This window comes from Anomaloglossus baeobatrachus, chromosome 2 (genome assembly GCF_048569485.1).
Source record: "Anomaloglossus baeobatrachus isolate aAnoBae1 chromosome 2, aAnoBae1.hap1, whole genome shotgun sequence".
Classification (NCBI taxonomy): domain Eukaryota; kingdom Metazoa; phylum Chordata; class Amphibia; order Anura; family Aromobatidae; genus Anomaloglossus; species Anomaloglossus baeobatrachus.
In genome coordinates this window covers 551,812,000-551,884,088 of record NC_134354.1, presented here as the reverse complement: position 1 = coordinate 551,884,088, position 72,089 = coordinate 551,812,000, and positions in this window count along the sequence as shown.

Genomic DNA, 72,089 nt, shown 5'->3' with positions numbered 1-72,089 from the left:
GGAGGTCAACAGAGGCGGTGGAGGAGGATGCAACTGACAACGAAGTTACCTTGTGCCTTCCTGGACAGAGGAGGAGTACTGGTAGCATGTCTACAACTGCATCCTCAGCCAGCACTCTGCCTCTGAGCACTAGATGGGGTGGCTCAGCAGGTCGCATGTCCTCTAAGCCTTGCCTAGCCTGGTCCTTTTTTGACCTTGCAAAGGATCGCCCAAATCATGTGATCTGTAAAATTTGTCGGGAATCTGTAAGTAGAAACAAAAACCTTAGCAGTTTGACTTCTTCCATGAATCGTCACATGAATAAATATCAGTCCCAGTGGGAAACTCACCGTGCTGCAATGCGGCCTAGCGTAGAGGTACTTTGGCGTAGTGTTGGGGCTCTATTGCATTGATCAATTCAGTAGCTAAATTTCTCTTGATTCATATGTTCATGGCAGTAATGCAGATTCCATTTTTCACATTTTCACTCTTCATATAGCTATTGGATTTTTCAAGTCAGTATTCACACAGCAGTTTCTGCTATTCCATGTATTCCCCTTACATAGTCACTGGTGTGCATACCTTATCTCCCCATAGTGATGTTTTTTTAGGTTTTTTGCACCCAGTTCAGACTTAGAATGGTGTTCCAAACGTTATTCGTTATTGTTAGTAGTTTTTCGTTTGTGAACCCTCCCCACCACACCTATTGCTAATCCATATAATACGCATAAATAGCTTGGGTCTCAGCTTCCCATACACGGTAAGTTTTTTAACTGCATGAGAGGACACACACAAGCTAGGGACCCCAACGTAGAGAAATACTTTGGCGTAGTGTTGGGGCTCTATTGCATTGATCAATTCAGTAGCTAAATTTCTCTTGATTCATATGTTCATGGCAGTAATGCAGATTCCATTTTTCACATTTTCACTCTTCATATAGCTATTGGATTTTTCAAGTCAGTATTCACACAGCAGTTTCTGCTATTCCATGTATTCCCCTTACATAGTCACTGGTGTGCATACCTTATCTCCCCATAGTGATGTTTTTTTAGGTTTTTTGCACCCAGTTCAGACTTAGAATGGTGTTCCAAACGTTATTCGTTATTGTTAGTAGTTTTTCGTTTGTGAACCCTCCCCACCACACCTATTGCCAATCCATATAATACGCATAAATAGCTTGGGTCTCAGCTTCCCATACACGGTAAGTTTTTTAACTGCATGAGAGGACACACACAAGCTAGGGACCCCAACGTAGAGAAATACTTTGGCGTAGTGTTGGGGCTCTATTGCATTGATCAATTCAGTAGCTAAATTTCTCTTGATTCATATGTTCATGGCAGTAATGCAGATTCCATTTTTCACATTTTCACTCTTCATATAGCTATTGGATTTTTCAAGTCAGTATTCACACAGCAGTTTCTGCTATTCCATGTATTCCCCTTACATAGTCACTGGTGTGCATACCTTATCTCCCCATAGTGATGTTTTTTTAGTTTTTTTGCACCCAGTTCAGACTTAGAATGGTGTTCCAAACGTTATTCGTTATTGTTAGTAGTTTTTCGTTTGTGAACCCTCCCCACCACACCTATTGCCAATCCATATAATACGCATAAATAGCTTGGGTCTCAGCTTCCCATACACGGTAAGTTTTTTAACTGCATGAGAGGACACACACAAGCTAGGGACCCCAACGTAGAGAAATACTTTGGCGTAGTGTTGGGGCTCTATTGCATTGATCAATTCAGTAGCTAAATTTCTCTTGATTCATATGTTCATGGCAGTAATGCAGATTCCATTTTTCACATTTTCACTCTTCATATAGCTATTGGATTTTTCAAGTCAGTCTTCACACAGCAGTTTCTGCTTTTCCATGTATTCCCCTTACATAGTCACTGGTGTGCATACCTTATCTCCCCATAGTGATGTTTTTTTAGGTTTTTTGCACCCAGTTCAGACTTAGAATGGTGTTCCAAACGTTATTCGTTATTGTTAGCGTAGAAGACCATCCACCGACTGCCCCTTCCAGTGCACCCGCGCTCTTCATCTTCTAGGACTGTGGGGACAGCTGTCATACCTGTTTTTCAACGCACAACTTCCCCCGCTGTAACTGCAACTGGCAGTTTGCTTGGTAGGTTGTCAGTTGGTTTGGAAGGGGAAACAAGTGCGGGTGTACTATCAGACATCGACAGCACCAACTTTGGACAAAGGCAACATCATGTCTCTGACTGTACTTTCCTCACAAACCTGCATTTTCCAGGGACACACTACTCAAGACCGTCTCCACACAGCAGCCAGATCTCTGTCCCTCAGATGTGGACAAATAAAAGGCCATTTCCTGCGACCCATGACAAAGCTAAGAGGTTGACTTTATCCCTCTGTAAGCGATTGGCTACCGAAATGCTGCCTTTCTGCCTGGTGGACACACAGGATTTTTGAGACCTTATGTCCGTCGCTGTGCCCCAGTACCAGATGCCCAGTCGCCACTACTTCTCTAAGAAAGGTGTGCCTGCGCTACACCAGTATGTCGCACACAACATCACCGCTTCCTTGATAAACTCTGTGTGTAAATGGGTGCATTTCACCACCGATACTTGGACCAGTAAACAGGGACGTTACATGTCGCTGACTGGGCACTGGGTAACTATGGTGATAGATGATGAAGGGTCTGCTGCACAAGTCTTGCCATCCCCATGACTTGGGCGTCAATCCTCTGTCTGTCCATGTTCCTCCACTGCTTCTGCCTCCTCAACCTCGTCTGGGTCCTACACCTCCGCCCCAAGCCTGCCTGGTCAGGCCACCAGTGTTGTAACTGCGCACAAGGAATCCTGCAAACCTTATTACTATGCTGGCAGCAGAGCGCAATGGCATCAGGCGGTCTTTATCTTGAAATGTCTTGGAAATAAGACTCACACAGCGGCTGAGTTTGGTAAATGGTTGTCTCCACTCAACCTGCAGCCAGGTAAGGTCGTGTGCGACAATGCTGAAAACCTGGGTGCGGCTCTTTGCCTGGGCAAGGTTACACACATGCCTTGTATGGCTCACGTGTTGAACCTTGTTGTCCAGCAATTTTTAACACACTATCCCGGCCTAGATGGCCTTCTGCACAGGGCACGAAAACTGTCTGCTCTCGTCCGCCGTTCAACCACCGCAGCTGAGCGACTTGCATCACTCCAGAAGTCTTTCGGCCTGCCGGTTCATCGCCTGAAATGCAATGTGCCGACACGCTGGAATTCGACTCTCCACATGTTACAGCGACTGTGGCAGCACCGACGAGTACTGGTGCAATACGTCATGACGTATAGTCTGGGCCAACGAGATGCAGAGGTGGGGAAGATCACCCTCATGGAGTGGTCTCAGATCAAGGACCTATGCACCATTCTGCACAGTTTCGACATGGCGACGAATATGTTTAGCGCTGACAATGCCATTATCAGCATGACAATTCCAGTCATTTACATGCTGGAGCACATGCTAAACACTATTCGGAGTCAGGGGGTGGGACAACAGGAAGAGGAGGAAGTACAGGAGGATTCATATGCGCAAGGGTCAACAACATCACCAAGGTCCAGACGTTCATCATCACTAAGGCGGCAGGCATGGGACCATGTAGGACAGGGATCAACAAGGGCGCATGGTAGCAGGCAAAAGGTTGAGGAAGGTGCAGGGGAACATGAAGAAATGGAGGCCGAACTGTCCATGGACATGGAAGACTCAGCGGATGAGGGAGACCTTGGTCAAATTTCAGTTGAAAGAAGTTGGGGGGAGATGTCAGAGGAAGAAAGAACGGTTAGCACCTCTATGCCACAAACACACCATGGACTTGGTCCGCATGGCTGCGCAAGACACATGAGCACCTTCTTGCTCCACTACCTACAACATGACACTCATATTGTCAAAATTAGAAATGATGATGACTACTGGCTTGCCACACTAATGGATTCCCGGTACAAGTCCAAATTTTGTGACATAATTCCAGCCATAGAAAGGGACGCACGTATGCAGGAGTATCAGTAGAAGCTGTTACTCGATCTTAGTTCGGCTTTTCCACCAAACCACCGTGGTGCATGGAGTGAATCTCCCAGTTGTAACTTGACAAACATGGGACTGTCTCGTCATCAACAGTCTAACCGTACCAGCAGCACCGTATCTGGTGCTGGTAACAGCAATTTTATTGAATCGATTCATAATTTTTTTAGACCATCCTTTGCAAAGCCACCAGAGACAAGAAGTATGACACATAGTCAATGGCTGGAGAGGATGATACAGGAGTATCTCCAAATGAACATTGATGCCATGACTTTGCAAATGGAGCCTTGCTCATTTTGGGCTTCAAATCTTGAAAAATGGCCAGAGCTCTCCACTTACGCCTTGGAGATCTTGTCGTGTCCAGCTGCCAGCGTTGTCTCAGAACGTGTCTTCAGTGCTGCTGGGTGTGTGCTGACAGATAAGCGCACACGTCTGTCCACTGACAATGTGGACAGACTAACGCTCATCAAAATGAACAAGTCATGGATCCGCAAGAACTTTACTACCCCTGTGTCATCCAGTGGAATAAAGAATAAAGGCTTGTAGATTTGGAATGTGCTTGATGCAAATCTTCCTGTGAAGTTTACAACTGGGGCACAAGTGCTGCCACTGAAGGGGTGTCTGTGTGGCCCAATTTTTGGAAAAAAGGGAGACTCCGCTTGGAGTAACCCTTGCTTGCAGTGTTTCTAAAAATGATCCAAGACGAACAGATCTGGGATCAGCAAAGACTTTGCTACCTACCCCGGAGTCATCCTGGGGACGATTAAGGATGGCGTATTTTTGAATGTGCTTGATGCAAATATACCTGTAAAGTGTACAACTGGGGCAGAAGTGCTGCCACTGAAGGGGTGTCTGTGTGGCACAATTTTTGGAAAAAAGGGAGACTCTGCTTGGAGTAACCCTTGCTGTGTTTTTAAAAAGGAGCCAAGATAAACAAGTCATGGTTCAGCAAAGACTTTGCTACCTACCTCGGTGTCATCCTTGGGACAGTTAAGGATGGCGTATTTTGAATGTGCTTGATGCAAATCTACCTGTGAAGTGTACAACTGGGGCACAACTGCTGCCACTGAAGGGGTGTCTGTGTGGCCCAATTTCGGGAAAAAGGGAGACTCCGCTTGGAGTAACCCTTGCTTGCAGTGTTTCTAAAAATGATCGAAGATGAACAGATCTGGGATCAGCAAAGACTTTTCTACCTACCCCGGTGTCATCCTGGGGACAGTTAAGGATGGCGTATTTTTGAATGTGCTTGATGCAAATCTACCGGTGAAGTGTACAACTGGGGCTCAAGTGCTGCCACTGAAGGGGTGTCTGTGTGGCCCAATTTTTGGAAAAAAAGGGAGACTCCGCTTGGAGTAACCCTTGCAGTGTTTCTAAAAATGATCCAAGATGAACAGATCTGGGATCAGCAAAGACTTTGCTACCTACCCCGGTGTCATCCTGGGGACAGTTAAGGATGGCGTATTTTTGAATGTGCTTGATGCAAATCTACCTGTGAAGTGTACAACTGGGGCACAAGTGCTGCCACTGAAGGGGTGTCTGTGAGGCCCAATTTTTGGAAAAAAGGGAGACTCCGCTTGGAGTCACCTTGCGGTATTTTACATGATTTTAGAAGGGCATGCCATGCCTATATCTGGGTCTTGTCCTCTTTTTCCTCGTAACGCTGTTTTGTTTTTGCATGAGAATTTGTTCTTGTCACTTTCTCATGTGTTTGTGTTGTGTTGTGAGTTGTTTGTCACCTTTTGGACACCTTTGAGGGTGTTTTCTAGGTGGTTTTATGTGTTTGTGATTGCCTCTTATTGTTTCCTATGGGGTTCGAGTGGTTTGTCGAACCGGTTCGCTGAACCGAACTCGAACGCGACCTATGTTCGACGAACCAAGCTCGCGCCGAACCGCGACCGGTTCGCTCATCTCTAGTCTTTAGACAAACTTTTGACAAATAAATGATCCATTCTTTTTTTTACTCCAAATGAGTCTATGGCTCCTATGTAGGGATGAGTAAACCCAAACTGTAAAGTTAGGTGTTTGTACCGAACACGGGGTGACCAGGTCTGAGACCCAAACACAGACTTTTACCTTCACATCCAGTTCCTATTCGGCTTAGTCATTCAAATAAAGCTTGTTGAAAGGCTGCAGAGTAGCCAGTTAGCAAGCTTTTTCCGGTGTGAGCACTTCTGGCCGCATCACAGCCATGTCAAGTATTTTCATGGCAGTTATTAGCTGGTGCACCACTGTAAAAAACAAAAAGAGTTGGGATTTTTCCCGGCTCATTCCAATTGCCTTGGTGTGTTGGCAATTGGGGTATTATATGGGGTTGATGTCAGCTGTGGTTTGTAAAAAATCATAGCTGCCATTAAAGGGTGCTTTACATGCTGCGACATCGCTAACAATATATCGTCGGGGTCACGTCGTTAGTGACGCACATCTGGTGCCGTTAGCGACATCATAGCGTGTGACACCAAGGAGCGACGATCAACGAGCGCAAAAACGTGAAAAATCGTTGCTCGTTGACACGTCGCTCCTTTTCCAAATATCGTTGCTGCTCCAGGTACGATGTTGTTCGTCGTTCCCGTGGCAGCACACATCGCTATGTGTGACACCGCAGGAACGATGAACATCTCCTTACATGCATCCATTGGCAATGAGGAAGGAAGGAGGTGAGCGGCATGTTCCGGCCGCTCATCTAAGCCCCTCTTCTGCTATTGGACGGCTGCCGTGTGACATCGCTGTGACGCCGCACAAACTGCCCCCCTAGAAAGGAGGCGGTTCGCCAGCCAGAGCGACGTCGCAGGGAAGGTAAGTCCATGTGACAGGTGTTAGCGATATTGTGTGCCACGGGCAGCGATTTGCCCGTGATGCACAACTGACGGGGTCGGGTACGCTCGCTAGCGATATCAATACCGATGTCGCAGTGTGTAAAGTACCCTTAAGCCCTGAGTTAGTAATGGGTAAGGGTCTATGAGACATCCCCATTACTAACCTTGCAAGTCAAAAGAGACAACCCACAAACACCAAAAAACACTTTATTTGAAATAAAAAATACACACACCCTGTTCTCCCCAAAACACCTCTGCAGGTTCGATGTAATCCACATGATGTTCCATGATGATTCCAACTTAGCTACATCCAGAAGCTGCAGTGATTGGAAAACACAAATGCTAACTTCAGCTTCTGGGACACTCTGAGGACAGTGGGGACTTGGTTGTGAGAAGCAGTGATGTCACAAAGGTCACTGGAATTCACAGCTGGGTTCCTACAGTACCAAATTTGATTGATGGTTAACCCACTGCCAGATTGCGGTACACAGCGGTACACAGCACTCAGCTGCCCTAAATGAACTCAGTTTTGATCCTGCTGCCAGATTGTTGGACTGCTGTGCGGTCATATCCAACAGTCCAGAAATTCGGCAGTCAGATCACCAGAGCTCACACTCGCCGGCTCCCCACTGCACTCAGTGAATTCAGTTGATCCTGCTTCCAGGTTGCCTGACTACGGTGAGGCTGTATCTCACAATAAGACAGTCAGGTCATCAGAGCTCACACTCTGGGGTGCCACTGATGCTATCAGTGAACACAATTAAACCTGCTGCCGGATTTCTGGACTGCTGTGCTGAACCCACCAGTGGGTTCAACTGAGTTCTCTGATGGAGAGTGGGAACTTTGATGACCTGACTGTGAGATTGTGGGACACGGCTGCACAGCAGTCTGGCAATCTGGCAGCAGGTTCAGCTGAGCTCACTATGGGCAGCGGGGAAGCCCTCAAGGGAGAACTCTGGTGACTTGACTACCAGATTGCTGGACTATTGTGGTTCTGTGTCCGCCAATCCAGCAGTGGGTTCACTGGTTGTCACACTTGGCACTAGGTGACTCCATTGACCTGAGTCACATCACTGCTTCTCACAGTTGAGTCCCCCACTGCCCTCAGAAGATGCAGTTAACAGTTGTGTTTTCCATCACTGCAGCTTCTGGATATAACAGAGCCAGGATCCTCGTAAGACTTTGTGTGGATAACGACAGACCTGCAGAGTTGTTTTGAGGGTTAATAAAGGGGTAAAAATGGGTGTGTATATTTTTTTTATTTCAAGTAAAGGATTTTTCAGTGTTTGTGTTTACTTTTATTTACTTACAGGTTTAGTAATGAGGGTGTCACATATACCCCCACCTTTTACTAACCCAGTGCTTGATGGCAGCTATGATTTTGACAAATCACAGCTATCATTAACCCCATAGTTTACTAAGATTTGCCAACACACCAGGGCAATCAGGATGAGCTGGGTAAAGCACCAGAATTGAAGCATCTAATGAGTGCATCAATTCTGGGTGGATATGCACTGGTATTTTTAGGCTGAGAGGGGCCAATATCCATGGCTCTCCCACCCTGATAATACCAGCCCCCAACTGTGAGCCCTACTTTGGCTGCTTTTCAAAATTGGGGGAGCTTATTATCAAAAATATTTTTGGGATTATAAAAAAGGCATTTTGTTAAAAAAAATATTTATTTCTTTTTACACTACCATACACCAAACTGGTGTGCAACCAATCACAGACGCCGATACAGAGAGTGGGGGGCATGTATAGCAGTTTGAAACTAAACATAGACCCTGCCACAGATGGTAGACAGGAGAAGCAGTGAATATCCATAGGTTTGCTGATCCCTATTCCTAATGGATCTCAAAACAAAAATATTGCTAAATAACGGTTTGAGTTGCTGTCATGTATACATCGGGATTTTTTTATAACCAGCAGCAGTAAAGCAGACCACTGTGGGTTGCAGCCTGTAGCGGTCTGTTTTACCTGCGCTTATTGTCAAAAATAAGTTTTTGATACAAAAAAGCCATTTTTTTTAAAAAAAAAAATGTATTTATTTTTACACTACCAACAGCAAAGTGGTCTGCAACCAATCACAGAAGCCGAGACAGAGGGTGGGGGGGGCATGTATAGCAGTCTACAACCAATCACAGACCCTGGCACCACTGAGGGTTGACAGGGGAAGCAGTGAATATTCATGAAGCTTAATGTGCCAGCCCAGAAAAGAGTGTTATCTTCCGAGAAACATGTTATGTATAACTGTCCCACTCTTTCGCCTATTTAGCTTATTTTTGTAACCCCCTAGCCCTTACTATGACCATTTTACAGCACAGAACTTCTTGTCCCAATTGAGATGTATGGAGTTCATTGTCCAGGGTCAAATTTGGATAAAATTTGATTCCCGAACCAAACTTTTTTTTTCTTTAAGTCCGTGCGAGTTCAGCGGGTTCACTCTTCCCTACTGCTACGCGATCTGAAAACAAAAACTGTTTGAGTTGTTGTCATGTATACCCAAAATATGGACTAATTTGGAGACACAAATCACATTTTAAAGTAACTTTATGAAGTCAAAACCTACTGAATACCATAAATGAACATGGACAAAAGAGGCATTTACACTGCAAAATAGTCTTGAATGAGCTTTGTTAAAAAGGCTTGTTTCACAATTATCTTGTCATAAAAGCAATCTGCTGATCATACAGCAGAATAAGAGATCATAATTCTCGGCAGTGCACCGTCATGTGTAAAAAGGACTTGCACTGCCCGGAGAGCCATGGCACTCTATGCATACTGAGCGACCTAGTATAGATCACTCAGTGTGCATCATCTACTTTGGCCTGTCTATGTGAACAAATGACCATGGATTGGCAAAACTTTACCAATTGACAGCCATATTAGGCCACCGGTAGGTCTCTGTAATTGAACCCCTACCCCTATAAATGTCTCTAAATTTGGCTATACATGCTTCAATTATGTGTGTGATTCAACTAATTGTGATTGTTGCTTATCATCATCAAATGTAACATGTAAAAATTCGTAACTGCTGTAGAAGGGGAAACAAAGGCGCAATAGGGTCTTACCCGGTAATAACCGTGGGAAAAATATAGATAGGTACCAACAGTGGTTTTTTAGCGCGGTTAAAACCCGTCTCTCATATATGTATGCACATGTATATATATAATTTTTAACTATGTAAAAATTCGTGCAAGATCATTTTCGAGGATGGAAATAAAGATGGTTGGTCTGCAGTTATGTTCACAGTTTCAATTGTAAGATTTACACTGTGTGTATATGCAATTTTTTAATTAAACAACCTATGTCTATGGTGCAAATTAAATTGTTTGCATTAGTTTGCATTAGTATGTAAAGGCAACTCAAGTCATCAAGAACAGGCATAATTTCTATAAATACTTTCTAGGCACTCAACACTGTATATACATATGGGCTAGAAAGACTTGGCCATTGAATATACATTATGGCTTAAGCGGCAATTTATATTGTGATACATTAGGAACTGTATATAAGACAATAAATATAAACACTTGGGTCACAAAGGGCAGGAGCATATTCTTCCACAATATTGCCAGGGTTGGAACATTGTATATGTTACTAGAGATCTTAGATAATACATTGTATATAGAATCCTTCACTATTGCATCATCCTAGAAAGCTTTTCCTTTTCCATCCATTATTTTGTGTGGTCTTTAGGTTCCTCCATTCCATCACTTTCTTTAATAGCATTCGCCATCAAAGATATATTAGATTTTAAAATTGTAGGATGCATTATTTCTAAAACCATTTCTCTGATACCTCTGATGCTATTAGCTTATAAATACATAAAGTAATTATAAGGATAATATTAATAATAGTTGTAGTAATACCAATGCAACATAAAAAAAATCTATTACTCCTTTATTTTTTAGTGTTGGCCAAACTTTTTCACTAATTAAGGTGTTCACAAGCTACTTCTACACATTTTATTCCTTTATTTTGTGCACCTCTTTTAACTATAGAAGAAGGGACGTTAGCGTACCAACTAATACAGTTCTTTTGTTTGCTGCCTAAAGATGAGGGATAAGTAGTTTTCTTTTTGTTCTTGGGTATCTTGTTTAGACGCCAAAGTGGAAAACATTTATCTGGATAAGACAAGACCTCATGAGAGGCAAACAAGGATTTTGACAGACCTCCAACTTCTGCCCCGCTGACTCCTAATTCTACAATCTTCTGCACAAATAGTGTCTTTTATGAAGCCATCTCCAAGTAGTAAGTTTTCACTTATAATGTAGTTTAAAGCCTCTTTTAGGCAGATTAACTCTGTTGTGCGCAGTGATGAAGCTGGATTAACCCCTGAGAAACTCTCCATTGTTCCTCTTCATTACACTTATCCTCATGTCTCCCATTATCTTTTCATTTCAGTGGACAAAATGGTACAAAGTTTAATCCTCGATTAGCATCTGCACCAGGGGAAGGGGACCTTTTCAGCCTCCACTGAGACTTGGTTCTGAACTTAAAACAAACAAGCTGTCTGGATAAATAACTTTCTAGACATATGAGCAAAAGCGTAAATAGCAAAGCGTCTGCAGGCTCCGCCATTCAGAGCTCTATGACATCACTGAAATGAGTCAACAATCTGTCAGGGCTTCGTTTCCCACTGACTTCATCATCTTGTCTTTGCGTTCCAGATCTTGCTGCTTGATCGTGATCAAAATAATTACAAGTTAAACACAAATCTGTATTTTCCGATAATTATATAAAAATTGTGCTTCGACTCCATGCCAAGTGGAAAGAAAAGTTGACAAACTAAACCAAGACCAAAAGTGGCAAGTTCGGTCTTAAGAGTGAAAAGCTCAGATAAACAGTTTTTGTAATTGAGCAAAGTGGCTCTGATCTCATTTTTAATTTTGTAGAGCATTATAATAATTTGCAAAATATGTTTATCTATTTCTAATTTTTTTTTCAATTATATCTTGTTTGTATTTCTACATTTGAGGCCATATTAAAAAGCCGGGTGCCCAGAGCTGGCGCTGCAGTGTACTAAGTAATTATGGTGCCATGTAATATAACTTAACAAAAGAAGCATTCCTTAAGGAACATGCAATTATTTGTATACAATAAAGGAATGTAAAAACAAGGAAAGAAGAAAGGCGCATATACAGGACTAAGATCTAAACTCTTTTGTTTAACATATAAAAATTCATATGCAGCAGGCATTCAGAGATCTGACGCGTTTTGAGCGTATGACATACTCTTAATCATAGATGTAATATGCTCGAAACGCGTCAGTCTCTGAATGCCTGCGGCATATGAATTTTTATATAATTACAAAAAAAAAGTTTGGATTTTAGTCCTGGATATACCCCTTTCTTCTTTCCTTGTTTTTTCATATACATCTGTGAGCCAGACAGGTGGGGCATTGGACAAAGGTGAGCAGAATTGGATTTGCTGCACTGCAAGTCATGGTATGTTGTTTTTCAAATAAAAGAATCTAATAGATTTGTGTGCATGGGGCATTAAAGAAGAATTGTGAGAAGATACTCATTATCCAGGGAAAGGTACAACAAATAGATCCAGTTTTCATCACATGAACTTTTAACCAATTGATTTGAACTAGGGTAATATTCCATGTGGATATGTTTTACATTGTTACGAACAGTGCTTTGGCTTCATTCAATGAAGGGAAACATATGATGGGCTTTGGTCCATAATTCTAGATATACTGACACAAAAAATGTGCTTTTTCCACTTTTCTCAAAAAAAAAAATATGTGGGTAACATCTAGTGGGAAAGGGATAGGGCAGCCTTGGCTTGACAGATATACTTATCATTGTTGCCATAAGTTAGTGTAAACTTTTACGGAAATCTATGTTAGCTCATGGCATGTAGATCTACAGTTCAATTCTATTCACAGCTTTCATTTTTTTCATATACAGTATATATTACATTTGGTACTTTTGATTTAATTTGGAATTTATGGTTTGTGCTACATGAGAACTTGTATCTCAACAGTTTGCATTTCACAGGGCATATTTTTAGGCTAAAGTTAATGAAGGATCTATAAGGCCCATGAGACCAGTGACAGAGATTAATCAGGTGTTGTTGTGTAGCCAAGACCTAATTGTAGTTTGGACATTATGTTAGCTGGCATTGAAGCAGTATTGGGCGGGGGGTAGGGTCAACTCCCACAGTAAAAGTGGTCTCCGATAAATACCCCTTACCTTATAGGGTTCGTTTCTAGGACAGCCAGTACAGTTGTGTTTACTGTAATTGATAGACATAGTGGAAAAGTCATTCCAAAATGAGGAAGGGAGGCAATGGGTCATGAACTATATCTGTAAAGGTCAAGGAAGGGTAAAAAGGATCACAAGGGTAAAAGTAAAAAAATATAGATTAATTAACAGTTGTAAAAATAACTTTGATGACTCCACAAGTGTTCAACCTACTCACCGCAATAGTCTAAAAAGTAATTTTAACATAGTGTAAAATACTTACTTTCCACAATAACATTGCACATCAGTTTTTATATTCTCTGTTGTAAACTGTGGTAAAACAGACTAACAGGAAATGGGAATATAGTCAGAGTACAGTCTTAGACGGAGTATATTTCTATTCATTTCAGACCCATTGTTTTCATGCTGCCTCAGCTGCATCCAACATGAATACCCTCCCTGAAGATGGATTATTATGTGCCAAATATTGAATCCTTTGCATCAAGGAGAAGGGTTCCCAGAGGCAGGAAAATGACGTGAAAAGGTCCACATCACAATTGTAGGCTAGAACGGAAAATTAAAAAGTAGAGGAAAAGGGATGGGTCTGTAAAAGAGAATAGGAACTGTGACTAAATCAAATCTAAAATACATATAAAATAATTTTAGTAAACAATGGACAAAGGAGAGGCATGACAATTCTTCAAAATGTTGACCATTGATTATTGTGTTCTTCGAATAATAATTAAACGTGCAATGTTTCTAATTGTAGTGATCAGTGTGATGACAACCATTTCTGTAAAATGGTATACAAAATGCATAGCAAACAATACCAACAAGGATACAAAGTAAAAAATATTTTTTTTTAGAATTCACAGTCACATTTATCAGTCACCATCAGCAATCGCATCTGAAAATCTTCATGAACATGGCACACAATGTGTCTTTATCACGGTGTCACCACAACATAAACTCGCAATGAAGAGTGACCTCTGGCTCACTCCATGAAACACTGGAGCAGCCAGTAGGTCACAAACTGCAGAAGACCGATGGGAGCCGTCTCAATAGATGAAGATGGAGGCAGGAGAGTATACAGTAAAGGCCGTTTTACACGCTATGACATCGCTCAAGCAATCTTGTTGGGGTCACGGCATTTGTGCCGCACATCCGGCCGTTTCAGCGATGTCGTTGCGTTTGACACCTATGAGCGATTTTGAATCGTCTCAAAAACGTTCAAAATCGCTAACCGGTAACATGCCCCCCTGTTCATAATTATCGTGGCTGCTGCGTGTACGATGTAGTTCATCATTCCTGCGGCAGCACATATCGCTATGTGTGACACCGCAGGAACGAGGAACCTCACCTTACCTGTGACCGCCGGCAATGCGGAAGGAAGGAGGTGGGCGGGATGTTACGTCCCGCTCATCTCCGCCCCTCCGCTTCTATTGGGTGCCCGCTTAGTGACGTCGCTGTGACGCCAAACGAACCGCCCCCTTAGAAAGGAGCCGGTTCGCCGGTCACAGCGATGTCACTAGGCAGGTAAGTAGTGTGACGGGTCTGAGCGATGTTGTGCGCCACGGGCAGCGATTTGCCAGTGTCGCACAACCGATGGGGGCGGGTATGCACGCTAGTGATATCGGTAATGATATTGCAGCGTGTAAAGCGGCCTTAAGACTAAAAGCAGGGGATTTAGATTAGAAGCACCACTCCAGCGGTAAAATAAAAAATTATGCTAGAGTGGTGCTTTAAGCAGCCATGAAGTAGCATCAGCACTCAAGACAATTATTTGAATCTAATATTGCTAATTTACACCAAGTGATAAGCATTATCATCAAAACTACAGATGGGTCAAATTTATACAAATGGAATGTAATTCTGCTGATATTTTAAAACATTTCTCCATGTGAATTCAGCAAAATGGTGGATCATTCTGCTGATGTCAGTAAGAGGTTTAAAAAGAAAAGCTAATACTCATCTCACTGCTCATCTTTCTGGCTGCCTCTGCTGCTCACTGTCCTCTGTATAGTCCTTCATGCCTTTTTTTTCCTCTGCCATTGCTCACGTAAACTCTAGGTGACTTCATTCTAGGTTGAATCCAGGTTCGGAACGTCTCTGCACATGTATGTCATAGTATCAGGACATCATGACAGCACAACATGTTCTGTGCAGTCCTTAGTGCATTTTTCTGCTACCAAAGCTTGCTGGAACTCCAGGCTTCATCTCACTAGGCCTCAACCAGGCACGGGATGTCTCAGCACATGTAGAGTTGAAATCAGAAGTTTACATACACTATCTAAAAAGACACATATGCATGTTTTTCTCACTATCTGACATGAAATCAGAATAAATCTTTCCCATTTTTGGTCAATTAGGATGACCAAAATTATTTATATGTGCCAAATGCCAGAATAATGAGAGAGAGAATATTTTAATGCATTTTTATTACTTTCTGCAAAGTCAAAAATTTACATACACTTACATACACAATTTACATACGCAAGAGTACTATGCCTACAATATGGGACAGCCCATATGATGATGTTCTGTCTTTAAAAGTTTCTGATAGGTTAATTGGCAACATCTGAGTTAATAAGAAACACACCTATGGATGTATTTTAATGCACATTTGAAACACATTGCTTCTTTGTGCATCATCATGAGTAAGTCAAAAGATGTCAGAATGAAAATTGTAGACTTACACAAGTCTGGTTCATCCTTGGGTGTAATTTTCAGATATTTGAAGGTGCCTCATTCATCTGTATGAACAATTATATGCAAGTACAAACAAAATGGAAATGTCCAGCCATCATAATGCTCAGGAAGGATATGGGTTCTGTGTACCAGAGAGGAACGTTCTTTAGTCAGACATGTGCATATCAACCCAATAACAAAAGCAAAAGACCTTGTGAAGATGCTGGCGGAAGCTGGTAAGCATGTGTCATTATCCACAGTGAAATGAGTTCTCTCTCTCTCTTTCTCTCTCTCTCCCTCTCTCTCATAACTGATTTTGGTCATACTAACTGACCTAAAACGGGAAAGGTTTATTGTGATTTCATGGCAAATAGTGAGAAAAACATGCAGATGTATCTTTTTAGATAGTGTATGTAAATTTATGGTTTCAACTGTATGTTGTAAGGTCAGGACAACATGACATTACGACATGTGTGACGCCCTGGGCAAGCCAGGGGTCACAGGTCATCACACCACCACACCCTACACCCCAGTTAGGAACACCCAAGCTACCAAAATCCTTGTTGCCTTCCTCCAGGGGCTCATGTTCACACCAGGGGGTGGGCCAGGCGGTTGGCTCCGCCCACCGAGGAGTTCACAGCTCTGGAGGCGGGAGAACCAGGCAGTTGAAGCCAGACTAGAGTCTGAGAAGGAGTAAACAGTGGAGTGAGGAAAGTGAAGTGAAGTGGAAGGAAGGAGTAGTGAAGCTAAAGAGAGAAGCTGAAGTGACAGTAGTAAAGCCTGAAGTTGGTCCGGCTGTGTGCCCGGACAGTGACAGCAAGGTCAGCAGACGGCGGTGATAGTCCGCAGGGGTGACTGCTCGGAGGTTGCTGGAAGGACCGCGGACGGGTAGTGGCCCGGCGGTCTGGAGCAGTATACGAAGAACAGTCAGCACCAGGGCAGGGGCCTTTCGGATCCCGGCAAGGCTAGGAGTCGCTATAATTTGCCAAATCCGTCAGTGAAGGGGACATCTGTCTCCAAACAACCAAGTCCCGATTGAAGGCAACAGTCCGACCGTTACAGAGAGACACCGCCACCGCCAGGGCACCAGTTTCTCAGGGCCAGCACCTGCGGGCAAAGTAGGGCTCCTCCGGCCCATATCCAAGCCGGGGAGCGGGTTACCGGTGGGAACCCATCGCAACCATCATCAACTTAGGTGCAGGACAGGGGGACCGTCACCGTCACCTACTGGGGAAAGCAAGTGCAGTCGTTCGTGGGAACCGTCTTTCCAGCCGTGTGTTTTACCGAAAACTGTGTCAACGTCTCAGGCTGAGTGAGTACCACAGTGCCGTAAGGCACAGCGCTGCCCCCGCGTCCCTGCGCCCACCAAGCCCTGCATCACCCACCTAATCACTGGGCCCCGGGATCACCAACCCCTACCCACGGAGGGGCAACACAACAACTGGGTGCTCCATACCATCCTTCCCGGGGTCCCCATACAGAGCAGTGGTGGTGTCAACAAATCACCACAACCGTGGGTGGCGTCACGGACAATAACCAATCCCCACACCCAAAATCCCCTTTCACTCACGGGCGAGGAGTGCCGCTAGAGTCCCCGGGATCCGGCCCATCGCCCGAGCCACCGAGCAGCAGCAGGCCGCAGCAGCCGCGGCAGCCGGACCCGAGCAGCAGTGGGAGAGCGCGGCGTCCCCTCCTCCGCCCGCGACACATGCACTGTCACCGTACAACGTGCACTCTAGACCAGAATTTCAGGCTGTCACTTGGCCACGGAGATACATGCACATCATATTTGCTGCCATAAGTCTAGGGGTTTAATAGTGCGATGGTGGTAAGAAGAGGCATTGAAGACAGTATGGGAGAACATGAGCAGCAGACCTAGACTAGAGGGGAGCAGTGACATGAATAGTAGTTGTTTATTTTTTTTTCTATTACTTTATTATGCTCGAAGGTCTCTACAGACTTTGCAGGGACATTCAATTTTCAAAGAATAAATTTGATGGAAGTCAAATATACTGGTAAAATTTCTGCAATTTGGCAAATTTGAATCTCATCAGACATGCTCATCTCTAGTCAAAACGTTTTGGGCTTGTATAATATTTAGTTTACATATCACCTAAATTTTAAATTCATGAGCCGGACATGATACGTCAAACAATCAAGTCAGAATGCTATTTTTCTTTAAAATGCTCAGTTGATAGCGGCAGACTGAAATTCTCATTATGTGTTGGAGTATCAAAAAGAAAATGACAGACAATTCCTTGTTTTTTCCAACCTGTGCATACCATTAAAAGAACACCTGGCTTACATATTCATGTTTGTCCTCATAGCTACGGTGGAAACAGCAGAGTGTTTGATACGTAAGTGACAGCCTTAAATGATCCCTCCAATGCAGAACATTCTTTGCAGGATATGTGAAAGTAAAAAAAATAGGTCTAACAGATGTACATTGCAAATGTCTATTTAGAAAACTGGGAAAAGAAATAAATCATAGGGACACATTACTGAATATCATGCACTCCCAAGCAGCGCTAATAAAACAATCTGGAGAGATTCATATTCGGATGGACATGTTTGACCATCTGACCCTTGTTTGATTTACAGAAAAATTCTTTTTGTGAGGTTGATTTTAAACAATTTATTCCCAGTGCCATGCTGAAATCCTAACAAAAAATGTGAACTTTTCAGTTTTCAATGGATTATTCTTGACATTTCTAGACATTTTTCATTCCAGATTACACATTTAGATATTTAAAAATGCCGGAGGTACTGTAATATGTAAAGTTTATCTCCGTGCAAAAGTAAAAACTTGAAGATTTGCTGGATAAGTATATGTAGTAATTGTGTGCAGTCATTTCCTGCTCAACCATTTCTACTCTAAGCTAAAAAGCTGAACCAGAAGATAGCTGTCTATTACTACATAGGTTGTGTGGTTATTGTTCTTGTTAGGTTCAGTGCACATATAGCGGGTGATATAAGTATTGAACACATCACCGATTTTCTAAGTAAATATATTTCTAAAGGAATTTCTCACCAGATGTTGGTAAAAACCCATCCAATCCACACAGACATAGAAATCAAACCAAAGATATTCAGAAATTTAGTCATGTGTAATAATGAGAAATGATACAGGGAAAAAGTATTGAAAATACTTACTGCAATTTCTTTAATACTTTTTACAAAAGCCTTTCTTGGGGATGATACATTAAGGCACCTTCTGTATGGAGAAACTAGTTATATGCATTGCTCATGAGGGATTTTGGCCCACTATTACACACACACATTTTTAAAATGCTGAAGGTCCCATAGGCTTCTTCTATGAGCTCTGAGCTGTAGTTCATTTCATAAACTTTCTATTGGATTCAGGTCAGGTGATTGGTTGGGTCATTCTAACAGCTTTATTTTCATTTTCTGAAACCAATTGAGAGTTTTCTTTTTGTGTATTTGGGATAATTGTGTTGCTGAAATTTCCACTCTTTTTTCATCTTCAACATCCTGGTGAAAGGCAGAAGATTTATATCAAGAATGTCTTGGTACATTTGTCCATTCATTCTATCTTTAATTATATGAAGTTTGCCAGTGCTGTATGCTCAAAAAGAGTCCACCACCATGATTTTCTCATCTCCAAACTTCATTGTTGGTATATTGTTAAAGCCAAGAGGACCTTGCCTACTCTGCAGGATTTTAATCCACAACAGCATAGTGTGTTACTAGCAGTAATCTTTGAAACTAGGGTCCCGGCTCTCTTAAAGTCATTTACCAGGTCCCCCCATGTAGTTCTGGTCTGATTCCTGACGTTTCTCAGAATTCCCATCTTGCTTGGCGCCCCAGACTGAGTAAGATTGATAGTTGTATTTCTTCCATTTTCTAATAACTGGGCAACAGTTGTTGCCTTCTCACCAAGCTGCTTGCCTATTGTCCTATTGGCCACCCCAGCCTTGTGCGGGTGAACAATTTTGTCCCTTGCGTCCTTAGAGAGCTAAAATCAGCAAAATCAGCAATGTGTCAAATACTTTTTTCCCTGACTGTATATATTTTTTTACACATACAGGTAGGTCCATATATACAGTATTTGGACACTGACATACATTTTGTGTTTTTTTTACCTGTTTACTGAAACATATAGGTTATAGTTATATAATGGACATAAAGTCCTGATTTTTAGATTTCATTTGAGGGTATCCACATTAAAATAAAAGGTTTAGGAGCTTCAGCTACTTTATATGTGCCACCTTGGTTTTAGGGACCCAAATGTAATTGGACAATTGACTTCCAGGCTGTTTCATGGGCAGGTGTTGGCAATGCCTTTGTTATTTCATCTCAATTAACCACATAAAAGGCCTGGAGTTGATTTGAGGTGTGTTGCTCGCATTTTTAAGTTTTTCTGAGAAGTAAACATGCGATGAAAGGAGCTCTCAGGTGAAACAAGACATCCTTCATTTGTGAACACAGAAACAAAAATCTGAGAAATTGCTACATTATTAAGAGTGACTAAATCTACAGTTTGGTACCAGCATATAAATATCCAAATCTACCATACAGAGAAGACTGCGCAAAAGAAAATACAGAGGGTTCCCTGCATGGTGCAAGCCACTCTTAAGCCTCAATAATAAGAAGGCTAGATTAGACTTTGCAGAAAAAAAAATCTTGAAAACCTGCATAGCTCTGGAAGAACATTCTTTAGGCCCGTTTCACACGTCAGTGAAAAACACTGACTTTTTTAACTGGCGTGTAAAACACGCACATGTCCCTCCGTGTGCCGTGAATCACGGCACACGTGAGTTGTCTAAGTGCAATCCGGGCTCCGTTCTCCGTGGTCCGTGATTGCACTTAGAGATTAACTCACCTGTGCGCGCTCCCGCTGTCCATGGTGCTGATCGCTCCCGCGGTGCAGCATCCGGCCGGCGCTGACCTCCACAGCAGCTGCTTACAGGTCGGCTGTGTCGTACATCATGAATATGCGCGACAGTAATGAGCCGGCTAAGAAGCAGCAAGCTGCACGGGCTGCAGAGGACATCGCTGGAGCCGGGTGAGTAAAAATGATTTTTATTTTAAAAACACGTTTTTTTCTGGCACGTGTTTCACGGACCACACCACTGCGTGGTCCGTGGGACATCAGTGATGCCAGAAAAAAATGGACATGTCTCCGTGCGGCAATCACTGACACGTGGGCACGCCGCACGGAGACATGTGCAGTGAAAAATCACTGATGTGTGAGCAGACCCATTCATTATAATGGGTCTGCGTATGTCAGTGATTCTGGTACGTTTAAAAAAAGCACAAATGTACCAGAATCACTGACGTGTGAAAGGGGCCTTAGACAAATGAAACCAAGATCATCCTCTACCAGAATGATGGAAAGAAAAAAATATGGTGAATGCAGGGTGCAGCTCATGATCCAAAGCATAGCTAGCACATCATGTGTAAAACACAGCGGAGGTAATGTGATGGCCAGGCATACATGGATGCCAGTGGCACTGGGACTCTAGTGTTTATTGATGATGTGACGAAGGACAGAAGCAGCCTAATGAATTCTGGGGTTTTCAGAGATATACTGTGTGCTCAAAAAACTCAGCCAAATGAAGCCAATCTGATTGGTTGGCTTTTCATAATACAGATGGACAATTACCAAAAACATGTTGCCAAAGCAACCCAACCCAGTAGTTTATTAATGCAAAGAAATGGAATATTCTTGAATGGCCCAGTCATCATCTGATCTTAACCTAATAGAGCCGCATTTTACTTGTTAAAGACTAAACTTCAGACAGAAAGGCTACAAATTGACAGCAACTGAAAACCGCTGCAGTAAAGGCTGGCAGAGCATTAAAAAGGAGGAAACATCATCTGGTGATGGCCATGAGTTCAAGACTTCAGGCAGTCATTGCCAACAAAGGGTTTTCAGCCAAGTATTAGAAATTAACATTTTGTGTCCAAATATTTAATTTGTCAAATTACTTTTGAACCCCTGAAATGAAGGGATTAAGTTTAGAAAATCCTTTAGTTCCTCACATTTTTATACAATCATTTAGTTCAACCCTCTGAATTAAAGCTGAAAGTCTGAACACCTGCATCTGAATTGTTTTGTTCACAATCAATTGTGGTAATGTACAGAGCAAAAATGTGAAAAATGTCCCTGCCCAAATATATATTGACACATACTGTATATCACATGGATTGCCAGTTTATATGAAAGAATAAAATATTTTAAAACCTAATGCAAAAATCTCACTGTAGTACCATATCATATGTGCCTTAAATTGACTATAAAGCAGAAATTATTGTTAGGTCAATGATACTGTGCCCAATAAATAATAGTGTTTATATATTCAAATATAATCATGTCATCACACACACTGCACATACACATGTAAATATACAATCTGCACATGTGGTACATACCAGTCTGTCTACTCTTCAGTTCCTCTAGACTTCTGTAGTTAAAGGACCTTTGGTGACATTATGATCACATGACCATGATGTCATCAAAGGTCCTTAACCATGGAAATGCTGGGAACCCCTAAGAGAGAGGGCACCCTAGGTAATTCACCAGCCCCCCAAATACCGGTCCTGACTGTTCCTCAAGCTTATTTTTGGAGTAGGGCCTATATTTCAAGCATACTCAAAAAATCCTGTAAAATCATCAAGGGCTTATTTTCAGGGTAGGTCTTATTTTCGTCGAAACACGGTAGAGGATTACGTGGGGACATTATACTATATGGAACGCAATGTGGAGGCATTACACTATTGGGAAGGCAATGTGGAGGCATTACACTTTTGGGAAGGCAATGTGGGGCCCATTATAATATAGTGTATGGAAAACAATATACTACATGAATGGCAATAAAGGGAACATTATACTATATCGAAGGCAATATGGGGTGCATTTTACTATATGGAAGACTATGGGGCATGGCTGGCATCACCACCCAGCATACCCTAGCAAGTGACAGGGCCCTAGACATAAGGGGTGGCCCACATGCCATCATAATGAGCGGTCACTTTTTCTGTGAATTTCTTTTCAAATATGTATATGCCTGTATGTGCATGTCTGAATGTGCATGGGACCCACTGAGACTCTTTTGCTCAGGGCCTACAAAAACCTGGGGTTGGCCCTGATGAGGGGTGCATTATACTATATTGAGGACTATGTGGGAGCTATTATACTATATGCAAGACTATGGGGGGCCCTTCATGATATTTAGAGGGCTATGAGGCAGCCTTTATACTCTATGGAGGGCTATTGAGGGCCAGTATATTGTATGCAAGCAATTATGCAGTGACAAGGTTTGTGTGGTATCCATCATACTGTGGGGAGACCAATATACTGTTTGAAGGGCTAGTAGGGGTCATTAATCAGTGTGAAGAGGTGTGAGGGCCATTAAACTGTTTGGGGGCCCTTGATACTGCATGCATATGAGGGTCACAGTTGGAAGATTGCACTGTGTTGGTGTTTCCATACTTTGCCTGGGTAGTTGAGATGGGAACTGTAGGGTCATCACACTGTAAATATGGGGGATAATGTGTATGAATTTACTGTGGGAGTATCCTACGTTGTTTGTGGGGCACTTTTGTGGGCATCATACTCTGAGTTCAATGAAAGGTGAATCTAGAGGCTTTTATAGGAAGCTTTGTAAGGACTGTAAAGCTTTGATATATGCTCTTCTGTGACCCTGACAAATATTATTTTTTATTTTTTTTTTGGGAGGGGGCCCAATTTGAATTTCTGCTATAGGGCCTCATGATTGTCATCTCATTCGTAGGGCAGGGTGTACATAGCAATCATCCTTCCTAAAACTGCATTGTCCTGTATAAAGAGGACTCACACTACTGAGACCAAGGACAATGGCAGCCTACGCGTACTGAGTGATCTATTTCAGATTGTTCAGTGTTCATTGTTAATAAAGTTTTACCTGTTTTAACAGGCTATTAAATGACCGCTGATCAGAAAACAAGTAGCATATTAGTGATCGCTTAGCGCTCCTAGTTTGTTAATGTAAACAAACCCTAAAGCAGCATTATATATTTGTGCCATCCTGACAAATAGATGTGAACATGATCAAAGATATCTTAACTGCAGTATGTTACAAAAGTGAGCAAACCCATCAAATTTGTGTAATTTTTTATTATATCTTTTCATGGGACAACACTGAAGATGTGTCATTTTGAAAGAATGTAAAGTAGTCAGTGTACAGCTTGTATAACAGTGTAAATTTGGTGTGCCCTCTAAATAACTTAACACACAGCTACTAATGTCTAAACTGCTGGCAACAAAAGAGACTATACTACAAGTGAAAATTGCCAAATTTTGCCCAAGGTGTCAATATTTTGTGTGGCCACCATTATTTTCATGCACTGCCTTAACTCTCTTAGGCATGGAGTTTCGTAGAGCTTCACAGGTTGCTACTGGAATCCTCTAGCGCCCTTCCTTGTTGACATCATGGAGCTGTATCGATTATAGAGAACTTCTGCACCTCTGCCTTCCATTTGAGGATGCCCAACAGATGTTATGTCTGGAGACATGCTTTGCCAGTCCAGCACCTTTACTCTCAGTTTCTTTAGCAAAGCAGTGGTCATTTTGGTGGTGTATTTTAGGTCAGAATCATCTTGAAATACCAGTTTGTCCTGCTTCTGTATGTCATAGTACATGTTGGCCTTCATGGTTCTGTGCCGCCCTGGCAAAACCAGGGTGTCAAAGAGGTCTGCATCCATGTTTTTGGTGCAGATCTCACACTCCCTTGGGGAGTTTCCCACACAAACACACACTAGACCAATCAGGCCCCACTCACCCCCTCACCAGGAAAATGGGAGGGGGGGAAAGAGAACCTTAGAAAGAGCAGAGCAGAGTGTGAGCTGAAGTCAGCCTGCAGGAGGAGAGAAGTCTGAAAGCAGCCTCTGTGTGGGGCTGGGGAAAGTGGTAGTCAGGGTCTCAGGAATAGGCCAGCCGCTTGTGGGACCCGAAGTGGACCGGGAGAGGGTAGTGGGCCCCCCTGGTGCCAGCTGTTGGGACCCAGTCCGGACCAGTGTGCAAAGCAGACGCAGACGTCCGGCAGGAAAAGAGCACCTGAATTACACACACGGGTGTGGGACCCGTCCTCACAGCAGCCGGCCGTGGGCACCAGTTACCAGCAACTTGGTTAATACCTGGACTCATGTCAGTTATTGCTTTATACTGTGAGTACTCCTGCACCACCCGGTCCAAGCCTGCACCCGTCACTCCCCAAACCACTACTCCCAATTGGGCCCCGGGACTACAACTCCCCTACCCGTGGAGGGGATCCAACCTTGCTGTCCCACACCATCAGTCCCAGGCACGGTCCCCAGAGGCAGCGGCGGTGCCACTATCTCATCACCGCAACCCACGGGTGGCGTCACGGACAATTCCCTTGTACATAATCCCCTTTTTGCTGTGGAGCCTGGGATCACAGACTGGGTCATGCCACCGTACACCCACAAAAGTGACCCCTTGGCCCGGATCTGGGTACCTCTATCTCTGGGCGACAAAGTTCCCTCAAAGAATTGTAGCTCCCCACAGCCGGCAGCACTCAAACCATGAAAATCCCTGCTGGTGAGGGGGATCCCGGGAGCGATGGTAGGGAGCAGCTGGGATGTTGTTTTCCCCCTCCGTGGGTAGGGGTTGGTGGTCCCGGGGCCCGATGATGTGACTGGGAGGCAGGGTTGGTGAGGTGAAGGGTTGCAGGGACAGCGCGGAGCGGTGCCGGATGGCACGAGTGTACTCACTCAGCAAGAGATGCACAAAGTCCTCGGTAAACCAAACGGCTGGATGGACGGGTCCCGGAGCCGGCTGCAGTGTCTCTCTCCCTGGACAGGTGATGGCGGCTGTCTTTCCCTGCACCTTGATGTACTTGTTTGACTACTATGGATCCCCAAGGGTAGTCCGCTCCCCGGTGTATGGATGCCGGAGGAGCCCGTTTGCCCGCAGGCGCTGGCCCTTGGGTCTCTAGCCTTAGGCGGTAGCTGTATACCCTCACGGTGTTTGCGGTTGCCTTCTATCAGGTCTTTGGCTGTTAGGAAACCCCTGGGGTTCCAGTCACACTCGGATTTGACTATTGTCGGTGGCTCCAAGCCTGGTCGGGGTCCGATGGCCCAGCTTGTGTGTGCTGGCTTCACTTCGCTCCCCGGTCAGTAGCGGCGGGCCAACGCCTGACCCCGGTCCTACAGTTCCACGTTGCTTCACCACTCCTGCAGATGGCCACCACCGTCTGCCAACCTTGCTGTCGGTGCATGGGCCACAAACCAAGACACTCAAGTTCTTGCTCCTCTCACTTCAAACTCCTAAACTCTTCTCTTCCACTTTTCCCGCCTCCAGGCCTGTGAACTCCTTGGTGGGTGGGGCCAACCTCTTGGCTCCGCCCCACCTGGTGTGGACATCAGGCTCTGGAGGGAGGCAACAAGGGTTTTGTGTTTGGCTCGTGTCACTGTCTAATGGGGGTGGGGGTGTGTGAGTGTTATCTGTGACGACCTGGCTAGTCCAGGGCGCCACATAGGCTTCAGCCTTCATATTTTATCTAAGCCAGAAAAGAGGTTGTTTCTTTAATTTTGGAGGAAATACGAACACTGCAGCCAATCATTGGCCACTGAAGTAGTCATATGAATTTCCTCTGATTGAAAAGGAAGCCAGGAGAAGGTGGGAACACAGACAGCATTGTCATGGAATGGATTGGGGTCCGCTATGTGAGTATATGTTTGTTTTTTAATACCCCAAATGACCATTTTTTATGGAAAAAATTGAGGTACTACTATGTATAGTAGTATGTATAGTATAATTTTATATGCCAACCAAGAGGTGTTGGTCACATTATGCTAACAATAGATGAATATCCATTTGTTTAATTGATTTTTAGTTACCCTTTCTTCTTCACCTATGAGTGTTTCTTATCTGGCCTTTGTTTAATAGATACAATAGCACAAAAAAGGAAATCTCAAAACAAAGTGTAGCAGACAACTGGAAGGCTACCAATAGTAAGACAAAGGGACCCTGACCTTCGAAACTATACATAAACCTGGGAATGCTAACAGTATTGATTAGGCTTAGATTAAATGAGTCAAAATAAATCCCTAATCTATTTATATCATTTCTGATTAGATAACATACAAAGACTGAACTTCCAGTCTGGGCAAAGAGACAAAGTGTATAATGTACTCAAAAACCCAATTTTTTTATTTTACTGATATATACTGTAAATATATTAGTATAAATGAGCATAAAATGTTATTATTACTTTTGTGTTGAATCTTATATTTGTTAAAATTCATAATTTTGCTTAATAAAAGTATTAGGGTTTATTTTTAAAAAATCCTGCTTGGTTTAGATCTTTTTATCTTCATTTTGGATATTTTTTTCTTGTTGATATCTGTATTGCAAAAAGGTGTTATTCAATTAAAAAACTTGTTTTAATAGTGGTCTCTGTCTCAGAATGCTCTAATATATTTCAATATTAAAAAAAAATTATAATAATTTTCAGTTAAAATAAATAAAACAAACATAAAAATGGTATATTATAAAATCTTGTCTTAGGGTATAGACATGTATATACAAGAATATATATACGATATATATAATAAGTATATATTTATATATATATATATATATATATATATATATATATATATATATAAAAGTATATATGTACTGTATATACAAGTATTTGCAACAGAAATTTCTGCACCAAAAATGTCAGGAAAAATGATGAATAAATTAAGTACAAATTTTTTATGTTTTTGATACATTGTTTTGCTTGAGTTTTTTCTATATATATAAATAATGTGGTTTCAGAAATCGTTTTTACTTTGCAGGTACAGAGAACTCAAGTGTTTTGGGGCAGAAATTTCTGCTGCAACTACTTAATCCTTGCACATACCCTTATGGTGCCCATACACATTGGAGTAAGATTTTGAGACAAATTGACACATGTCCAAGTAAAAGAAGGTGCTGTAAGGAAGTGGTAGTGCTGCCCACACCCCTTGATGAAATTGTGATGTTATACAATGTATTGCACAGTTTTAAATGTGGTTTTATGTTTTTATTAAATCACATGCACATGGTTAAGCACATACTGGAGTAACAGCTGAGATTAACTCAGGATGGAAGGAGCTACATGTGCATGTACATGTGCATACAAGTTGCAACTTCCTGGTGATGAAGGAAAGAGGGCTGAGCATTCAGAAGAGAAAAGGCCACTTTACACACAGCGACATCGCTAGCAATGTTGCTGGTGAAAGCACCCGCCCCCGCCGGTTGTGCGTCCCGGGCAAATCACTGCCCGTGGCGCACAACAATGCTCGGACCCGTCACACGTACTTACCTGCCTAGCAACAACGCTGTGGCCGGCGAACTGCCTCCTTTCTAAGGGGGAGGTTTGTGCGGCGTCACAGCCACATCACATGGCAGCTGTCCAATAGAAGCGGAGAGGCGAAGACCAGGTATTTGGGATCAGAACGACGTATCAACAATCAACGATTAGGTGAATATTGTTGATAGTTAGCGGTCGTTCGTACGTTTCACAAGCAACAATGTTGCTAATGAGGCCAGTTGTGCGTCACGAATTCCGTGACCCCAACGACATCTCATTAGTGATGTCATTGTGTGTAAAGCCCCTTTTAAGGTCTAATGATTTACAGACATTCATGTAAGGCCTCCAACACACATCCGTGCCGCCGGTACGTGTTTGCCATTTTTTGCACGTACCGGCGGCACGGAGACACGTTCAGCAATGCTACCCTATTGTAACAGCCACACACACGTAAAACCACAGAGAACGTGTGTCCATGTGCGTTTGTACGTGTGTGCGTTTTTCTACATGCTGACATGTCCACATTTTCTCCGCAACACGGGTGTCACATGGCCCGCACCCGTACCACACGGATGTAGTATGGATGCGATCTCGTGTGACACGCGCCAGAGAAAACACACGTGTCAGTGAAAAAAAACAAAACATTTACGCGGACCACGTGAGTATGCAAATTACCGGTTCTACGTGTGCTATCGCAGATAGCACACGTAGAACACACGTGGACCGCACGTACCCGAGACACGTACTCACCACATGCAACACGCAGGGTAAATACGTGTCTCGCGGAACGTGCGTGTTTTTAATGGAAGTGTGTTTCAGGCCTAAAAGGGTGTTATTGTGCAAAGAAGAGAAGGAGCCACACATCAGATAATACGTCCTAAAGAACAGGAAGAGACAGTGGGGAGTGGATTCCAGGCAGGAAGCCTAGAGAAGACTAGAGGAAAGGACGATGTTCTATGAGTAGGCCATGGAGGCCATTAAATTGGTATGGATCTTTGCTCAGGGAAAGCAGAAGGCCCAATGAAAGGGAATTGAACATAAATAATGGAAAGGTTCAGATTTTAGCAAACTATTGTCTACATGGCAGAAATAAGCAACATAGTCGCCATCTTGGAACATGAGTTCCCCTATGGCAGCATTACAGCTAGTAGTCTGTGACCCTCCAAGAATGAACTTTGTCAGTAACAGCGAGGAGTCGTTCTAACATGCCCTCTTATGTGGGGGCTTCACAATTCAGCTGACAACTGAGAGTAGCTGTGAGGTTTCGTAGCATTACACCTCGGATCATGCTGGCCTCATAGGGGAAGATAGACCTTTTCAAAATAGTTTTCTGGACTTTTGTAAAGTTTAAGGAAAGTATGTCATTGTATGTATATAGACGGTCCCCACATTTGTATGCTGCAAATGAAGCATCTATTAAGTATTTTGCCTACTATCTAATGTGCATAGTTCATATCAAGTTATTATTTAGTAATGAAAAGTTTATTTTGGGATTTTGGTCTCCCTCGCTTATCTTTCTACCATGTGGTGCTGGCCTGCCATCTCCAACAGCAACATGCAGTCTGCAGAGGCATATCACCCAGGCAACAACCACGGCATACAAAGCCAGCCACGACTCTCATTTTAATCTTGTGATACCTTTTAATGGCTAACTAAAATAAAATAAAGTGATGTTACAATGCAAGCTTTCGAGACATCTCAGGTCCCTTCATAGGCATGGATGAAGGGACCTGAGATGTCTCGAAAGCTTGCTTTGTAACATCACTTTATTTTATTTTAGTTAGCTATTAAAAGGTATCACAAGATTATAATTTTGTTCCTCTCACTGAGAACATTCAATAATTTTTCAACTGGCTAACACGGTACCAAAACCTTTCCCATTTTAATGTAATGTGGCGGGGCGTGAAAGACGAGTACCTCGCCCATGACTGCCATCATGTACCACATTACAGTAGCTCCAGCATCCAATGATGATCAACTTGCTTTATTGTGGCATCCCAAATACAGAAACAACATTTACAGAGATGGAGAGGAGAGAGGGATGTAAATCCACTGTTCACACAACCAGGTTTACACTAAGAGGGGTGTAACTAAGTGCCTTCTCAGTCTTCACCAGAGCCTCGGATGGTAATAGTGGACTTGTCTGATGAAAGGCACCAGGTACCACTCCAGGGCAGCTCCTGGTTGTCACGCTCCACCAAGGTCGGTGCAACGCAAGACAAGAGAAGGGATACACTATCACTAGGGAAGGATAGGGAGGGGCAACCCCTGACTAGCAGATCCATGGAAATTTGGGTTGGCAGAGTCAGCTGAACATTAAATTAAGTTTGGTTTGGGACCTGAACTTGACCTAAAATTCAATGAAAGTCACTAAGGCTGCTTTCACACATCCGGTTTTTCCTGTTCGGCACAAATCCAGCACTTTGCAGAAAAAACGCAACCGTTTTTTTTTGCCGCCGGTTGCGGGTTTTTTTGCATAGACTTTCATTAGTGCCGGATTGTGCCACATGGGTTTGCGTTCGGTCCGGTTTTTGCCGCATGCGGCAGATTTAGTCGATGCGGGGGCCGGATGGAACGTTGCCTGGCACGATTTTTTGTCCCGGCAAAAAAAACCGCATCACACCGCATCCGACCGATGCGGCGCGATTTGCAATTCAAATGCATACGTAGGCGTTTGGCCGCCGCAAGCGTTTTTTTCCCACTGCACATGCTCAGTAGCGTGCCGCAAGCGGCAAAAAACGGACGGGCCATATGTCAAAAACTTATGCAAAGGATGTGGTATTGTGGCCGCATCCGTTGCATAGGTTTTAGAGCCGGATTGGCCGGCTCTGCTAAAACTGGAGGTGTGAAAACAGCCTAATCGGCCAGTTCAGGTCTCCACCCACATGCAGCCAGCCATTACTTTGGGGGTTTTCCATTTTTTTTCATGTGCATACTACATCCGGTCATGCTGTTGTTGTCTCCACTCCCCTACACCAGCTCTATAGAATCTCTGCTAACATGTCCTTATGTGAAGGGTAAATTAGCATATTAGGGGCTCTAAAATAATAAAATCTATATTATATTAATCTCTTCAGCTTCTTTATCATGAGGTAGTTTGTTGAACATGAAAAATAGTTGTCAAAGGTCTTTAACTTTTATATTTATGGAACAATGTTGATGATATGAATAAAGTTTCCCATAGAAGGTACAAATTGATAAAAGCTAAACCTGCCAATTTCAGCAGGTTCAGGCATTATGTATGGGGACCTCCCAACTTTTCCACAGCAGATGATGCCAAGGAAGAAATGGTCCTGGCCTGTTGAATTTTATTGCCAAATCCTTTTATTTTACAGTAGATAAGTCTGTGTTCCCTTATAGAGAGCACAGGAATGCTTGGCCAAAGTTGAGCATTACTGTGTAAGGCCTCTGCCACACTCACGTGAATTTCACGCACGTGCCGAGAGACACGTATTTTCCCTGCGTGTTGTGTGCAGGTAAGTACGTGTCTCTGGTACGTGCGTGACACGTGTGTTCTACGTGTGCTATCCGCGATAGCACACGTAGAATCAGTAATTATTATACTCACCTGGTCCTTCCTGACGTCCGCGGTGCTGTCCGTGGTGCTGATCCTCGGTCTCCAGCCCTCCCGTCTCCCCGCTGCTGCTGCTGCCAGGCAGTGAAGTGAATATTCAATGAGAATAATGAGCGGCGGTCGGCAGCAAGAGGCAGCAGCGGCAGAGACAGGAGGGCTGGAGAAGGTGAGTTAATGTTTTTTTTTTTTTTCACTGACATGTGTGTTTTCTCCGGCGCGTGTCACACGGGACCGCATCCACACTACACCCGTGTGGTGCGGGTGCGGGCCGTGTAACACCCGTGCTGCCGGAGAAAACACTGACATGTCAGCGCTTTGAAAATCGCACACACGTACAAACGCACACGGACACACGTTCCGTGTGGTTTTACGTGTGTGTGCCTGCTACAATAGGGTAGCATTGGTTAAAGTGTCTCCGTGCCGCCGGTACGTGTAAAAAATGACCAACACGTGCCGGCAGCACGGATGTGTGGCACAGGCCTAAGGCAGAGGTGGGCAATTAATTTTCCCATGGGGCCGCATGTGAAGTTGGGATGGTTTTAGAGGGCCGGACTAATATAATAAACTCAATTCTACAATATATATATATATATATATATATACACACACGCATATATACTGTGTGTATATAATATATATGCACATACACACAATGTATACATACATACACACACACAATACCCATATACTACATCATTACAACCGCCACATACTACACCTGTAATATACATCCCTATACACTACACCTGTAATAAACTACACCTCTATATACTATACCACTATATACTACATCACTACACCCCTATATATACCTGTAATATACTACATCACTATATACTACACCTGTAATAAACTGCAGCACTACATCACTATTGTCACGCTCCCCGGGTCCCCTTCTCTGATCCCCGGCTCACCTGCCACGCTCCCCGCTCTCCAGCCTCCATTTCCTGCACTTCCCAGGCCTCCTGGTCCCCGCTCCCGGCGCCCGTCGGTTTCCCAGCCCCAGCCCGGCTCTGCTGCTTCCTCCTCTCAGCTTCCTGCTCTGGCTTCTGGCACCCGGGCCGCGCGCATGCGCATTAGGGCGCGCGCGCGGTCATTGACCCTTTCTTAAAGGGCCAGCGTCCACTGACAGGAAATGAAGCACACAGGTACAGGGTATAAAGGGGTTTAGTGTCCAAGTGGGCGGGGCCTGTTCTTCGTGTTTCCCAAGCTAGGAGTCAGGTCTCCTTGTGTTTCTGTGAGATACTCACCTCTCTCTCTTCTAGAGCCGATCCTGCCTTGCCATCCGGTCCTGCCGAAACCCGAACCCCGAACACTGTCTATCTGCCATCCTGACAGTCCGTACCATCTCTGATCCCTGCGGTGACCCGTCATCTCGCTCCAACGGTTCCGGACTCCGCCTGACATCATCTCGGCTTCCGAACCTGAGCTCCGTCACCCGGACTACCATCAGTGACTCCGTGGTCCCAGGGACTTCTCCATTATACTCGTGTGCACGGACTGTCCTGCTACCTGTAGTGCTCCAGCTACCGGACCCCTTACCATCATCAAGGAGTTCGGCCCAGTGGATCCACCTCCTGGGTCTGCCCGTCCACCTGGTCCTAACAGTAAGAACAGGCCATGGATCCCGCTGCAGCACTAGCAGCCTTACAGGAGGAACTCACACGCCAGCGTGAGACTCAGACCCGCATGCTGCAATTCATGTCTTCTGTGGACGCCCGCCTGAACACGCTACAAGCGTCAGTTACATCTTCAGCATCTCGGACTTCCACTAGTCAATCCACGGCTCCAGCTCCCGTGGCAGCCTCTTCGGATGCTTCCAGACTTCGTTTGGCCTCACCACCCCGGTATGCCGGAGATCCCAAGACCTGCAGGGGATTCCTAAACCAATGCTCCCTCCATTTCACGCAGCTGCCGCATTTGTTTGCCTCCGACCAAGCCAAGGTCGCCTTCATCATGTCCCATCTAGAGGGTGAGGCACTGGCGTGGATGAACCCCTTGTGGGAAAGGGAGGATCCTGTGACCACGAACATCCAGGAGTTCCTGCAGGCTTTTCGTGGCACCTTTGACGAGCCCGGACGCGCCTCCGCGTCTGCCTCATCTCTTCTCCGGTTACGTCAGGGGACTCTGACGGTGGGTCAATACGCCATCCGTTTTCGCACCTTGGCGTCGGAACTCGGGTGGAACAACGAGGTCCTAACCGCCGCCTTCTGGGAAGGACTCGCGGGCCGAATTAAAGATGAGCTGGCTGGTCGTGACGTACCGTCCACCCTGGATGCCCTGATTACCCTAGCAACTCGAGTGGACATTCGCTTTCAGGAGCGATCCAAAGAGGTGTCCCGTGAGAGACGTCCGGTACGGCATTCCTCTCCTCCGCAGAAGCCCGCCGTACTCCAGTCAACGGCATCTGGTGTCTCCGTCCACGAGCCCATGCAGATCGACCGTGTGCGGCAGTCTGAACAACGTCGAGCAGAGCGGCTCGCCAAGGGTCTCTGCTTTTACTGCGGAGAGGGCACACACCTGCTACGCTCCTGTCCAGAGAGGCCGGGAAACTCCAAAGCCTAGGGTTGGTAGGAGAGGCCACCCTAGGTGCTGGGAATCTCTCAGACCCGGTTACATGGACTGTGCAAGTGACAACGGGAGAGACGCGATTCACGGCTGAGGCGTACCTCGATTCTGGGGCAGCAGGCAACTTCATCCAGCAGGCCACGGTGGACAAGTACCAGGTGCCTGTTACTCCACTCGACAAACCACTCGTGATAGCCTCTGTGGATGGGAGACCCCTCTCTGACACCATCTCCTGGATCACCAGGCCGGTCGAACTGCGTATCGGTGCCCTGCACACCGAGAACATCGCTCTCTACGTCCTCCCACACATGTCCCATCAAATCCTGCTGGGACTTCCCTGGTTACGGACACACGAACCATCAGTCAGCTGGGGCACTGGTGAAATCACCCGATGGGGCTCTTCTTGCCATGAGAACTGTCTGAAGACCATACAACCCATCCGACGACCCCCGGTTCCAGAGTCCCTACCGGGACTGCCCTCGGCCTATTGGTCCTTCGCGGACGTCTTTGATAAAAAGGAGTCAGAGGTACTTCCGCCACATCGTCCTTACGATTGTGCCATCGACCTGCTCCCGGGAACTACACCACCTCGAGGACGGATATATCCGCTGTCTCCAGCCGAAACAAGGGCCATGTCTACTTACATCACAGAGAGCCTGGCAAGGGGATTCATTCGGAGATCCTCCTCTCCTGCTGGAGCCAGCTTCTTCTTCGTTAAGAAGAAAGAGGGCGACTTACGCCCATGCATAGACTACCGGGGATTGAACCAAATCACCGTGAAAAACAAGTACCCCCTGCCGCTCATCCCCAAATTGTTTGATCGACTTAGAGGAGCTCGTGTGTTCACCAAGTTGGATCTTCGGGGTGCCTACAACCTGGTCCGCATCCACTCTGGGGACGAATGGAAGACCGCGTTCAATACTCGCGATGGGCACTATGAATACTGCGTGATGCCCTTCGGCCTGTGTAACGCACCAGCAGTCTTTCAAGAATTGGTGAACGACGTGTTCTGGGACCTTCTCTACGTCTGTGTGGTGGTGTATCTGGATGATATCCTTGTCTTCTCTCCGGACCTCCAGACCCACAGAGAGAACGTGCAGCTGGTTCTACAGAGACTGAGAGAGAATCGTCTGTACGCCAAGTACGAGAAGTGTGTCTTTGAGCAGTCTTCTCTCCCCTTCCTGGGTTACCTCATCTCCGATACCGGACTACAGATGGATCCAAAGAAGGTCTCCTCCATTCTCAACGGGCCTCCTCCTTCTGGACTGAAGGCAATCCAACGCTTTCTGGGATTCGCCAACTATTACCGCCAGTTCATCCCTCACTTCTCTGCTCTGACTGCTCCTCTCTCCGCCTTGACCAACAAGGGGGCTAATCCAAAGGACTGGTCACCTGCGGCCGACGCCGCGTTTGGCTCTCTGAAGCGGGCATTTGCCTCCTCTCCTGTACTCCACCGTCCGGAGTTAAACCGCCAGTTCACCTTGGAGGTGGATGCCTCCTCCTCGGGAGCCGGAGCAGTGCTCATGCAGAAGTCCTCCTCCGGGAAGATGGTGACTTGCGGTTTCTTCTCCAAGAGCTTCTCAGCGCCTGAACGCAACTACACCATCGGTGACCGAGAGCTATTGGCAGTCAAACTGGCTCTGGAGGAATGGCGCTACCTTCTGGAAGGAGCAGTGTACCCCGTTATTATTTACACGGACCACAAGAACCTGGAATACCTGCGGTCTGCTCAGCGACTGAACCCACGGCAAGCCAGGTGGTCCTTGTTCTTTGCCAGATTCGATTTCCAGCTCCATTTCCGACCCGCGGACAAGAATGTACGCGCTGATGCCTTGTCCAGGTCTTTCATGCCCATGGAGCAGGAGGAGGAGACATCCCAACCCATCATCTGTCCTAGTAAAATCATTCCGGTGGTCCCTGTCACCCTGGCCCAGATACCGCCCGGGAAGACCTATGTCTCTGAGACTGACAGGCAAAAAGTGTTACACTGGGGCCATGCCTCGAAAACAGCCGGTCATGCTGGTCAGAAGAGAACTTGGAGTGCGATTGTACGTCATTACTGGTGGCCATCCCTTCGCACGGACGTCGCCTCTTTTGTCTCTGCCTGCTCCTCTTGTGCCAGGAACAAGACGCCCAAACACCTGCCATATGGCCGTCTTCTGCCTCTGCCTATACCCTCAGTTCCGTGGCAACACATTGCGATGGACTTTATTACGGACTTGCCATTATCCTCCGGACACACAGTCATATGGGTCGTGGTGGATCGGTTCTCTAAAATGGCTCATTTCGTCCCTATGGCTGGACTGCCCTCTGCCCAGGAACTCGCAGACGCCTATATACATCACATCTTCCGCTTGCATGGCTTTCCATCACACATTGTGTCCGACAGAGGAACTCAGTTCACCTCCCGCTTCTGGAGGGCTCTCTACAACCATCTGGGAGTGACTCTGGACTTTTCTTCAGCCTACCATCCTAAGTCGAACGGCCAAGTGGAACGGGTCAATCAGATCTTGACCTCCTTCTTACGTCACTACGTCAACGCCCATCATGACGACTGGTCCACGCTTCTTCCTTGGGCTGAATTCTCCCATAACCACCACGTCAGTGAGTCCTCCTCCAGCTCTCCCTTCCATGTTGTTTACGGACTTCAGCCTACCGTCCCATTGCCTGTATCCTCTTCCTCGGATGTCCCTGCTGCTGATGCTGTAGCCCGTGACTTTACAACCATTTGGGACTCTGTTAAGGCGTCCCTTGCACGTGCCTCCCTGCGGATGAAGAGACACGCAGACAAGAGACGTCTGGACCCTCCGTGTTTCTCTCCTGGAGATCTCGTCTGGCTTGCTTCCAAGTACGTCCGATTGAAGCTACCATCCTACAAGCTGGGACCTCGCTACATCGGGCCGTTTAAAGTCCTCAGCAAGATCAATGAGGTCTCCTACAAGCTACAGCTCCCGGCCACGATGAGGATACCCAATTCCTTCCACGTCTCCCCTCCCTGCTCAAGCCGGTTGTCCTTGGTCCCTTCTCCGCTGCTGCCAGTTCGGCTCCTCCTCCTATTGCCGATGACGACATCTATGCGGTAAGGGATATCGTGGCCATGAAGACCGTACGGGGTCGACAGTTCTTCCTGGTGGACTGGGCAGGGTATGGTCCTGAGGATAGGTCCTGGGAGCCCCGGGAGAATGTGGGCACTCCTCTGATCCGTGCCTTCCTGTCCCGGTTGCGGGGAGGGGGGCGTGGGGGGGGTACTGTCACGCTCCCCGGGTCCCCTGCTCTGATCCCCGGCTCACCTGCCACGCTCCCCGCTCTCCAGCCTCCATTTCCTGCACTTCCCAGGCCTCCTGGTCCCCGCTCCCGGCGCCCGTCGGTTTCCCAGCCCCAGCCCGGCTCTGCTGCTTCCTCCTCTCAGCTTCCTGCTCTGGCTTCTGGCACCCGGGCCGCGCGCATGCGCATTAGGGCGCGCGCGCGGTCATTGACCCTTTCTTAAAGGGCCAGCGTCCACTGACAGGAAATGAAGCACACAGGTACAGGGTATAAAGGGGTTTAGTGTCCAAGTGGGCGGGGCCTGTTCTTCGTGTTTCCCAAGCTAGGAGTCAGGTCTCCTTGTGTTTCTGTGAGATACTCACCTCTCTCTCTTCTAGAGCCGATCCTGCCTTGCCATCCGGTCCTGCCGAAACCCGAACCCCGAACGCTGTCTATCTGCCATCCTGACAGTCCGTACCATCTCTGATCCCTGCGGTGACCCGTCATCTCGCTCCAACGGTTCCGGACTCCGCCTGACATCATCTCGGCTTCCGAACCTGAGCTCCGTCACCCGGACTACCATCAGTGACTCCGTGGTCCCAGGGACTTCTCCATTATACTCGTGTGCACGGACTGTCCTGCTACCTGTAGTGCTCCAGCTACCGGACCCCTTACCATCATCAAGGAGTTCGGCCCAGTGGATCCACCTCCTGGGTCTGCCCGTCCACCTGGCCCTAACAACTATATACTACACCTGTGATAACCTACATCACTACACCCCTATATACTACACTTGTATTATACTACACCACTACATCCCTATAGACACCTGTATTATACTACACTTTTATATACTACACCTGTATTATACTACAGCACTACACCACTATATATACCTGTATTATACTACACCCCTATATACTACACCTGTATTATACTACACCACTACACCCCTATATACACCTGTATTATACTACACCCCTATATACACCTGTATTATACTACACCCCTATATACACCTGTATTATACTACACCCCTATATACACCTGTATTATACTACACCCCTATATACACCTGCATTATACTACACCCCTATATACACCTGTATTATACTACACCCCTATATACATCTGTATTATACTACACCCCTATATACACCTGTATTATACTACACCACTACACCACTATATACTACACCTGTATTATACTACACCACTATATACACCTGTATTATACTACATCACTACATCACTATATACTACACCTGTATTATACTACACTCCTATATACTACACCTGTATTATACTACAGCACTACACCCCTATATACACCTGTATTATACAGGTGTATATAGGGGTGTAGTATAATACAGGTGTATATAGGGGTGTAGTGGTGCAGTATAATACAGGTGTATATAGGGGTGTAGTATAATACAGGTGTATATAGGGGTGTAGTATAATACAGGTGTATATAGGGGTGTAGTAAAATACAGGTGTATATAGGGGTGTAGTATAATACAGGTGTATAAAGGGGTGTAGTATTATACAGATGTATATAGGGGTGTAGTATTATACTACACCCTATATACACATGTATTAAACTACACCACTACACCACTAAATACTACACCATTAGACCCCCCATATACCACACCTGTAAAACTACATTCCCATATACAAAACCACTACACCCCAAATATTTGTCAACAGTTAACCCCCGCCCGCCCCCCATTGTCCCCGCAGGTTACTAGTAACCACTCACCTCTCTTCTTATGGTCCCCTCCTCAGGCACCTCCGTACGTGCCCCCTGCTGAGGGGCTTCTCTTTCACATGCCCAGGCTGCGCAGATGCTGTATTCCTAGGAGCCGCTGCTTCTCTTCATACGACCCCTGCCGCTGCTGCTTCTTCTCCTGCCGGGCGGGAACTTTTTAAATGACACACGCGCGCCGTACTGACGATATCAGGGCGCGCGTGTGTCACAGAGAAAAGTGCCGGACAGGGAACAGAGGAGAGATTCCTGCATTCTGCTGCCTGCACTGACTGTGCAGAGCTGCAGGATCTGTCCTCTGTTTCCTACCCGACACGCAGCGTGTGATGAGGGCAATCTGACCACGGGCCTCCCGGAGCCTGGAGCTCCGGACAACAGGTCAGATTGCCCTCATCACTGACAGGCCAGCAAGGACGCCCTGAGCCAGGCGGGCCGGTCACAGAGAGTTGGCAGGCCGGATGTGGCCCGCGGGCCGCCCCTTGCCCAGGTCTGGTGTAAGGGGATATCGGAAGAGATATATGTTAGGCAAAAGATTAGCCGACAGCCATCTAATGTGCATGACAATGTTGCAGAGTGCATCGGAGTGGATCACAATGTTAGGATATATTTGAAGGTAAAGGAAGGATTAGTATACTTATGTCTGGCTTACTAAATTTTCTGTACTAGATTATATTTGAGATTAGAGTGTTAAAAGATAGAGACCATATATACTAGAAATACGCCACAAGAATTTTTAGTCTGCTGTTATATCATTGTTCAGGGTTATTTCATGAAAAAGCATACGTCACAAGAAAAAGTTGCAAAATATATATATATTTTTAACGGCAGGATAAAAGTAATGAACTGGTAAATCTGATTAGATGATCATTTCTTATTCTTTGTATGTGCACTTTTGGATCAATAGCAAAGCTTTGCAATATTCCCTATCGCGAATGTGGTTATTAATATTGACACTATGCATAATATTTCTGTGTAGGCAGTGCCTGGCTGCCTATGGGCATTTGGTAATAGAGTTGTAATCAGCTGAAGTCAGCATAGTGGCGATGATGAGAAAAATAGGACTGCTGTCAGTAATTGAAGTTATTGAGAAAAATGACCATGCCATTTCTGACAGGTCTCACTTATCACCCACTCCTAAATTTATCTCAACACAATTCATTTTGAAAGAATTCCGTACCAAGTCTTCCAGGAAACAGCAGATGAAAAATCAACAATCAGACAAATAGCCTCCACACATTGAACCATAAATGGCTATGGAAAATAACTCTTTGTTTTACTTGTCCGAGCAAAATAAAGCAGTGTAAAAAGAAAAAGACGTTTGTAAGACAGCCTGAGGTCAAGTTGTCAAACGGGCTGCAATATCATTGACATCTTGTTACAAATAGGAAACAATATACTGGTGATTTGGGAAAGGGTCAAAAAGGTGGCTTCATTTCTTCTGTCCTAAAAATAGATTTTTCAAAACTCCTTTTTCAACCCTTTAACTGTTAAGACAGACATTGAGAAAAGAAATCTATAGAAATTAAGAAATCATAGTTTAGAACATCAAATTAGGCAAGAAATGGTAATTGTAATTATCCAAAAGGGTTATCTGGGAACTTTTGCATTTTAATATCCCTACGTACTAACAGGTAAGATTATGTAACATAAGTGCCAGTTGTGCCTGGCGCTGATCTCTCCTGGCACAGAGAGGGCCCCAGACAGCTCCTGCAGACGTTTCAGCGGCTTTTGCTGAGAACACATTGAAAGATTGGTGGCTTCTTTCCATTCTTCTCTGTTCTGTGTGACTATGAACATCATGCTCATCATGTGGTCAGTAACTGCTCTGAGCTGGTGGCAGGTCCTACAGGCTGGTACATGCATTTGTTATCAACTACCTGCCTGTTAGTTTTAAGGCACATAGCAAAAAAAAAAACAAAAACATGGATAACCTCTTTAAAGGAAGAGACAGAAGGTTCTCAAACACTTAAGTTTCCTTCTGTGATCTCCACCCCTGATCGGTCTGTATACCTGTTCAATACCCATGAACTGGAAGCCGCTGATATCTCCCTTATGAACAGAGGCAAAATGTTTAGATACTGCGGAAATTGCAAATGCGTTCTGTTTAAAGACAATACAGACCGATCAGGGGTGGAGATCACAGAAGGAAACTTCTTCACCCTTAATACTAGAAACCCGAATGGTCTGAATAGCCGCCAGGATCTGATACTACATTATTAAATTAAATTATATCAAATTAAATCAATCCTGTTTTTTATTATTCTTTCCTTCCCTTTGTTCAACACTCTTTTGAAACTTATATTAAACTATTATGTAAGGGGAAAATTTGTTTATTATAAAATTATGAACGGAAGTCCTTGATTCATTATCGATATACATATTGAAATAATAATTTAAGTAACTCCAAAGAGCTTTAAATAATCAAGCAAATACTCTTTACAACCTAGTTTACACTATGCGTTTTATATACTCTTTATGTGTATTTGCAGATCGATCAATTTACTTATCAAATCTCCCTAGGGATTAAATATTATTATCTGGCTTTGGTATAGATCGATCATGGCAATAACATATATATATTTTCCATTTTGCCACTTTGTTCATTGCATACAGTCAATATATAGTTTGTCTTGAATTTTTTCGGCAACTTATTCAACTTTAAATAAATTATATGTACGAATTATATACAGTTAGGTCCAGAAATATTTGGACAGTGACACAATTTTCGCGAGTTGGGCTCTGCATGCCACCACATTGGATTTGAAATGAAACCTCTATAACAGAATTCAAGTGCAGATTGTAACGTTTAATTTGAAGGTTTAAACAAAAATATCTGATAGAAATTGTAGGAATTGTACACATTTCTTTACAAACACTCCACATTTTAGGAGGTCAAAAGTAATTGGACAAATAAACCAAACCCAAACAAAATATTTGTATTTTCAATATTTTGTTGCGAATCCTTTGGAGGCAATCACTGCCTTAAGTCTGGAACCCATGGACATCACCAAACGCTGGGTTTCCTCCTTCTTAATGCTTTGCCAGGCCTTTACAGCCGCAGCCTTCAGGTCTTGCTTGTTTGTGGGTCTTTCCGTCTTAAGTCTGGATTTGAGCAAGTGAAATGCATGCTCAATTGGGTTAAGATCTGGTGATTGACTTGGCCATTGCAGAATGTTCCACTTTTTTGCACTCATGAACTCCTGGGTAGCTTTGGCTGTATGCTTGGGGTCATTGTCCATCTGTACTATGAAGCGCCGTCCGATCAACTTTGCGGCATTTGGCTGAATCTGGGCTGAAAGTATATCCTGGTACACTTCAGAATTCATCCGGCTACTCTTGTCTGCTGTTATGTCATCAATAAACACAAGTGACCCAGTGCCATTGAAAGCCATGCATGCCCATGCCATCACGTTGCCTCCACCATGTTTTACAGAGGATGTGGTGTGCCTTGGATCATGTGCCGTTCCCTTTCTTCTCCAAACTTTTTTCTTCCCATCATTCTGGTACAGGTTGATCTTTGTCTCATCTGTCCATAGAATACTTTTCCAGAACTGAGCTGGCTTCATGAGGTGTTTTTCAGCAAATTTAAATCTGGCCTGTCTAGTTTTGGAATTGATGAATGGTTTGCATCTAGATGTGAACCCTTTGTATTTACTTTCATGGAGTCTTCTCTTTACTGTTGACTTAGAGACAGATACACCTACTTCACTGAGAGTGTTCTGGACTTCAGTTGATGTTGTGAATGGGTTCTTCTTCACCAAAGAAAGTATGCGGCGATCATCCACCACTGTTGTCATCCGTGGACGCCCAGGCCTTTTTGAGTTCCCAAGCTCACCAGTCAATTCCTTTTTTCTCAGAATGTACCCGACTGTTGATTTTGCTACTCCAAGCATGTCTGCTATCTCTCTGATGGATTTTTTCTTTTTTTTCAGCCTCAGGATGTTCTGCTTCACCTCAATTGAGAGTTCCTTAGACCGCATGTTGTCTGGTCACAGCAACAGCTTCCAAATGCAAAACCACACACCTGTAATCAACCCCAGACCTTTTAACTACTTCATTGATTACAGATTAACGAGGGAGACGCCTTCAGAGTTGATTGCAGCCCTTAGAGTCCCTTGTCCAATTACTTTTGGTCCCTTGAAAAAGAGGAGGCCATGCATTACAGAGCTATGATTCCTAAACCCTTTCTCCGATTTGGATGTGAAAACTCTCATATTGCAGCTGGGAGTGTGCACTTTCAGCCCATATTATATATATAATTGTATTTCTGAACATGTTTTTGTAAACAGCTAAAATAACAAAACTTGTGTCACTGTCCAAATATTTCTGGACCTAACTGTATATAGGACTGTATGTACCAAAAGCAAAGGGAATATTCATATTTTAAACATATATGTTTAAAATATGTGTGTTGTTTATGATATAATAATTTTTTATTTATATATACATATTATTGTTACTTCCATTCTGTCGGATTTCTTATAACCACCATATTGGGAGTTGCCTAGTGCAACTTACTCATGTGTTTAAGATTACTAATGGTGGAGAGATCCGACAAAAGGAAGCTGATCGCATTCAATGTCAGAACATGATTAAGACCTGAGCGTCGAAACGCGTTGTTCTGCAAGCCATCCGACATTTATGCTGTACCTGCTGGATTTTTACCTTATATTTAATCAAATGGACTTTTAACCTGCTACTCCTGGCGCTGGAAATTTTCTATCTTCTACAATTGATCGGCTGCCTAGCCACATTCCGTGTGCAGGACTTGGGTCTTACCAGCAAGGCAGTTGGGGAGCTGGACTTTTCTTTCTTTTTGTTGAGTCTTTAAATAGAGGTCGAAATGTTGCTGTTGTGTCACAAGTGTACCATGATGTAGAGAGGTTCCCTCTACTTCTGGTGTCAGGAGATAACAGCACATGGCTACATGCACACTTGCGTGGGTTAAAACTGCTGGCTGTGTAGATTCCCATTGGTTGTTGCTGCAAGGGCTAAGGAGTTTGTCTGGTCTCTTAACTCTGGATGAGAAACCAGGTTTCAGTTGTTCTGCCTTTCCTATTCTTCTCTGCTATAAATACTCCCCTCTCAGCTCAGTGATAGCTCTACTATGGCTAGCTTCAAGAATAAACTTATGAGCTGTGAATCTAGAAGTTGTTTTGGGAGCCATAGCCAGAGATTGCTGCATGAAAGTTGTGTGGTGTTTTGTCTTCCTTTAATCCCATTTCAGTTCCCCTCACCTGTCAGTTTGCGTTTACTCCTTCCAGCAGTTTGGTGTGTCTTGTACAATTGCTGTTTCTATTACCTCTGTCTGTCTTATACCCTCTGTGTCTTTAGTCTAAAGTGGGATTAGCGTTCCCACTGCCCTGCACACTAAACAGGGTTGTAATCAGCAAATAAAAGGGATAAGAATGTGATCACTGTAGCACCCCTAAAGCCATCAGGGAGCTACAAGGTTCTGCATCTCCACGAGGATGCAGGGCCTACTCCCTAGAGACCCGGAAGACCAGTGCCGGTCACACACAAACACTCCAGGTAATCCCAGTTTTCCCCAACAATCCCCCATACAATAGTACAGGACTAGGGTCGGTTCAATGGATGTCCGCCTAGAGGTGGAGCCAGTCCAGTCTACTAGTTGACCAGGTGGGAGGGGCGGACTGAGGACAGACAGTCAGATAGTCTGAGGGAGTCGAGAAGTGACAGGAGGAGATGAACTGACACGGGGTTGACAGTAACCTGGTGCCCAGGAGGATAGTTGCCGGTGGAGTACTCCCAGAACTATGCACCAAATGGGTACAGGAGCCTAGGACAGGCAGAAGCTCTAAGCCGGCCTGTTAACACCTGCACAGCGAGGGGACCATCAAGGACCTTGCTGACCCTAAGAATCTGAGACCAGCCGGCCTCGGGTAACCAGTTACCACCAGCAAAAGTGAGTAAAAACCCAGTTGCACTGAACTCTTATGTGGACTACCTTCTTCCGACACTCGTCACATCACCTACCCTCTGGGGCCTGGCTCTGCTTGTGGAGGGCCTACCATCCAGACTGCCATTAACACTAGCCCCAGTAGCGGACATTGTGCAGCGACGGCTCCATCCACATAGCCGTAACATTGCAAGTGGCGTCCCGTGTGAACGTTAATCTAATCCCCTGTAAATATATCCCCTTTACAAAAAGGGCCAAGGGCATGGGACCGGGCAACGGCCACCAAAGTGACATTCCCCTGTTATACACTGAGTACTCCATAACCCTGGGCATGACAATCACCACACAGTGAAAGACCCCTCCTTCGGACATCCAGGAGCTCTGGGCTGCTGAGGGTAAGTGTCAGGGGTAGAGATCTGCAAGAATCAGTCTTTTATGAAACAAACTGAGTTTGGGTGCTTTACGTATGAACTCCACTCGCGTATTCATCGCTGTGCATGGGTATGCTATGTGCTCAGCCCAGTGCGAGCCACTTGCTGAGTTTGAATGTCTTACACTGGGGGTAAAAACAGTGTTATCAGATGTAGTCCCCGCGGGAGTATTCTGTTCATGGCTGGCTGCATGTGTTTTCATCTACTTCCTAGCCATCCATTATTCATCCCTGGATTCCACACACTTGAGAATACTCATTTATTCTATTAGCGGTCACATAGGTGGGTTTTGCTAATTCCTATGAAGTTCACCCTAGGGAGAGTTTTTTCTCCTCTTCCACGAGTATCATTGTTTTCCATTGTTATATAGTGAACATATTATTCTTTTGGTCTTTGTTGTTCTATGTATCAGTGTAAGGGGTGGGCAGACCCCTTACAAAGAGGTGCAGTGTTTCCCCTGAAGATACCCCCGCTGGGGCAGACAAAGCTGTTGATGTTTTATGTTGATGTTTTATTGTAATTGCACTGTATAGCTGGGTTTCCCCTAGTGGCCGAGTGGGACGGCTGTCCCCATAGAAACTGTGCAGGAGGGAGGAGGAGCCGGCAGCTTAGGGGGAAAGAGAGTGTGTGTGTGTGTGTGTGTAAAAGTCAGTTGATTCCGGGACAGGGGAGAAGGAACAGCCAGGGGCAGAGTGTGGAGCTGAGTGGGCAGAAAGAAAGAAAGAAAGAAAGAAAGCAAGAAGAGAAGAAGTGTCCTCAAGGGTAAAGCAGAATTGGTGTGGGTCCAGTCTGTGTTAGCCGGAGTGGGAGCCTAGGTGAAGTGGAGTAGCCGGGCACATCCCCACTAGAGGAGACAACAAGGAAAGATTTCCCCGGACAGGAATTGTGACCGTGTGCTGCAAAATCCGTGCATTGAGCTGTCTGTGAAACTCTGTGCAATAAAGATGTCGTTTGGTTTATCTGATCCCTGCCTGAAGAGTCTTCCTGCGGCTGAAAGTATGCTCTTTTCCACCACACTCTGCCCCACAGAACAATCCCCTGTCCCAAAAGTGACGGCGGAGCCAGGGGTAAGCCTGATAGAAAATGGGGCCACGACTACAACCCCCGAGGCACCCCTGGCACCCCGTTACATCAGTATATCTGTCTTGTTGTTATTAATTGACACAGAATGATTATGTGTAATCTTTGATATTCTTTGACATTATCATGTACCTTTTATGAGATTGTAAATACATTTTTCCTTTCTGTATGTTTTATATCAGATTATCTCTGAGGAAGGCCTGAGATTGGGGCCGAAATGTTGGACTTGTGTACCTCTTTTTTTTCTGACCTTTGCACCAATAAAAATAAGCAGACTGAATTTCAAGCATCAGCTCGATTTTATATTTTTTCTTTCTCGGTGTGCCCGAGTTAACGTTCCAATATTGCATGTGTGCAGAGACTCAAACTTTCAAATCAGTGACTTTTATTGACGTTTGGGTTAAGTTCGGGTTCAGAACTGAACTTTATCTAAGGTTTGACTGAACTCGCCGAACCCGAATTTCTATGGGTTTGCTTATCTCTAAACCTCTAATCTCATGATTAGTGGCTTCCAAACATATAATACATTATTGACCAATTCTGAGAAAAGGTGATGATGAGTTATATTTTTGGTATAAAGCTTTTAAGTACTTGTCATCTTCTATATTCAGGAGTGCGTTACTCCCCTGCCTACTCGCTTCCTGCTTGCCTTGGGCCTGTGCACTCCTGTATGACTGACAATTAAGGCAATTAAGTGGCAAGGCTTAACTACTGCTTTGAGTTGTGCGCTCTCCGATGCCTTAAATATAGCCATCTTTCCCTCTGCACCATCGGAGGACACAGAGCACTGAGGCTGTCCATCTCCAGTGGTCTGACCAGATGCATGGAAGTGCTTACAAGCTTTGTTATAGCTAAGAATTTGTAAATGCTGCACTCCTTGAATAGGAGACTGGTCACTGGTGATAGACTGCAGCAGTGGCCAGTAACCTAGGCAATGATTGGTAAACATTACGTTTAAAATTCCCTCCTTCCTTTTTAACAAGTACATTGCAAAATTACTTGTTTTACACACACTTTCAAAGTTTAACCATTTATGAGGTTGATAAATGCACTAATGGTTTTATTGGGTTTTTTTTCTCCTTTTTGAGCAGGAATTCAATGAGGAGATTCTGTATATTATATTACATCTCCTGTTTTCTTTTTACTTTTAATAGAATGTGGTTAAATAACATTTATCCTATTCAGCAGTCATTAATGCCTAACAAAATTTAATGGACTCATGAGCAAACAGATGATAATTACTAAAGACCTCACCAACGTGGTGTTAGCCAGTGAAACAAATGACAAAGGAACCAAAATACTTGGTCAGCAAGTAAGCATGAGATTCCTGGGATGGCTGAAGCTTAACTGGAGGATCTGCAGCGTCTGGCACTCACAGGATCAAAATGTCACTATGATTGATCACAAAGCGAATGAAATTTTAATACATTTGAGAATGCAGGCGAGAATGAGAGGTGAAAGCACATATGTATACTTTGCTCCTGAAGAAAAAGTTGCTTTCAGAAATGTTATGAAAAGAAAAGGTGTGGGCAATGTTTTCATCTTTTCTTAAGTAATAGCTCAGCAGTAAAGATGTTTGAAAGCTTAAAATCTATGATTCACAGCTTTCACAGAATATGTGTCAAATTATTATAATGTCAAAAGTGTAATACTGCACTAAACGTTCTCATTCTCTAGTTTACAGGAACATGATTATATCGAGAAGCCACTCTTCCTATTTTGACATTGCAATTTAGATTTTATGTTTTGTGAAATTGAAGGGGAATGATAAAAATAAATGAATTTAAAGTTATCCACAACTCATAGTCTTTAAGGATGATCAGCTGGTTTATTTTTGGGGTTGAATTGATTGAGATGGGGGAATAAGTTTTGGACCTTAGGCCATAATTGTGTTTTTTACTCATCCCCATTATTTGAATAAGTATAGGGATAATTTAGCACCAGATAGCCTTTATCAGCTATTCAGATCTTTGGTGTGATCTTCCATCAATCGCTAAAGAATTTTGATGTTGGAAGAATGGATCAACAGAAGGCGTTTAAGGCCACATTATAAATACATTGGCACTAATGCCATGATGCTTCATTGTCAATTGTCAAGATGTCATTTTTTTCTACTAATAGTAATGATTCTTTGGAGCTAAACAATGTCACTCAAGCCAAGTGAGGCGCTATGGAATACTGATACTTGTGCCCAGAATCAGACCATTCTCTGTGAACTTCTGGCTTCTTTTGCATAAAGAGTCAAAAGTTTTATTCTCAGTCCTTCAATTCTCAGTGATGTGAAATGAACGGGTGTCATGAATCTTTTGTCTGACCACAGACAGGACAAAAAAGGGAGGATCCTGTTATAGCCAGTTACCTTAAGGCCCCATACACATTAGACTAATGTTGATTGAACACACCTTGACTTGTAAGGCTATGTGCGCACGTTGCGTACAGTCACTGCAGAAATTTCTGCAGCGATCTGAAGAGCACACGTGCGCTTCAAATCGCTGCAGAAAATGTCCGTAGTGAAAAAAAAAAAAGCCGATTCCATGCGCTCTGCCTGCAGCTCTTGCCATAGACAGAGCAGGGGCTGCCGGCAAAGCGCACGGAAGAAGTGACATGTCACTTCTTAAAACGCGCGCTTCGGGCAGCAGCCGAAGCGCTGCGCTCTAAGACGCCACGTGCGCACGGCCCCTGCACAATCTCCATAGATTATGCAGGGGACACAGGATGCATGCAGTTACGCTGCGCTACAAAGCGCAGCGTAACTGCATGTAATTACGCAACGTGGGCACATAGCCTAACAGTGATGGTCTTAAATGCGTGGGGTCACTTGCAGACTGATAGTCAGGAGAGATGTCGATTCCGCATGTCTGATTTCAAACTCACGATTGCATAGTGCTCTCAGAGAAACGCCGCCATTTGACAGTATAACCAGAGGATTTCTCATAAAGAACATAGGAGAGCTGATCTGAACAAGCACTTCTGTTTATGGGACAGTCAGCCAAAATGGCTGTTGGCTGAGCGATCATTCGAATCATAATTTGTTCAACAACCATTTATTATCTATGGCCATCTTTACAGGCAGACAGAAAACACTGAGAAGGGAAAAGCACATGGCTGGTGTCTTGATATACATTGAAAATTATTGGTCTAGTTTTCACTTTTAATTTTGAGTCCCAAAAGGATCAAAGAAAAGGAAGAGATTACAGAAGTTTGTTTTAGAGGCATATTTTTTTTTTTTTAATAGATAAAGGGCTGTCCGGCACCTAAAATATACAGTACAGACCAAAAGTTTGGACACACCTTCTCATGAAATACTTAACAAAAAAGTGTGAAACAACTGAAAAAGTAGACACCTTTTGCTTTGATTACTGGCTTGCATAATGTTGGCATTCTCTTGATGAGCTTCAAGAGGTAGTCACGGGAAATGGTCTTCCAACAGTCTTGAAGGAGTTCCCAGAGATGCTTAGCACTTGTTGGCCTTTTTGCCTTCACTCTGCGGTCCAGCTCACCCCAAACCATCTCAATTGGGTTCAGGTCTGGTGACTGTGGAGGCCAGGTCATCTGTCGTAGCACCCCCATCACTCTCCTTCTTAGTCAAATAGCCTTTACACAGCCTGGAGGTGTGTTTGGGGTCATTGTCCTGTTGAAAAATAAAATGATGGTCCAACTAAACGCAAACTGGATGGAATAGCATGCCACTGCAAGATGCTGTGGTAGCCATGCTGGTTCAGTATGCCTTCAATTTTGAATAAATCCCCAACAGTGTCACCAGCAAAGCACCCCCACACCATCACACCTCCTCCTCTATGCTTCACGGTGGGAACCATGCATGTAGAGTCCATCCGTTCACCTTTTCTGCGTCGCACAAAGACACGGTGATTGGATCCAAAGATCTCAAATTTGGACTCATCAGACCAAAGCACAGATTTCCACTGGTCTACTGTCCATTCCTTGTGTTCTTTAGCCCAAACAAGTCTCTTCTGCTTGTTGCCTTTCCTTAGCAGTGGTTTCCTAGCAGCTATTTTACCATGAAGGCCTGCTGCACATAGTCTCCTCTTAACAGTTGTTCTAGAGATGTGCCTGCTGCTAGAGCTCTGTGTGGCATTGACCTGGTCTCTAATCTGAGCTGCTGTTAACCTGCGATTTCTGAGGTTGGGGACTTGGATAAACTTATCCTCCGCAGCAGAGGTGACTCTTGGTCTTACTTTCCTGGGGCGGTCCTCATGTGAGTCAGTTTCTTTGTAGCGTTTGATGGTTTTTGCCACAGCACTTGGGGACACTTTCAAAGTTTTCCCAATTTTTTGGACTGAGTGACCTTCATTTCTTAAAGTAATGATGGCCACTCGTTTTTCTTTACTTAGAATTTGTATTATGGCAAGAAAAAAGCAGCTAACAGTCTATTCAGTAGGACTATCAGCTGGGTATCCACCTGACTTCTGCACAACACAACTGATGGTCCCAACCCCATTTATAAGGCAAGAAATCCCACTTATTAAACCCGACAGGGCACACTTGTGAAGAAAAACCATTTCCGGTGACTACCTCTTGAAGCTCATCAAGAGAATGCCAAGAGTGTGCAAAGCAGTAATCAAAGCTAAAGGTGGCTACTTTGAAGAACCTAGAATATAAGACATATTTTTAGTTGTTTCACAATTTTTTGTTAAGTATTTCATTCCACATGTGTTAATTCATAGTTTTGATGCCTTCAATGTGAATCTACAATTTTCAGAGTCATGAAAATAAAGAAAACTCTTTGAATGAAAAGGTGTGTCCAAACTTTTGGTCTGTATTGTATGCCCCAAATATCTATCTGTAGACCCTAACCCATTTGTAATTATGTTTCTTACACAATATCTCTCTAGCTAATCCATAAATATATTGTTGTATTTTTCTGCACTTGTAGTGATGTTCAGTTTGAGAGGAGTCGCCATCAGTGGGTGGCACTGCAGTTACTTACTAAAGTTTCTTGCATTGCCTCCAGATGTTGTGGATCCATGGAGGCAGAAACAGAAATTATGGGATATGTGGCTACAGTGTGCTTATATTTCCATCACTGCAGCGTCTATCTGTGAAAGAAGACATAGTTAGGGGGTGGGTAATAGAAACAATGAGTAACACCAGCACCGCCTCAAAGCTTCATTATCAGTGGGCAGCGCTGGTGTCACTCTCTGCTTATATCTCCGCCCCTTACCTGATACCTTATTTCACAGAAGCTATGATGGTGGCAGAGATAGAATTAGAGTGCTGGGGTTGCAGTCACATCTCCCACAATTTCTATCACCATGGATACAGGGATTCCGAGGGCAGTAATGCAAGAGACTGTAATAGGTAACTGCATCACTGCCTCCTGATTGTTCCATGAGGGGTAATGGTTGCTGTGGGGATTGAGTGCAGCCTCAGACTCCTGTGTTTTCACATTTGAGACTCCTCCCAAACAAATCATCACAGAAATCGTGGTAAATACATCGCATTTAGTAATTAGCTAGATAGGGAGAAGTGTAGGATATTTTATAATAAAGTCAATTGCAAAAATGGTGATGGTGATGGTATACAGACAAAATATGTAGGACAGACATTATAAATGCTGGACCATCCTTAAATGCTTCTTTAATATTCAGAAAAGGTACTATTCAATTTAAACTACAGTTGTGCTCAAAAGTTTACATACCTTGGCAGATTCTTTGCTTTCTTGGCTTTTTTCAGAGAATATGAATAAATAACACAAACAGTTTTTTTACACTCATGGTAAGTGGTTGGGTGAAGCCATTTATTGTCAAACTACTGTGTGTTCTCTTTTTAAAAACATACCCCAGTTCTTAATACCGTGTATTGCCCCCTCTATCATCAATGACAGTTTGAAATCTTTTGTGGTAGTTGTGGATGAGGCTCTTTATTTTCTGAGATGGTAAAGCTACCCATTCATCTTGGCAAAAAAACTCCGGTTCATGTAAATTCCTGGGCTTTCTTGCATGAACTGCGCGCTTCAGTTCTCCCCAGAGTGGCTCAATGATATTGAGGTCAGGAGACTGAGATGGCCTCTCCAGTACCTTCACTTTGTTCTGCTGTAGCCAATGACAGGTTGACTTGGCCTTGTGTTTTGGATCATTGTCATGTTAGAAGGTCCAAGTGCGTCCCATGTGCAGCTTCCAGGCTGATGAGTGCAAATTTGCCTCCGGTATTTGCTGATAATGTGCTGAATTTATCTTTCCTTCAACTTTGTCAAGTTTTCTGTGACTTTTGCAGCTCACACATCCCCATATCATCAGCGATCCACTTCCGTGCTTTACAGTAAGAATGGTGTTCCTTTCATCATAGGCCTTGCTGACACCTCTCCAAATGTAACTTAATGGTTGTGGCCAAAAAGTTTGATTTTAGTCTCATCACTCCAAATTACCTTGTTCCAGAAGTTTGGAGGCAAGTCTCTGTGCTGTTTGGCATATTGTAGGTGAGATACTTTGTGGCATTTGCGCAGTAATGGCTTTCTTCTGGCGACTCGACCATGCAGCCCATTTTTCTTCAAGTGTCTCTTTACTGTGCATCTTGAAACAGCCATACTGCTAATTTTCAGTGAGTCCTGTATTCCAGCTGATGTTATTTGTAGATTTTTCTTTGCATCCCGAACAATTTTCCTGGCAGTTGTGGCCAAAATTTTTGTTGGTCTACCTGATCGTGGTTTGGTTTTTACAGAGTCCCTGATTTTCCATTTGTTAATCAAAGTTTGAACACTGCTGACTGCCAATATCAATTCCTTCCAATCTTGTTGTATCCATTTCCTGTTTTACACAGTTCAACTATCTTTTCCTGTAGATCCGTTGATACTTTTTGCTTTCACCATGACTTACAATCCAGAAACATCAGTGGCTGGATGAAAGATCCAAGAGTCTGCCAGGATCCAAGAAACTCATTCAGCTTTTATAAACACACAATGATTACAAGCAAATACTGTAGGTCACAGGTGAGGATGTTACCTTCATAAAGGCCCCTTTACACACTGAGACTTTCCAGCGATCCCACCAGCTATCCCAACCTGGCCGGGATTGCTACAAAGTCTCTGGTGAGTCGCTGGTGAGTTGTCAAACAGGCATACCTGGAAAATTACGCAACAGCGATACGGACCTGCAGAACGACCTAGTTAGTCATTGGGGACGTTGTAAAGCAGCTTTTTGAAAGGGAAGTCGCTAACGAAGTAGCTGTAAAGGCCCGTTTACACACTGTGACTTTCTAGCGATCATGCTGCCAAGCGAGAAACAAAGGACCAAAGAATGGTCCTGGAAGATGTGTAGTGATCAGCAACCTCACAGCAGGGACCAGGTCGCTGATGCGTGTCACACACTGCAATGTCGCTGGGGAGGTCGCTATTACGTCAAAAAACCGGTGACGTTACAGTGATGTCGTTTGCGATGTTGCAGTGTGTAAAGGGGCCTTTAGGCTACTTTCACACATCCGGCTTGAGCCCTGCAGCTCAATCCGGCTGTGCAAGCTATGCAACGGATGCGGTGAAAACACCGCATCCTTTGCATAAGTTTTTCCCATGCGGCCCGCCCGGTTTTTCCCGCTTGCGGCATGCTACTGAGCATGCGCAGTGGCAAAAACCGCATGCGGCGGCCAAATGCGGTATTTGCCGCATCGCGCCGCATCCGGCCGCCATAGGCATGCATTGAGAGATGCGCCGCATCGGCCGAATGCGGCGCGATGCGGTTTTTTTTGCCGCACGAAAAAACGTGCCAGGCAACGTTCCATCCGGCCGCCGCATCGGCTAAATCTGCCGCATGCGGCAAAAACCGGATGGAACGCAAGGCCATGCGGCACAATGCGGCACTAATTAAAGTCTATGCAGGAAAATCGCAACCGGCAGCAAAAAAAACCGGTTGCGATTTTCCTGCAAAGTGCCGGATTGTGCCGCAGAAGAAAAACCGGAGGTGTGAAAGTAGCCTTAGACATTCAAACCCAATTGTGTCAATTTCTGTGGATGTTATCAGGCCCTAATCACCAGGGTATGTGCAGTTTTGATAAGGGTCATTTGGATGTTTTTGGTTGTTATTATGATTTAAGAAGAGAAAACACAGTAGTTTGACAATAAATGACTTCACCCAACCACTAACCATGAGTGGAAAAATGTTTTTGTGTTATCATTCATATTTTCTGAAAAAGGCCAAGAAAGCAAAAAAATCTTCCGGGGTATGTAAACTTTTGAGCCCAACTGTATTCAATTTAGACATGCAACATAAATGGCAGAGTTCTGTACATGTGTATGTATCTGAATCATTTGTATGTACCTGACTAGCTAAGGCCTGATACAGATTTTATTTTTGCTCATAATTTTTATCCCTTTGCCTAGTACCATTTAACACATTTAAAGAGGTGAAAAATTTATAGGTTAAGAACTTGTAGTTTTTTTTATCCAAAAAACCTATTTGCAAGCTTCAAATACGGTGTTTTCTCAGTTCCTAGATTTGCCCCTTCACAATTTTCAGCTATTAACAATGACAGGTTTGGAAATAAGATGCTAATTTTAAAAAGGGACTGCAAAATGCCCTCCACCTCCTTATTACCTCCTCAATTCAGCATCTTGAATTTAATTCTCATTAAGGGCTGTCAAAAACTCTGGATAATTGGACAGTAATAGTAAAATATACAAAATTTACAGGAATTGGGATGCAAAGTTCAAGAAGATACTCCAAAATAAACGTGATATCAAAGACAAATAAATGCAATATATGCAAATTAGCATACTATTTATCTATCAAATACAGTGTGGGAAATAAGTATTGAATACATCAATTTTCTAAGTAAATAAATTTCTAAAGGCGCAATTTACATGAATTTCTCATCAGATGTTGGTAACAACCCATCCAATCCACCAAGCAAAGATATCAAACCATAGATTTTCATAAATGTAGTGATGTGTAATAATGCGAAATGACACAGGAAAAAAGCATTAGGCTATGTGCACACACTGCGTTTTTTTTACACTGAGTTTTTGTGCATTTTTTAGCGCTAAAACCGCACAGAAACGCAGCGTCTTTAAAAACTGCATGGAAAAAACGCTTGCGTTTTTACCGGGTTTTGGCACGTTTTTGGCTGCGTTTTTCTGCGTTTTTTTTATCAGTGAACATTGCCATTAAAGATTGTTGAGAAAAAAAAAGAAAAAAAAAAGGTCTGATGTCATTTCCTTCTTCCATATGTTCTTCATTCTCCACTAGTGTATGCAGGAGAGCAGACAGCTGCAGAACTACAAGGCTCAGCATGCTCCATCCAGGACTGTATGCTGGAGGGAGAGTCAGGTGGAGCAGACCTACAAGGCTCAGCATACTCTATCCACTAGTGGATGCAGGAGAGCAGACAGCAGCTGCAGAACTACAAGGCTCAGCATCCTCCATCCAATAGTGTATGCAGGAAAGAAGACAGCAGCTGTCGAACTACAAGGCTCAGCATCCTCCTTCCAGGACTGTATGCAGGATTTCTTTGCCCCCCACAAACAAAAAAAATGACATGGGCTTCGCCATATTTTTGTATGCTAGCCGGGTACAGCAGGCAGGTATGGGCTGCCTCCAATCCCCAGCTGCCTATTTGTACTCGGCTGGGAACCAAAAATATAGGGAAGCCCTTTTTTTATTTCATGAATTTTATGAAATAATTAAAAAAAAAAATGACATAGGCTTCGCCTAATTTTTGTGTCCAGCCAGGTACAACTAGGCAGCTGGGGATTGGAATCCGCAATGCAGGGTGCCCATGCTTTCTGGGCACCCCCGCTGCGAATTGCAGTCCGCAGCCGCCCCAGAAAATGGCGCTTTCATAGAAGCGCCATCTTTTGGTGCTGTATCCAACTCTACCAGCTGCCCTGATGCCGGGTGGCTCGCTGGGTAATAATGAGGTTAGGGCTAGCTGTGTATTATCAGCTGGCCCTAAGCCCGAAATTCATGGTGTCACGCCAATATTAGACATGGCCACCATGAATTTCTAGTAAAGATAAAAAAAAAACACAACACACAGAAAAATATTTTTATTAGAAATAAAGCACAACACAATTAGTGACTCATCTTTATTGAAATAAAGAACCCCCCTCCACAGTAATCCTGGGTCAAGGGTCCCGCGCCGTCCAATCAGGATTTAATATCATCTGATCGGTTTGCTGGAAGGCAAAGCGACCAGATGATGTGTCAGGTTCAAGGCCTGAATCACATGACACAGCAGCTGATTGTATAAACGGCTTTTATACAATCAGCTGATGCATCAGTGCAAAAAAACAAAAACAAAAAAAAACAACACTTCTGTGCAGCGTCGGACTGGCTACTGGAGGAATCTCCAGTAATGCCAGGTCTGGATTCAGGTACCTGCACTGCACTCCGGAGCACTCACCTGAGCTCCAGACTGCAGCCGAGACTGTACAGCACGCGCCGAGTGACTGATTCCCCGGCACTTGCGATTCAGTTCATGACAGCTGCAGACATCCCGGGCTAATCTCCAATGCTCTCACCTGAATCGGAGTGGAGAGTCGAATTCCAGCATGTCGGCACATCGCATTTCAGGCGATGAACCGGCAGGCCAAAAGACTTCTGGAGCGATGCAAGTCGCTCAGCTGCGGTGGTTGAACAGCGGAAGTGAGCAGACAGTTTTCGTGCCCTGTTCAGAAGGCCATCTAGGCAGGGATAGTGTGTTAAAAATTGCTGGATAACAATGTTCAACACGTGAGACATACAAGGCACGTGTGTCACCTTGCCCAGGCGAAGGGCCGCACCCAGGTTTGCAGCATTATTGCACACGGCCTTACCAGGCTGCAGGTTGAGTGGAGACAACCATTTACCAAACTCAGCCGCTGTGTGACTCTTATTTCCAAGACATTTCAAGCTAAAGACCGCCTGATGCCGTTGCGCTCTGCTGCCAGCATAGTAATGAGGGGTGCGTGATTCCTTCTGCGCAGTTAGAACGCTGGTGGCCTGACCAGGCTGGCTTGGGGTGGAGGTGGAGGACCCAGATGAGGTGGAGGAGGCAGAAGCAGTGGAGGAACTTGGACAGACAGAGGATTGACACACAAGTCGTGGGGACAGCAAGACTTGTGCAGCAGACCCTTAACCATCTATCACCATAGTTACCCAGTGCCCAGTCAGCGACATGTAACGTCCCTGTCCATGCTTACTGGTCCAAGTATCGTTGGTGAAATGCACCCGTTCACACACAGAGTTTCTCAAGGAAGCGGTGATGTTGTGTGCGATATGCTGGTGTAGCGCAGGCACACCTTTCTTAGAGAAGTAGTGGCGACTGGGCATCTGGTACTGGGGCACAGCGACAGACATAAGGTCTCTAAAATCCTGTGTGTCCACCAGGCGGAAAGTCAGCATTTCGGTAGCCAAGAGCTTACAGAGGGATAAAGTCAACCTCTTAGCTTTGTCATGGGTCGCAGGAAATGGCCTTTTATTTGTCCACATCTGAGGGACAGAGATCTGGCTGCTGTGTGTAGACGGTGGTGAGTAGGGTGTCCCTTAAAAAATGCAGGTTTGTGAGGAAAGTGCAAGCGTAGACATGATGTTGCCTTCATCCAACGTTGATGCTATCGATGTCTGAGAGAGCTGTACACACTCACTTGTTTCCCCTTCCAAACCAACTGACGACCTACCAAGCAAACTGCCTGTTGCGGTTACACTGGTGGTAGTTGTGCGTGGAAAACCAGGTGTAACAGCTGTCCCCACAGTCCTAGAAGATGAAGAGCGTGCGGATACACTGGAAGGGGCAGGCGGTGGATGGTCCGCTCCGCTAGGCCGCATTGCAGCACAGTGAGCTTCCCACTGGGACATATGATATTTATTCATGTGACGATTCATGGAAGAAGTTGTCAAACTGCTGAGGTTTTGCCCTCTACTAACAGAATCACGACAAATTTTACATATCACATGATTTGGGCGATCTTTTGCTGTGTCAAAAAAGGACCAGGCTGGCAAGGCTTAGAGGGCATGCGACCTGCTGAGCCACCCCAACTAGTGCTCAGAGGCACAGTGGTGGCTGAGGATGTAGTTGTAGACGTGCTACCAGTACTCCGACTCTGTCCAGGAAGGCGCAAGGTAACTTTGTCGTCAGTAGCATCCTCCTCCACTGCCTCTGTTGACCTCCTCGAGTGCCTGACTGTGGGTTGACAGTAGGTGGGATCTAGAACTTCCTCACCAAGCGTTGTGTTTGCACTTTCCCTCCCCCTCAGACCGAGCCTCTTCCTGCCCTGAACAAATATTTAAGTTGTCATCCCAATCTGGTATTTGTGTCTCATCATCATCAGTATATTCCTCATTGTCTATTACAACAGGTGTTTCAGTTTGTGAATAAGGGTCAACATTATGCTCATGAACTTGGTCATCACGGCCTGAATCTGAGTCACAAAGTTTCTGGGCATCACTGCAGACCATTTCCTGGTCTGTACTCACTGTAGCTTGGGAGCATACCTCTGATTCCCAGGCTATAGTGTGACTGAACAGCTTTGCAGACTCAGCCATCTCTGTTCCACCATACTGTGCAGGGCGGATGGAGACTTGAGAGCTGGGAGAAAGCAAGTGTGATTGGGATGACAACTCAGAGGACTGGTCTTTTTTGGATGCGGTAGTTGAGGTGGCAGAGAGGGCACTTGTTGGACCACTTGAGATCCATTCAAGCATTTTCTTTTTTTGGCCATCATCTACATTTGTTCCAGTTGTTCATGTCCGTAAAAAAAGGAGCACATCGTATTGTCCACGGTAAGTAGTAGACATCTTACTTTTGCTGGAAGATGGTCTATCTTCAGCAGATTTTAATGGAGCTTTGCCACCTTCCCCATGGACAAACCCTTTTTTTCCTTTTCCAACACGCCTGTTCCCCTTTCCACCAGCATCTGTCATTTTGCCACTCATTTTGATTGCGACAAGATTGTGCACTTAAAATGTGGTAGTAAAAATTGAGAGGTGGTGTAGATTTCAGCGGTGGTCTAGCTTTATTGACAGCAGACTAAACAACAATAACTATCCCTGACAATGCAACTACGGCCCTTAAACTGGCAGCACAGTTTGCTATTAGAATGGCTTAGTAACAATGAGCTTGAATATGCAATGCAGAGGTGCTGCAAATATCTTTGGGACAATAATGAAGTCCAACAGCCACTTTTAGGATGCCACTAAGTTTCCTCAGTGTTTGCTAGTATAATGGCTTAGTAAATATGAGCTTGAGTGTGCAATGCAGAGGTGCTGCAAATAGATTTGCACCAGTGGGACAATAATGAAGTCCAACAGCCACTTTTAGGATGCCACTAAGTTTCCTCAGTGTTTGCTAGTATAATGGCTTAGTAACAATGAGCTTGAGTGTGCAATGCGGAGGTGCTGCAAATAGATTTGCACTAGTAGGACACTAATGGAAGTCCAACAGCCACTTTTAGAATGCCACTAAGTTTCCTCAGTGTTTGCTAGTATAATGGCTCAGTAACAATGAGCTTGAGTGTGCAATGCGGAGGTGCTGCAAATAGATTTGCACTAGTGGGATACTAATGGAAGTCCAACAGCCACTTTTAGGATGCCACTAAGTTTCCTCAGTGTTTGCTATTATAATGGCTTAGTAACAATGAGCTTGAGTGTGCAAAGGGCAGGAGGGTACAGTGGCCGGGTTGTGGGTCAGTGTAGAGGAAAGGATGCCTCACTTTCTATCCCTCCCAATGGTGAAATGCGGCAAGGAACTCCCTGACCTTAGCTACACAGACTCTTATCTGTAGCTGTTAAAACCTCTTTTCACGGACCTGACTGTCACCTATGGCTCTGAGCCTGCTGTTATTAGCCCTTACAAGGGCTGAAGGAAACTTCTATCCCTATTCTGTATAGCGCTGTGTGTAGAGTGTACACAGCAGTATTGGAGACAGGAGCTGCCCCTGCGGTGACTGACACCCAGACGCAGAAGGCAGATAATGGCGTCCAGACGGGCAGATGCCCATATTTATAATGCAGGGACATGTGACATGGACTTCCTATCACACATGCCGTTGCTTCTCTGGCTAAAAGTCCACTTAGCTGTGTGTGTGTCTGGGATTGGCTGACATGCTGGCCCGCTCCATTACACGCGCGCTTAGGGAAGGAAGACAAGGAAAAAAAAAATGGCGATCGCCATTATCCCAGCAGCAGTGATCTGAATGCGCAGTCCCCGCACACTATACGCTGAAATTTCATAACAGTTTGAGTCACAGAGTGACTTACACTATAAGAGCGAAAAGCCAGCTAGTAATTAGCTTGGCTTTTTCCTGCTAGAACCGTTATCGAACGTTACTAGAACTATCGACCTTTTGCAAAAAGCTTGAGTTCTAGTTCGATCTAGAACAGCCCCCAAAATCACTCGAACCGCGAACTGGAGAACCACGAACCACGAACCGCGCTCAACTCTACACACCATATCTTGAAATCAAATGACACTGCATATCACCACAAAAACATTAATAAAACACTAAAGTTTGGAAGTGGAAACATCATGGTATGGGGCTCTTTTTCAGCATACAGCACTGGCAAGCTTCATATGATTGAAGGCAAAATAAATGAACAAATGCACTGACACATTCTTTATAAATAATCTGCTGCCATCTACAAGGATGATGAAAATGAAACAAGGGTGGACATTTCAGCAAAACAGTGATTGCAAACACACAGCCAAGGACATTCTCAATTTCATAAAATAAATCTGCTAGAATGGCCCAGCCAATCACCTGACCTGAATCCAACGGAAAATTTAAGGAGGGAACTAAAGCTCAGTTCAGGAAAGTTCAGGTTTTGTTTTTGTGTAAAAGAATGGACCAAAATCACACCTGAGCAATGTATGCAACTAATTTCTCCATACAGGAGGCATTTTGAAGCTTTCATCACCAACAAAAGATTTTGTATATTTCAGTAAGTGTGTTCAACACCTTTTCCCTTTGTTATTTCTCATTATTACAGATAAGTTAAATTATGGACATCTATGGTTTGATTTCCCTGCTTTTGTGGAATATCTCGTAGAAATTCATGCCAATAGCACCTATAAATATATATTTCCTTAGAATACTTATTTCACCTGCTATATTTTTTTTGTACATTTTTATCTTCTTACATAGCACACATTAGCTTTTAATAACTTTGCTTTCAAACAATGCTTACTTAGCATTTCATCTAGCATGTACCAAAAGCCATTGTTTAAAGAAAGGGCATTAATAAAATTAGCCCTGTGCTCCCATAAATTATCCTGAATTGTGTTTTCATCAAAGAACCCTTCCTGTTACCTTGAAGAAAAATGTTAAATACACTTAATACAGTTAATATCCAAGGCTTTGCCAGTTTTTGGATATCTATACGTTTATTAATTATACACTGATTTTGGCACTGCAGGAAATAATTAGTTGGAAATGTTTATATGAGTAATGAAACCAACGCATGAAAATATTAGTTTTAAAAATATCTGTCATTTTTGTTTCAATATGACAATCATTTACGTTGAACTTGGTAAACATTCCTTTGCTTTTAATTCACTTATGGCTGTCACTTGTAATTCTCAATTGTAGAGTCTTAAGCAAACAATATGCCACTGTGAGGTGTGCATTCATGACACACATTTAATAAAAACACATAGAAGTGCGATACATCACTGCAATACATTGCAACCTGTTCGTGAGTATATTAAAACCAACTTCCAATGTATATAGATATTTACAGGCACATGTCTGAGGAAAATGTAGAGAATAAATGATTAAAGTAAGTAATTTATGTTATACAGTAAAAAGAACCTGACACCAGCAGGGATTCTATTCAGTGAAGAGGACTTAAAGAGGTTCTCTCATGAAGACAACCCAATTTGTATGGCTTTTTGGGTGTATGTGTACTGCCCCGCGGGCTCGGCTGCGACCACTGAGCCGCTCGGATCCGTGCTCGTACGGTGGGTGGTGGCTTGAGTCTTTCACGGACCCGGGGGTCACGCCGCTCTGCAAGGGGGTTGGCACTACATGCAGGGGCTTGACGGGGAGTTCCACGGCCGGAGCTGCGGTGGTTTGATTTGGGATGTAAGTTTGTGACGCCACCCACGGGTTGTGGTGAATGGATGGACACCACCGCTGCCGTTAACTAGGCCTCTCGGGGACGGTGTTGCGCAGCTTGGTGTTGACCCCTCCGTGGGTAGGGGAGCGATAGTCCTGGAGGCCTATCTAGAAGTGATCTGTTTATGATTGGCTAGATGTGGGCAGAGACCTGAACTGCCAATCAGTGAGTTCAAATGAAGTTCATGTAAAGTCCAGGTATAAAACTGAACTTTAAAACAGTTCAGCTGGACCAGCAGAACCAGAACTTCCATGGGTCTGCTCAACTCTACTCGAGCAATTGTCTGACTTCTAATAAGCAGCTCACTGTCAATAGACAATGTGCACAGAAAGCTGTGTTGGGCGGGGTTAGCTGTCTGAGCTCTGTTACATGCTACATCTAAAAACTTTGTGGCACAACTGCTGCACACAGTAAACTAAGTGATACATTGTTGGAATCAGGGTCTCGTTTCTTATATTATGCTGCTCTCAGTTGAGGTAGCAATAACCTAGTGACAAATTCCCTTTAAATTATGACTAGAAGAAAGCTTCTTTAAGCAATTTCCTAGTACTCATAAAGAATTATATGTTAATTAGGTAAAAAATTAATTATTCCCAAACCTTCTAGTACAGAGAAGCGCTGTACATGACCTCCTGGGTGTATTTCTATAGATGTATTAGTTGCACTATTTCTTATTCCTATCGCACAGTATTCGTTTGCAGACAAACAATAATTTCCCTGTAAATTATGTGTTGCAGCTCCACAATATATGAGCTCCCCCTTTCCTGCTTCACCAGCAAAAGATATTTAAAGAACTTGCATAAACTGTTACATTTTCCCATCCAAGCACCTGCTGGATTCTGCAGTGGGGAAGTAAAACACAGGAAGGTACAGGCCGTACTGTACACTGTCTGGGGGGAGAAACTAATTTTAAGAGCTAATAAGTGCTCACCTTACAAGCTTATTGCCAGAACTATTTCCATATGCACTCTCACACCCAATATTTTCTGCTGTAAAAGTGCGGCACATGGAAAAATAATGGCCTCTGCTTCTAGCATGTTTTGCTATTAGCGCAGGATGAATGTTTTTACTGATGAAAGGTAATATTCTCAAATGAAAAGTTATGTAAATGGATTCCTGAAAAAGTTGCCACATAAACTGCGTCCTACTGCGTTGAATCTCATTTGGAGGAAGAAATTAGCAATTACCATTAGACGGTGCATACTGACACCACCCAGCCTTATATAACTGTACACAACAAATGGCATCCCCAGATAAAAATTACACCAAAAATTGAATTACATATCACATTGCAAAATGTTAAGTAGCCATTCGTGCCAGAAGGGATTTACGTAATGGTAGTATGGAACTAATTAAAGCCGTTATATCAGATAATTAAAATAAGTCTAATAAATATTTTGAAGGGAGAATGATGCTAAGAGCATTTGCAGGCGTCTATGTAACCTTAAGGCTCCACTATTAATGCTCATAAATATGCAATAATGAACTGACATCTTTGCATCCAGGGCCCTGTTCTTGTTTTATCTGTGCCTGAAATCAACCTGATGGACAAAAACATGAAAAAAAAAATTGCTGCTTGATGACGAGCAGATGGATAGGAATAGTGTCATTTCCAGCTTGTGTGCTAAAGTGGCCGCTGATATTTCAATTACCCATGGCCAAGTCTTTTATAGGATTGCTCTAGCAGCAGGGCTCGCTGCAATGTCACCGGATCAGGAGGATAACAAGACAAAATTACAAGCTGAAAGTTTTCACACAAAGGAAGTCGGACTTTTCTGGAGATAGATCAGTACAGCAATATGTGTGACTTTATTATTTTCCTCTTACTCCAGGGATGTTGGATGAAAAGTATAAGAAAGCAAAGAGGAAGACTTCCTGGAGCTAATCCCTTTTTTTAAGGGTCACATGATTCTTTTCAGATCGCATTTGAAGAGAGTTTCCATACAACAATAGGTTTTGCTGTCTGCGAACAGGAGTAAATCCTGTGCTTTAATTCTAACAATGGCTGGAATTTCAGTGCGGCATGGCTATTTGCCTAATACAATGGAGGTTGGTGCAGACCAGACTTGCAAGTGTCAAAGAGCCATTGTGGGAAAGTGTATGTTACTGCAACTGAGTCAACAAACATTATTTCATGAAGGAATGCTGAACTTGTAACATTGTGGACTCGACCAGTATGCTGCACAGGCAACATTTCTTATGGCATGCTAGGCTCAAACTATTGGCTGTGTAAAAATTGTCTACAATGACTTATGTAATGATTTTTCCATACATTGTATCACTGGGTTAATTTGGGAAGTATTCACACTGAATGCCAACATTGGTGTACCTTGAAGTGTGTTGGCCCAAATAAAGAATCTCCAACAGAGTCCCTAACTATCATGGGTCTGTAATAGTATTGGTTATTAGAGTTGAGCGCGGTTCGTGGTTCTCCAGTTGGCGGTTCGAGTGATTTTAGGGGCTGTTCTAGATTGAACTAGAACTCGAGCTTTTTGCTAAAAGGTCGATAGCTCAAGTTACGTTCGAGAACGGTTCTAGCAGCAAAAAGCCAAGCTAATTAGTAGCTGGCTTTTCGCTGTAATAGTGTAAGTCACTGTGTGACTCACACTGTTATGAAATTTCAGCGTATAGTGTGCGGGGACTGTGCGTTCAGATCACTGCTGCAGGGATAATGGCGATTGCCATTTTTTTTTTTTCTTCTTGTCTTCCTTCCCTAAGCGCACACGTGTAGTGGGGCGGGCCAGCATGTCAGCCAATCCCAGACACACACACAGCTAAGTGGACTCTTTGCCAGACAAGCAAGGGCATGTGTCATAGGCTGTCCATGTCACATGTCCCTGCATTATAAAAACGGGTATCTGCCCATCTGGACGCCATTATCTGCTTTTTGCGTCTGGGTGTCAGTCCCCGCTGGCGCAGCTCCTGTCTCCGATACTGCTGTGTACGCTCTACACACAGCGTTATACAGAATGGGGATAGAAGTTTCTTTCAGCCCTTGTAAGGGCTAATTACAGCAGGCTCAGAGCCATAGGTGACAGTCAGGTCCGTTGAAACAGATTTTAACAGCTACAGATAACAGCGTCTGTGTAGCTAAGCTCAGGGACTTCCTCGCTGCATTTCACCATTAGGAGGGATAGAAAGTGAGGCTTCCTTTCCTCTACACTGACCCACAACCCGTCCACTGTACCCTCCTGCCCTTTGCACACTCAAGCTCATTGTTACTAAGCCATTATACTAGCAAACACTGAGGAAACTTAGTGGCATCCAAAAAGTGGCTGTTGTACTCCATTTGTGCCCCACTGGTGCCAACCTATTTACAGCACCTCTGCATTACACCCTCATGCTCTGTTTTTAATAAGCTATAATAATAGCAAAAAATGCTGCAACTTAGTGGCATCCAAAAAGTGGCTGTTGTACTCCATTTGTGCCCCACTGGTGCCAAGCTATTTACAGCACCTCTGCATTACACCCTCCTGCTCATTTAGCTACGCTATTTTTATAGCAAACTCATGGAATACCTTGCTGCATTTCATCATTAGGAGGGATAGAAAGTGCGGCTTCCTTTACTGTCCTGGTACCCACAGAACACGGCCACTGTACTCACCTGCCCACTTTTGCCACGGTGTTTTATTTGCCCAAAGAGCTGACTCTTTTTCTGCCATCATCAAATTGTTTGGAATACTAAGTTATTGTTCCTTTGCTGCCAAGCAAGGTGCAACACATGTGCATTCTACACTCCTTTCCATTTGTGGAACGCAATTATTAACTGCAGGTAGTCCAGTCAATCTTTGACGAAGGTGCAGGCGTGGATATAAGGTTTCCTTCATCCAATGGTGGTTCTCTCGATGTCTGAAAGCTCAACAATACCATCTGTTTGCACTTACAAAACAAGTGACGACCTGCCAATCACACTCACGCTTACGGGTAACGGGGTGGAAGTTCAGTGTGAAAAAGCATGTGTGACTGCTGTCCCCACAGTCACAAAGGATGAAGAGCACACAGATGCACATGATGGGGCAGGCGGTGGTTGCACAGCCCCGCTAGGCCACATTGTAGCACAGTGAAATTCCCATTGCGACTTATGCTTCATTTTAAGTCGTGTATTTGGTGGGCTCCCCAGTATGCAGCAAAACCACGCAACATGAAAAGCACTGTATGCATTTGGGTTCATAAATGATTGTTTCACTTTCCCAAAACAAACAATAAGAACCATGTATTAAATTGAAATAATAGAACAATCTATTCAGTTGCCTACTGCTTGGTAAGCCCTCCACGTAGCAGCAGTAATTTTGTGTTTGTGTGTGTGCGTGCGCGCGAAGACAACTTACTAGTGGCGCATCACAAAAGCTTCCCAGTTATCTACCTATACATAGACAAAACACATCACCCACCCTGAATACCCTTGTTAGCTGAAGCCTCACAGATAAGTCAGATGATAACAGTGTGAATGCAAACCACACAGCTCTGCAACACAGTCATGTAAATCTTGAAAAGCAACATTCAATGCAAACATGTGTCGCTGTCCCTCTATGATTTAAACTGTACGTGACAATTTGACAGTGCAGAGGCAGCAAGTGTGATTGTCTATATTGTCTACCCAGAACAGATATGTGTTTTCATAATGAAACAAAGTGTTGCGTGCATGCATTACTGTCTGGGCACAGCCTACCGTACCCGGGTACTGTGATGTCCAGTTGCCAGAAATACAGACTTTACGCTCCGATCATGGTTAACAGTATAGACAGCACCGGAAGAATGTTGGTTTGTGGCACAGGATGCTGCTCACTGGCGTTACGGTACTCCTCACCAAACTCCAAAATGACTCCCCTCACAATTGAACGAAGTCTTTCAGCGGTTGCTCCTTGCTGTAACACACACCTTTATTTTTCATTCTGTTCATAGACAGCATCTCCAAGTCCACACCCGAAGATCGTTTTGCTATTGCTATAGTGAACAAACAGACAAAAGCAGCTCCAAAAAAACTGCAGCCCCTTGTGTGCAGTCTGCAACAATGCATGCAATGAAGGGCAAATAAGCATGTTGTATTGACAGTGGCTAAAGCTGAGCAATACATCCTCACGCTATCAATTCATATCCATGTGACACTTCATGGTGGTAGTACTCAAACTTGAAATTTTTTGACTTCTACTTAGAGAATGTTACAGATTACATGACTTGGGTGATCCTTTGCTACGTCCAAAAAATTCCCAGGCTAGGCAAGGCTTACAGCCCATGCGAACTGCATAGCCAACTTGACTTATGCTCATAGGCAGAGTTGTGGCTGAGAATTTAGTTGTTGACTTGCTTCCTGTACTTTGTCTTTGTCCATGAAGAGACAACGTAAACTCGTCATCAGTAGCATCCTCCTCCATCTCCACTGCTGACGTCATGGATTGGCTCACTTTGGTTTGACAGTAAGTGGTGTCTCCAACCTCATCATCACCCTGTGTGTTTTCATTCCCCTCGTCCTGAGTCCTCCGTGACAACCTCTTCCTGCCCTGACCCAATAGCAAAGTTGACGTTACAATCAGGTATCTGAGTCTCGTCATCATGTTAACCATTGTCTCCACCAGGATGATGTACGGTTTGGAAAAGAGGGTGTACATTATAATCAGCACCTTCTTCATCGGGGCCTGGATCCAACTCACAAACCTTCTGGCCATCTGTGCAGATAATTTCCCCTGTCTCCTATAACTCGCTGCCTCAACACGTCAGATTATCTGCTACACCCGCAAGCTTCAAACTGAACCTGAAAAATCATCTGTTCATTAATTACTATAACCATTAAATGACACCACCACGGTGCTTAGCTTCTGCCCAACCTACACCCCACCTACTGTCTACTCCACAAAATACTTTACAATGTAATCCCGCAAGGGCTGAGTCCTCTGCCCTCTGTACCAGTCTGTCTATTGTTACTTGTATATGTATTCTGTATGTAACCCCCTTGTCATGTACAGCACCATGTAATCAATCAATGGTGCTCTATAAATAAATATTAATAATAATAATACTAATAATAAGAACTTCTTTGTCTGTACTCACTGGAGCTTTAGAGCAGACCTCTGATTCCCACACTACAGTGTGACTGAACGGCTTTGCAGACTCAACCATCTCTGTTACCCCTTATTCAGAAGTGCTGGTAGAAACTTGAGAGCAGTTATGAAGCAAGTGCGATTGGGTTTACACCACTGTGAAATGTAGTATTTTTGATATTGAACTTGTGGTGGAGGAGAGCCCACTTTATTGTGCACTTCACATCCATTGAAGCAGCTGCTGTTTTGGCCTCCTCTACTTTTGTTAACGATGGTCGTGTCCGTGAAAAAAAGATCATATCAGATTATCTACGGGAAGTACACCTGTTATTTTAGCTGTTATTTGTTGTTACGAATTGGTGCCACCGTAAACGCAAGCAACCTGCTGCGGTTCCAGTTGCGCCCAGGCGTCAGCTGCCATTTAGGGCTGTGCCTCGGGTTGTCCAGCTGGCTGCTTTCTCAACCACGTGTAAGTGTGGAGAGGCGGACAGTGCGCATACGTGTGCCGATTGACCCCAGCCGCGGCCTAACTCCAGTGTTTCGCCTACTGAGTATGCTCAGCCTGACTGTGTCATTCCTGAGGCAAAGTCTTAATTTTGGGCTACAGCGCATGCTTGTTTGGACTGTGCCTGAGTCATTTTGCGACCTGCGGATCAACACACTTACACAGGGCCCTGGGGCTTGACTCACTCTCGGGAGGCCACTAAAACTAACTGCACCCAACATCAGTCACAGGTGTCCCCTTACACTGCAGTGGTGGTCCCCACTAACCGCAGTACCGAGAGTGGCGTCACTAAAATACATATAAAGAAGCAACCTAAGTGTGACCAGACTCTTCCTCCACGTGAAGTCCCTGAAGGTAATGCACCAACACAACACCTGTGGGGCTTCACACTTACTGAGAAAAGCCTCTTTGCACAGGTACTTGCACTCCGTGCCAGGTCTAAGTCCTGTGTTGTGCCTAGACAGCATGCTGAAGTGGATAGTCTTTTTTTCAGAAACTGTATTTCATGCTACTGAGCATGCTCAGGCACTTACTGCATAAGAGGCTAGGTCCGGTAATGAACTCTTTGGCCCTTCCCCTGATGTGGGGGGCCCATATAGACCACAGGGCATTAGGTGTCCTGACAATTTGGCCAGGCCACTCCCAACAGGCTTGCAGAGGCCCGCCCCTATGACTTGTCACCTCATTGTTGTTGGTCAGACGATGACTGTTGAGGTGTTTTGGTTGTGGCAGCCATGAGGTCATAATTCCAGTGGCGGTTCAAAATAGGACGCTAGTTATGCCACTCATGACATGTCACTCTGCTTTTGTCTCCAGGAGGTGCATTGTGGTCCACCCTGGTTTGGGGCAGACCCAGGTTATAAATGGGGCTGGAGCCAACAAGAAGGTGCCCAGTCTTCTATTATGCTCCGAAAGAGCACACCTCCATGTGTTGAACCCATTGCAGCTTTAGGCCAGAGGTAGGCAGGGATAGGGCATCGATGCAGGCCACCACCACAGTTGGTAACGCAGAACGTTTAAGACCAGCTCCTGTCCTACCAGTCCTGCTAGTGCAGCCCAGTGGCATAAACAGGCCTGCTGCTGCTGATGCACCTGCTGTCCACAGGTGTGTCCCCTACGCACACGGACAGCGTACCCAATGGCCCCTGTGTTGTTAACAGGGAGTTCTGTGGCTGGGTGGTCGTGGGGACCCTGTCACGCTAACAGGGCTCCAAGTCTCCAGATCCGAGTGGCGTCTAACTTGGTTCAGGCTACTATTTGTTTGAGAGTCAACCTGCTCTGTATCCTCCACCTAACCTTCCAGTTGCCAACCTCTCATTTTGTATCTGTGAGCATGGTGGACACCGAATGGCGATTGGGATATCTACCTTTCTCTTTCCTTTCTTAATTTTGTTATATTGCGAGAACATAGTATATACCACCTTATCAAAATCTGCCAGTCCCACCATACCAGATGTTGTTTCTTCAGCAAATGTTAATGTTGCTTAACCACCAAACCCACGGACACAAACTTTTTTATTCTTTCCTACACACCTGTTCCCCTTTCCACCAGCATCTGTCCTTTTTCAACTCAGTTTGTATATGACCAAAAATGCAACTCAGCAGGAACACCGTACTCAACGCCGTCTCAGCACAGCAGCCAGCCCTCGGTCCCTCAGATGTGGACAAGTAAAATACCATTTCCTCCTAGCCATGACAAAGCGTTGAGATTCACTCTGTGCACCACTGGTGTTAGTGGAAATGCAGATGTAAGATTGCGTAACACCTTCTGCTGATACTCATGCATACGCGCGCCCCTTTCTATGGCAGGAGTTATTTCGCAAATTTTTGTGTTCTACAGGGGATCTAACAGTGGCAACCCAGTAGTCAGCATGACTTGGAATTCGTACAATCCGAGAGTCATGTTGTAAGTAGAGCAGCAAGAAGGTGCTCATGTGTCTTGTGCATCCAGGAGGACCAAGTCCTTGGTGTTTTGGTGGCGGAGAGGTGAGAATCATGCCTCCTTCCTCTGCCCTCTCCCCCCAACCTCGCACAACCGAAATGTGACCAAGCTCTCACTAATCTGCTGAGTCTTCCATGCCCATCGCCAGTTCGTCCTCCATTTCTTCCTGGGCTCCTGCACCTTCCTCAACTGTTTTGCTGATACTATGCGCCCTTGATAATCCCTCTCCCCCACCGTACCATGACTGCCGCCAAGGTGCCGCTGACCGTCTGGACCTTGTAGATTTTATTATCCCTTGCGCATAGGTCTCCTCCAGTACTTCCTCCCCTTCCTCTTGGACCAACACCTGACTCCGAATAATGCTTACAGTGTGCTCCATCATGTAGATGACCAAAATTGTCATGCTGAGAATGTCATCGCCAGTGTTAAACATCTGCGTCGACATTTGTAAACTGTGTAGAACGGTGCGTAGGTCCTTGATCTGACACCACTCCAGCAGTGTGATCTGCATCACCTCTGGATCAAGTTAGCCCAGGGTATACATCATAACGTATTTCAGCAGGGCTCTGCGGTGCTGCCACAGACGCTGCAACGTGTGCAGATTCAAATTCCTGCGTGTTGGAACATCGCATTTCAGGCGTTTAACTGCCAGACCTTAAGATTTCAGGAGCGATGAAAGTTGTTGAGCTACTGGGTACGAACGATGGAAGTGAGCACATAGCGAGTGTGCCCGCTGTACAAGGCCATGTAAGCCGGGATGTTGTTTTAAAAATTGCTGGAGAATCAGATTAAACACGTGAGCCATACAACTCACGTGTGTCACATTGCCCTGACGAAGGCACGCTGCCATGTTTGCATCATTGCCGCACACGGCTGTTAAGTTACCACCGGAGTCCGCTACGTCAATTTGTACTCCTGTCGCAAGGTGACAACGTGTTCCTTTCGTGCATAGTGCTGATGATGGGAGATGAG